This window comes from Mytilus trossulus, chromosome 8 (assembly GCF_036588685.1).
Source record: "Mytilus trossulus isolate FHL-02 chromosome 8, PNRI_Mtr1.1.1.hap1, whole genome shotgun sequence".
Lineage (NCBI taxonomy): Eukaryota > Metazoa > Mollusca > Bivalvia > Mytilida > Mytilidae > Mytilus > Mytilus trossulus.
Window position 1 is genome coordinate 68,085,201 of NC_086380.1, and position 72,089 is coordinate 68,157,289.

Genomic DNA, 72,089 nt, shown 5'->3' on the forward strand with positions numbered 1-72,089 from the left:
TTTTCTTTTTTCCTTATGCTGAAATATAGGACAGGAACGGTAAATGTCGCTGCTTTGTTAATGTCCCAGCTGTTTCGATTTTAAAAGTCCTAAACATGCACAAAAGTACTTTCTAAAATTGTCATGCTGTATGTGATATGTGAATGTCCCAACTGGCTCCTAAAAATATTCTAAAATTGTCATCTGTGTGCAATACGAAAACTTATTTAAATTTTTTTTTTATTAAAATATTGTTAAGACCATAGTCCAGAATCGGGTGTTTAATATGGAAAAAAATACTTAATATCATAAGACTAAGATACAATGTATGTTGACTGTTATTCAACTATAGAATAAGCAGACTTAAAAAAAAGACACTGACGACTTAAAAAGGGTATCATGGACTAACGAAATGTATTACCGACTTAGGAATCACCAACCAACGACATGTACCACTGATTTACGAAAAGCATCGTCGATCGCGACTAACAAAGGGTATAACCGACTAGGGTATCACCGACTAACAAAAGGTTTAACCGACTAGGGTATCACTGACTTACGAAATATATAAATGATTAATGAAATGAATAACCGACTAAGGAATCATGCACCGACTAACGACATGTATCTCTGATTACTGAAAAGATTCATCGACTTACTAAGGGTATCGCCGATCAACAGAAAGTATCTCCGACTAATAAAAGGTTTGAACGACTAGGATATCATCGACTGAAAAAATATTAAAAAGGACTAACGTTACGGACGGCATCACTGACTCGCAAAATGTGTCAATGATTAACGGAAGGTTTTGCCGACTAGTTGAAACGTAATCCCGACTTCTGGAAAGAATAACCGACTAACGAAAAGTTCATCGACTATTGAAACATATCATCGTCTAATGAAAGGTATCCCCGACTTACATAAAGTAACGACGGACAAAAGTATCACCGACTACAGCTACAGCAAATGATATCACCGACTATCCAAAGGTAACTATACAGCAAATGATATCACCGACAAACAAAAGGCAACCACAGCAAATGATATCACCGACTAACCTAAGGTAACCACAGCAAATGATATCACCGACTAACCAAAGGCAATTACAGCAAATGATATCACCGACTAACCAAAGGTAACCACAGCAAATGATATCACCGACTAACCAAAGGTAACTACAGCGAATGATATCACCGACTAACCAAAAGTAACCACAGCAAATGATATGACCGACTAACCAAAGGTAACCACAGCAAATGATATCACCGACTAATGATAAATGTCATCAACCAACGAAAAAATATCTCCGACGAACGACGGGTATTCACGATTAACGAAAAACAACACCGACTAATAAAAGGTATCACCGACTTATGAAAGGTATCACCGACTAATGTATCACCGACTAACCAAAGGCAACCACAGCAAATGATATCACCGACTAACCTAAGGTAACCACAGCAAATGATATCACCGACTAACCAAAGGCAATTACAGCAAATGATATCACCGACTAACCAAAGGTAACCACAGCAAATGATATCACCGACTAACCAAAGGTAACTACAGCGAATGATATCACCGACTAACCAAAAGTAACCACAGCAAATGATATGACCGACTAACCAAAGGTAACCACAGCAAATGACTAATGTATCCCCGACTGAATAAATTATCACCGATTTACGAGATATCCCCGACTTACGAAAAGTGTAACTGGCTTACCTCAGGCAACTCACGAAATGTTTTAGCGACTAACGAAAGGCCTCATGAATCGACTAATGAAAGGTGTGCATGTTTATGAAGCTTAGTTTGCATATTGGTCCGAAGACCTTGATAGAATACATGCAATTGAAAAGTAGAGTATTATTTGAATTTTGACAGGAGAAGCGTTTTACCTAACTTGTTTTATACTCTTGTGTTTAAATTATCTGTATCTTACCTTAAAGAGTCTCGTGGTTAAGTAATTCCCAGTGAATGACAACTTTCGTATTCCATCTTAAACACGGCTTTTCAAGAGAATTGGTACATGTTTTCTCTTCGAACTGAGTAATATTTGACGCTGTTTATTTTCAGTATGCATCTTATTTTCCATTAAAAGATATGCGCAATGATATGCAGTCACATCAGCCAAATACTAAAGATATAGGAAGATGTGGTATGAGTGCCAATGATCTCGAGACAACTCTCCATCCAAGTCAAAATTTGAAAAAGTAAACCATTATAGGTCAAAGTGTCAAGTTACGGTCTTCAACACGTAGCGTAGGCTCTCACCGAACAGTTAATGGACCTATATAGACCTATATATGCTATATAAGGTCCTATGTTACACTTTCTTTCTCCGGTTCAGTATGATTAACTCGTAACATACTTTATTATCTTGTCTCTACTTAAATAGTTCAATCTACATGCACAGCCCTAAAAAATATAAGTCAATAAGATATAAATGTTAAAGACTTTCGAGTACAATTTGTACAATGATATAGGTATATCCTATAAAGTCACACTTCATTAAAAGTTAAAAAATTACGAAATAGTATACTGTTGAAAAGAAAAGTGGTCTTTAACTTTTTTACGCGAATATGCACATGTTAATTTGTAACATCAATAGAATGTACTGGTTAAATTTAAATGGGGAAAAAACTTTCTCGTTCAAATTCACATGTGATTTTTTTCGGATTGTTGTGACACCATGTAAGGCCAAATAAAAATAAATGTGATTCTAGTTACCCTACATACCCTATTTTTTTATTTATTTTTTAAATAGCCTACCCTTAAGATTTTTTTGCATTTTTAAATTCAGTACTGGTAAAGTCAGAATGTTGCTACCATAGACTATATGTAAATAAAAAACATCAAATAAATTACCCCTACCTACATGTACATGCCCTAACTTTTTGTAGGATGTAACTGCAGCCAAACATACTATATTATATGGCCTAATGACTTGAACTATGACATATTACTCGTTATCAAAACTAGTTTAAGGAGATTTAAGGAGACAGAAGCTATGTAATCTTAATTTAAAAGCTTCAAAATATAAAATATGCATATACCTAATATAAAATAATACTGTATGTTAATTTGACTTTTCAAAATATATTTAAACGTCTGCCTATTTATTCCAAACAGCATTTAACGTTTGGTAAAAATGTTTGAGATCAAATGTATTTCGGACGAAACTTATTAAATGTATAAAATATTTGTTTGATGTCACGAGGTTGACTTTTAATATGTAATAACCGAAGAAAGACGAGTATGAAACACTTATTATCAAATTTAAAATGTAAAGCGGATATCATTTAAGTAATTGAAGAAGTTCGAATTGTTCGAAATACTAAGGATTTTCAGTTTACCCAAGGAATAGTTTACCTTAACTGTATTTGCATAAACCTATCAGAATTTGGTGTCTTTAATGCCTTCAAATTCCTACTCAATTTGGTCATTTTAGGGCTCTCTCTCTCTCTCTCTCTCTCTCTCTCTCTCTCTCTCTCTCTCTCTCTCTCTCTCTCTCTCTCTCTCTCTCTCTCTCTGAATGTTTGACAAATCTATGTAGAGCTGTTCACATAGCGGAACTTATATCCCTCGCACTGGCATTTTAGTTGCTGCTGAGAAATCCAGCATGTTTTTTTTAAACTTTTATTTTCTAACATAATGTTATCTGTGTTAGGTTGACACATGCATTATAGATCAATCTCACAGAATCATACTGACTAAATTGCTGGAAAGGAGGCTTTTTTTTTTAAATTCAGAGATTAAATGTCAAGGCGAGGTCAGCATTATTCTTCTGTGTATAAAACGAAGTTTTGTCAATCTCAGTGCTACGGTTCAAAATTTGTGTACCAAACTTGAAGCAGACAATGATTTATTTTTTCATATATATATTAGACCGTTGGTCATACCCAGGTTTGTCAACGTTCGTTCTACAATACAAAATTATTATAGTATATGGGCAGGGCACAAATCAAACAAGGCCCGTCATGTAACTATATACCAAACCTTTGATTAACGGTACAATAGTTCTGAGCCGTCCACGAATTGGACAAAGATTTTCTCTAATAAGGATTAAATGTCAGTCAAGACAAGATGGAATATGACAATACCCAAGTCCATGACAAAAAATAAATACCAAGTTTGGTCAACTTTAGATCGATGAACACGAAGAGGACTGTCAGACGGACATCGATTCCTATAAACCATCCAAAGTTTATTTGCAGGGATAAAAAAAATCATATATATACCATTTTGTCACTGCTTTTAACCAAATATGAAGTTTATCTGTTCATTAGTAAAGAGAGTAATATGGAAGAAAAATATTAGAATATTAATGATATTAGAGTTATACCCTTTGATCTATAAAGTCGGAAATTCAACCATTATAATGAGAACTACTATGCAGCAATCTTGTTTTAAAGAGAGAGGGTAATTGTAAATTCTGTTGATAAGTGTAAAGTTTTGAATTTTGGAAACACTAAGAAATGTCCGCCCTTTGTCAAATAGTAGATTACCTTAGCTTTTTTTGGCAAAACTTTTTGGAATCGTGATCTCAACTTCGTACTATTATAGTTTGTTTCTTTTAACTTGTTTAATCGAACGGACTGATAAGTCTGCTGTAGACGAAACCGCGCATGGTGTACAAAACTCATGATATCTAAGATGAGTTTGTTCTTTCTTGTTTTCTTAATTAATTACATGTTTGAAATGACACCTACAGACGTTTTATTTGAAAAATCGTTCATTCAAAACCTATGCGTTTAAGCTCTTGGTTCATTCAAAACCTATGCGTTTAAGCTCTTGGTTCATTCAAAACCTTTGCATTTAAGCTCTTGGTTCATTCAAAACCTATGCGTGTAAGCTCTTGGTTCATTCAAAACCTATGCGTTTGGGCTCTTGGTTCATTCAAAACCTATGCGTTTAAGCTCTTGGTTCATTCAAAACCTATGCGTTTTAGCTCTTGGTTCATTCAAAAACTTTGCGTTTAAGCTCTTGGTTTATTCAAAACCTATGCGTTTAAGCTCTTGGTTTATTCAAAACCTTTGCGTTTAAGCTCTTGGTTTATTCAAAACCTTTGCGTTTAAGCTCTTGGTTCATTCAAAACCTATGCGTTTTAGCTCTTTGCTCATTTCTATTCTTATTCAATTGACAAAATGGGTTAAAGAATACTTGTATATCAAGTGGACTGAAAGTTACCGCAAACATAGAGGTCAGAAAAAAAGAGAAAGTTGTGGACATAGTTTCAAATTACAATTTATCGGTCAATTGTGGTTTCAAAAGTGGTGATAAAACAAACAAACAGATCCAATGTGTCTAAGATTTGCTAGCTAACAAAAAAAACCCAAAAAATATTCCAAACAAAACATGATATATACACGGTACCCGTAGCACTAGTACTATTGCATTATGGTTGCATTTAATAATCTTCTTTTTTTTCAGAACTTATAAAATGAGTTCAGACTGGAATCCGCCTCCGGATGCATTATTGTCTTGCTGGGATGAAGACCCATTGATGCCTTCTGATGTTTTTACTCTTTGGTCGGATTGTTGTCTGTTTGAAACACTCCACATTTCCATTCTTTATTTCAGTCAATCCCAATATCAGTAAGTCTTAATTCTCAGCACAATTTTTAAGTAAAAGATAAGGAAATCGTTTATGATCTATTATGTCCTGTACAAACCATGTTTGTCATACCACATCTTCCTATATCTACATGTAAAATGTCACAGAACCTATCAACTTCGATGTGATAAGGTATAATTAAATGATTTCAATTCTCCAAAAAACGGCTGACACAAATTTGTAGTAAAATTTTTAAAATTCAATGACTTGCTGTCATTTTGTTCATGTAAAGTTGAAGTACATACCTTTTTTGAGTAACATTGGTTTCGAAAATATCAATCTGGGATTAATAAATGGGTGAATGTAATGATTCCCCATAGAAAAACTAAGTCCATTTATAAGTAAAATTCTGAAAAAATGGAATTTTATTTTTTCAAAATTTACTTCTGGATATTATCTTATGATCATAAACAAGCTTCTGTCCAATTTTGGTAGAAATCCAGTATAGTTTAAAAAAAGTTGTGAATATTTGTAAACGCCACCAACGACGACGACACCGGAATGTAGGATCACTGAGTCTCTCTTTTTCGACTAAAGTCGAAAGCTTGACAAAAATGATTTCAATTCTCCCAAAAACGGCTGACACAAATTTGTAGTAAAACTTTTAAAATTCAATATCTTTATACAATGTACTGTCATTTTGTTCATGTAAAGTTGAAGTACATAACTTTTTTGGGTAACATTTGTTTCGAAAATATCTATCTGGGATTAATAAATGACTATAGGTCCAAGCTTCTGATGACAAATCAATGCTTATGGTTTCTAACTTTTTACTGAGGTCTATACTTACATTCAAAGGTCTAGATGGAGTCATTCATTTCTATTTTCTTTAATTTTTTAGGTCCTTTTCCTCTATTCTTTCCGATAGTTGTTCTTTTATTTATTATATTTAAACCCCCCCTCCCCATTCTTATGATTCTTTTCTATTATATTTTGTGGGGTACTATTTTACTTTCTTTTTATTATGTCCATCTTTCTATAAATTTTGTCCTTTAATCTCCATTCTGTAAACCCCCTCCAAATCCCTGTTCTATGGCATAGGCATGTCTTAGTAGTGAACAAAACATAGTTATTTTTCAGTGTCTTTTCACAAGTAAAGAGCCTGTAATTCAGTATTTGTTTGTTATTGTGTATCATAGGTTTTGGGGTTTATTGGTTAATTTATAAATCAAGCAAGTTTTCTAGTTTAAATTGTTTTACATTTGCCATTCATAAACATTTTAAAGCTTGCTGGGCTGTATGGATTTTGCTCACTGTTGAAGGTGACCTATATTTGATACCTTCTATGTTATTTAATCTCTTATGGATTTTTTTTCATCGGCAATCATACCACATCTTCTAATTTTAATACTGTTAGTGTGAATAATGTTAAAATGATACAATAAAAAGAAGTTTTAAATTAAAAAAAACATTCTGAGATTATTATAGTCCACGACCTATTACTATTTAATTCATTTTATTGGAACAAAATGCTTACTTGATCTATAGCTTGTTATTGTGAAAACTATATTAAAAATATAACATCTCCAAGTATGACATAGCTTGTCATGGTGAAAACTATATTACAAATATAAAGTTAACATCTCCAAGAATGACAAAAAAAAGTGTTGAAATTGATTATAACTCTGCACAAAATATTCAAACCGGAAAAAAATAAAAAATTTGATCTTCAACTTGTCATAATACTGGGTCTCATTGGGGTCTAAGTGTGACGCGGGATTGCTGATTTATTGTTAGCATGACACGTGAAAGTCAAATTATTGTGTCGTGAAAACGGGAAATGAGGTCTAATGGGACCTGGGAAATGACAAAAATATGAGAATTTCTTACATACATAGTGTAAGTGGGATGCGGGAATCTGACAAAACAGTAAGCAGGATCCGGGATCAGAACCCCCAATGAGACCCCCATAATAAAACTATAAACCAATTATCTAATTAATATCTTCATGGATGATGAAAAAGAAAGTGTGGAGGTAACAAATTGACAAACGGAAAAAAATACACATAGAAACAATATCCAATGTCAACTCAGGGGCTCCAAAAGGGTAGCAATTACTGCTCCACAAGTGACTTGAATTTTGTCACTATTAAAAAACAAACAATAATTTTACAGTATAATCAATTTATTAGACAAGTTTTTTATTCTCAAAGAAAATAAATAAATATTTAATATTATCACAGACAACTTCTTTTGACAACAATACAATATAAATATATAATACAATGAGCAAAGTTTGTTTCTAAGTGGCGAGAGAACAATTCTAAGTAATTTTTGAAATTTTTGTTGAACAAATGAAACTGTGAGCTACTGTTGGTAAACAGGAAGTTGTTGAGTGATGAATATGAAAATGCATCACACAGTATAACTGAATTATATAAACACTGAAACCAAATTTCATAAATTTTTATATATTTGATGTAGTTCTTGAGAAAGATGAGACGAAAAATATTTCATTGAACAGATGGATGGACATACAGAAAGCTATACATACAAAGGGGTATCAAAATTATGGTGATTTAAATATCAGAAAAATCTAACTGTTGAGAGTGGATAAATGTTTTTTTTGTAAAAACAGTTTTCAAATTTTCCCTCCAAAATGGTAGGTATATATATCATTTAAAGTATTAACCTTTAAATAAAATAATGGAAATCAGCATCAAAATACTATAGTCCACATATATCTATTTACAAAATATAATATTTCAAAGTTAATATATATATAATTTCATAACAAGAAAAAAATGCTACAACATAAAAATATAATTTGTCTACACAAAAAATCTTAATAAATAATTAATGTAAAATAGCCAACAAACATGCTTTTAAAAGCAGATGTTAAATTTTTTATCAGTCAAATTTTATGCGTTTTTTTTTTAATACATTGCAATATCATGTCTTCTCAGCTTATAAAGTTATTTTCTATACACATATTTTTGCACTACCTGTAGCTTTAAAATAAGCACTTTAACTTTTTATTATCATATTTACAAAAAAAGAAGCATGATATAAACTTTTTTTTGTAAATCATTACATTTGTTTTTACTGATTTTGATCTAGACCCCCCCCCCCCCTTTTTTTCCAACAAACAAGGATAGATTATTTTCAGGTTCAGATGACATCCGGAAAGCAAACTTAAAATTAAGGTATAATATTATCAAAATAAAATGTCAAAAACTGTTTTCACAAAAACAAAAAAAAATTACTTAAAATATGAATTTAGGAACTTTATAAACTATGACTGACATGTTCATTTAAGAGGAGATCAAAGTTTGAAAAATATTTGGTTCTTTTTTTGCTCCTACAATACATTTTGTCTTTAATATTTATATAAAAAAAAAGCAAAAGTTGAAACATACAACTTCTCAAAGAGTAATATTTAGGACAGAAATGTATTATAACCTGATAAATGGTTTGACTACAAAAAAATACAATAACAAGGATACAAATTTAAAAGATATAAAAAAGAATGTGTTCATAGACAGTGCACTGATGCCTCACATGCACAATGATTTTCTATGTTCAGAGGACCAGAAATTGGAATAAAAAGTATAATTTGGCATTGAAATTAGAAAACCGTATCATAGGGAACATGTGTACAAAGTTTCAAGTTGATTGGACTTCAGCTTCATCAAATACTACCTTGACCCAAAACATTAACCTGAAGCACGACAGACAGACAAATAGACAAACTAACAGATGCACAGACTGAAAGACTTATAGTGCCCATGAATGGAGCATAAAAATGAACAAAAAATGTAAGATAAGTTATTTAATGAATTTTTATTCTTACTAAACTGTTAAAAAAAGTTCTATCAGAGTATATTAAATTATATTAAAGATTAAGATTCTGTAGATGTCTTTTTGTTTTGTTTTGCATGATGTTGTTTGGAATCCCCTTTTTATACCTCCATTTTCCAGTCAAGTAAAAGCAATTTTTACTTTTTGTGACACTTCCAAAGATTTTCTTAAAATACAAGAGTAGAAAGTGTTTTAGGCTTATACCAAAGAAAATTAAAGAAAGATAGGTCATTATTAAATCATTTCACTTACAAGGGAAATAAGAGTTCTACATTTTTTTATACCAATTTTATAATATTTACTGCACTAGGAAAATAGATTTCACATTGCAGCAAATTTGACAAATACTTACAATAAAAAAGATAATAATTCTTAATCTCAATATATTTTCAACCAACATGACCAAATTGGCCGTTTCAGTATCTAAAGCATCATGGGTTATTTCATTGTTCGTACCCAAAAGTGAAAATAACGTTACGTCATTGGTTGAATTTCCATTGTTTACAACGTTTTGAACAAATCAAAACGCTTTGGTGTACGTTTTTAAAAAATATTACCCAGGATGCATTAGATTCTGAAACCACCAATTGATTGATTGATGATTGCTTTACACCACTTCAGCACAAAAAAAGCTGATACCTGGCGAATCACCAACCAAATCAATTTACTCTTATTATGTACACATATAATATTATGTCCTAATAAATCTGCTTTAAAAAATTCAACAAATATAAATTGTTTGCTATGTTTCATCACCATGGTGACCTTGTTGCTATGATTCTGGATGTTTCAGGAACTCCATTTCTGATGCCAACACCTTTGTAACCTGCATACATTTGGCAGCATGGTCTCCGCCCATTCTCTTCAAAGCAACTTCTGCTGCTTCTCTCACATGCTTTATAGGGTCATTCCTCCTGTTAATATAATAACAAACGTTTTAGTAACTTATAATTTTTTGTTTTAAATAAGCAATAAATAGAAAATGACAAAATAAATTGAGATGTTTATACAGATTTGTTGCTTGTTTTATGATAGGATATAATTTTATCGTATATAAATAAATGATAAAAGGTAATATTTGCAAAGAATTTTTGTCATATATATGTATAGTTTAAAATATCTAAATGACACATTTGTCTAGTTTTCTTCTAAGGGAGATAACCATTATACAAACTCAAGGGGAGATAATTAAACTGGTTATTACTGCAAACTAAATTTTTCAATACTTTACAATGGCAAGTAAACATTAACGATAAACATTACACATGTTTTAATCCTTCCCCTTGTCTCCCTTAGTATGAAAAGACTTTTTCAGCCAAAGAATTAGTTTGATGTGTACCTATATAGCTAATATTATTTATATCAAATTGTTAAATTATAAACCTCTAGTTTTAAAAAAAATGTCTTTTAAATGAGAAGTAGCCAGAGTGGTGGATTATTCTTAACCAAGCTATGTGTAAGCCAAAAAAGTGTCCCATGAAATTGTGTCCTCTAGAACATTATTTCACAGTTCATCTGTGAAATTTTGTTCATGGGACAGAATATCACATTTGTAAACTATAAAATAGTGTCTCCCTTAGTGAAAAATTGTCCCTAGTACTTGCACATAATTTCATGGATGTTTAATAAAAATATGTCACAAAGGACAATATTTCATAGTGTAGCTATTTTTATCTGTCACTAAAGAAGAGAAATAATTTAGAAATCATTGAAATGTTTTAATCAATTAGTTATTAAATCATTATTGAAATTTCAATAAAGACAACACAGATGTGTCTCGATACTAATATTATTCCTGACATTATTGATCTTGTTAAAAAGGACAATTCAAAAATGTTAAATCAATTCATAGATTCCTATTGTATATTTAAAAACAAATGTCAATTTAGTCCTATTATTTTTTGTTAATATTTTTTTTGGTATTAGACAAGACTTTTATGCAGTATTGACATGATTATGAAAAAATGTCCAACGACATAGACAACTATCAGAGACCAAATGATGTGGATGTAAGCAATTAAATTCATGTCACCTTACAAATTATTTTTATCAAATAAAATATTGTTGGATTTCAAATAAGTTAAATATGGGGTTCCATTTTCATTAAAATTTTGGAGGGGTTATAAGAAAATTGAAAAGATGGTCAGGATCTTAACAAGTACCTCACAAGACACATTTTCTTTTAATTCTGGAACAGCCCTAAGTTAATTCATAATCAATGCATATCGACTACAGAAAGAAATCGACAGAAACCAAACTGTAGAGAAAAAATGTATTTCTTTAATTAAATTTAAACCAGGTGTAATAGAATTTCATAACAGATAATTTTTAAAGGTGAATAGATGATTCATGAGACACAGTTGACTCTTAGCATCTTCTTATTTCATACAAGGGATTTTTAAGGTTAATTCCAGTAATACTACTTTAAACAGAGAAATTCTAATGAGGAATTTGTTTTTGATAAAATATTGCATCTCTTAAATATATAATTGCCAAAATAAGTATCAGGGACATGAAAAACTTCCAAAATGTAGCAATTTTACCTGACCATATCGGGAAATAGGTATTTAATCGGATCTTAACACGTAGGTGTGATTTGTTTAAACCGGTTTTCGATAAAAATATACGAAGAAATGTCAAAATGATTAGGACTTAATTAAATCCGTATTTCAGTAAGATTGTGCAAGCATACGATTTTAATTCAGAGAATTTTTCCTGAGGAAGTTTTAAAAAACTGCAAAAAAATATTTTTACAGTGGGTTAGCTTTCATTAGTCTTCACTATCTATAGATTAACAACTTTTGGTTATATTTATAATTCAGAATCATCATTGAAGGTGGAGCGCAATTGCGCAGTTAATTAATTATATAGATGTGCCATTTGTATGATGAGTGACATTCCGTGGTATTATGTGCCAATTCGAAAAAGTTATACGAGAATTGTCTCCCCTTAACAGGTTCATTTTTTTTATAATTATGTTTAGGTTTCTGATATAATTTTGAATAGTTACAAAATGAATCAATGCAATATATTTCAGTTTTTGTTATTGATGTATCAAAACAATTGATGTACGAATATAATTTCATAAATTTGAAACGTTTAAAATTTTTACATACCAATATAAAGAACTTTTTATCATTTTTGAAATAGACTATGAATAAAATTGCATGAAATTACTTCCCTTGATGATAGATTGATTGGGAAATGAGCCAGAGTTATCTATTTGTGATGACAGAGAGAGACTAGCAAGCAAATTTTGATTGCAGCTAATTCATTGTTAAAACAATGTTCCACTATAAACGAATGTTATTTAATACAAATATAAGGACTTAGTTAGCTAAATCTACAAATTTTATTTGAAATTATGAATTTTTATTGCAATAGATTAATATGCTACAAAATGTATAAACCTTATCCCTAATCCCTGCTGACCCGGCTGTTTGAACTTTTGACACATACAACAATCACTTTTCCACTTTGGCGTCAGATATTTTGTTTTAAGATGCAAAAATTTTGCAGGAACCTGTGTAATATCCACTAATAATGGACACATAGTGATTAGGTGTATTGGTACCATAATGAATAAGTTTGGAAATCATTCAATTTGAACAAGAGTTATTTCCCATTGATTGCAATGTTGACGGTCTGCACACATGCCTTCATAAATCAGTCAAATTCAACTTGTTATACCGACTGCTAGAATTTATAAAAAAAAATCTAATCAATTTTAATTTCTTTGAGCTTTGTTTTATAGTTGATCATTATGACCTAGTGAGGATATCTTAACAATCAAATTATGTCATCTTAAAAGCTATTTTTAAAATAAAATATAATCTCCACAATAAACACACTTAATAGGGCTTAAAAAATAAAGTATGTGTATAAAATGTGTGAAATAATCTTGACTTCAGTATAGAAACTTGCCTAACATATGCTTTTGAATGTCAATTAAACAAAAAAAATAAAAAAAATTTTACCCACCATTTTTCAGCCACTACTTCCTCTGCTTTAGTGCCAGGTTTGAGGAATCCCAAAGCAAGGCAGGCGCTCTCCCGCACCAATCTGTCCTCATCGTCTAACATACCCATTATACGGTCAACTGTAGCTTTTTTGTTCTTTGCTATAATAATAGAATGTTAAATTAATATTGACAATAGAAAAATGACAAAATTATAATAGGTTGGTAAAATTTGAATCAAAACTATACTTTGTGACCTACATGTATAGCACATGACTTAAAGAGAAATATTGCACTGCAGTATAAGGACATGTATGATCAACAAGTATTCTTTTAACATTTTAAAATTAGTTTTTTTTACTTGTCTTTATAATGGTTATTATTAACAACATTCCCTTCTGTAAATGAAAATGGCTGCATGTTTATCTGTACATTAGGTCTATATTTAGAAATAATACATGAAACTGGAAGTAGATCTTACATATAATGTGTAAAATAAGTGTATATAAACTTCCAGATGAAAAACAGCTATAAAATCACTGTTCCTTTGCTTTTGGTATGTTTTGCTGTACTTCTGCTGATTTTGTGTCATGGACTATTCTTCATATGAATCTTATTGCATAGTTTATCCAAGTATTGCTGAGAGTATTGCCAGACCCTGGATATCTAAATACACATAAGAAAAGTGTGTATATGGTGTGCCAAGATCTAGCCTATAAGAGTTGAGAATAAACCCTGGATATCTAAATACACATAAGACAAGTGTGTATATGGTGTGCCAAGATCTAGCCTATAAGAATTGAGAATAAACCATGGATATCTAAAAACACATAAGAGAAGTGTGTATATGGTGTGCCAAGATCTAGCCTAGAAGAGTTGAGAATAAACCCTGGATATCTAAATACACATAAGACAAGTGTGTATATGGTGTGCCAAGATCTAGCCTAGAAGAGTTGAGAATAAACCCTGGATATCTAAATACACATAAGACAAGTGTGTATATGGTGTGCCAAGATCTAGCCTAGAAGAGTTGAGAATAAACCCTGGATATCTAAATACACATAAGACAAGTGTGTATATGGTGTGCCAAGATCTAGCCTAGAAGAGTTGAGAATAAACCCTGGATATCTAAATACACATAAGAGAAGTGTGTATATGGTGTGCCAAGATCTAGCCTAGAAGAGTTGAGAATAAACCCTGGATGATGCTACTACCCAATATATGTACATTGTATTGTAAAAAACAGCCCATATTTATGAAGCAAAAGCATTCTTCTTTCCAGTAAATGGCTAAAAGATCAAATTGTCACATTTTTGTAAAATTGCTATACTATATTTGGGGCCAAGAAGGGGTCTTACTGAACCTGCTCCTTTAACAAAGACTTTTAATTCTTGATATCAAAAACAATTTCATAAATGACAGAAAAAAGATATAACTGAAGTTTAAGACAACTATTAACAAGAAACATGAGCTGGGAAAGGCATATGTCTAATCTTCCAACATGACTTTATGCATTCGTGAATTAATTTGTTGTTCGATCACATTAGTTAAATATTTTTCTCTATTAGAATTCTTAGAGCGCATTTGTTTCTAACCTAAACGATGTAAACGATTACGCGCGTAGTCGTTTAATCCATTTGTTTCTTACATTTTTTGGTCATCGTTGACATCATTCACGTAAACGATGTACGCGCAAAATAGTCGCTTAGTCGTTGATCGTTGAGACGTGTAAATGATACATTTGTTTCTGCATCTGTTGTTTAAATAATTATGAGCACGTGTTGTTTTCGCAAAGTCCTGGTTATTTATTTTCCGCACTTTTACCTGTTTGTTTACAATGTGTGAGTGTAATCTATTTCTGTCTGACAACGTGGGGTCGATAAAGTTTATTAAACAATGTATTTGTTTCTAGCAGCTCAACGTTTACTAAACGATAGTCATCGATGACAAAATTTCAGGTTAGAAACAAATGCACTCTTAGATTAGTTATTCTATAAATATTTCTACGGAATAACAACTTGTTTTTTTACCTGATTTAGCCAAAGCAATGGTTGCCACAGCCCTGATGTTTGGATCAGCATCTTTTAACATCTTAGATAAACCTTGGACAACAGCAGGAAAGGAGAAATTTCCTGTAAAATAAAAAATAAAATAAATAAAACCAATTACAAAAATGAAACTGTACGAAAAGCATTGCAGAATTAGCTTCCTTAACTTTCCAGTCTTCTAAAGAAATACAACTTTCTTGTCTTAATCCACAAATAAATCACATGAAAATAAAAGGAAACAAAAGTTATCTCCCTTTGTTAATCAAATGCATATAGGTATATATATTTATTCAAATACTTCTTTTTAAAAGCCATGCTGGATATTTTTTCAATTCTAGAAATACAATTAAAAATTAACTTCTGAATAATCAGCTGGTAATAGTAATCTATAACAATTTTCATATTAATGAGAGGTTAAATAACAGTTTCTGAAAAACATTTCGTCAAAACAATATAGATATATTAAAGGAATGATAAGAAAATAAATGGGGTGTTGAGAAAAACAGTATTTAATGAAATTGCATTAATTAATCACATTGATATGCCATTATTATATGACCGAAAAATTTTAATTTTTTGGTTGTATATTGCTATCACGTTGGTGTCGTTGTCTGTGTCGTCGTTGTCGTCCGAATACTTTTAGTTTTTGCACTCTTACTTTAGTAAAAGTGAATAGAAATCTTGGAAATTTAAACTCCAGGTTAATGACCACAAAAGGAAGGTTGGGATTGATTTTGGGAGTTTTGGTCCCAACATTTTAGGAATTAGGGGCCAAAAAGGGCCCAAATAAGCATTTTCTTGGTTTTCGCACTATAACTTAAGTTTTAGTAAATAGAAATCTTTGAAATTTTGACACAAGGTTTATGACCACAAAAGGCAGGTTGGGATTGATTTTGGGAGTTTTTGTTCTAACTGTTTAGAAATAAGGGGCAAAAAAAGGACCCAAATAAGCATTTTTCTTGGTTTTCGCACCATAACTTTAGTATAAGTAAATAGAAATCTATGAAATTTTTCTCATTTCAGATTTCATATATAAAAAGGAAATTTCTTCAAACTTTTTTTTGAAAGGATTAATATTCAACAGCATAGTGAATTGCTCAAAGGCAAATTTTTTTCTTTAAGTTCATTAGACCACATTCATTCTGTGTCAGAAACCTATGCTGTGTCAACTATTTAATCACAATCCAAATTTAGAGCTGAATCCAGCTTGAATTTTGTGTCTATACTTTCTCCAACCGTTCAGGGTTCAACCTCTGTGGTCGTATAAAGCTGCCCCCTGGGGAGCATCTGGTTTAACAATTGAAATGGTACAATAAGTCATTTTTGGAACCTCTCACATGTTTAAAATCATTTTTGATAGATAAAACCATTGCTTTAGTCTAAAAACATCACTTGTGATATCAAGATGATATAATTTAGCAAAGTATGAAGAAATTTAATTTTATTTAGATGCCCATATACATTTCTTTAACAAGAATGTGTCCCCAGTACACAGATGCCCCACTCACACTTTCATTTTCTATGTTCAGTGGACAGTGAAAATTAGAAAGATCATATCATAGGGAACATGTGTACTAGGTTTGAAGTTGATTGGACTTCAACTTCATCAAAACCTACCTTGACCAAAAACTTTAACCTGAAGCGGGACAGACTGACAAACAAATGGATGGACATGCAGACCAGAAAACAAAATGCCTCTCTACTATCCTAGGTGGGGCATTAAAAACGCAAAAGATTTACCTAGATTTTGTATAGTTGTGAGTCGTAGAGAACTTGACATATTAAACACCTCCACCATGGCATGATATCCTGTAGCGTAGGCCTGGAGACGATTGTAAAATCTATGCATATCGGCATCTGGATTTCCTTCACAGAAAGCTTCAAATTGACTCTTTTTCACAGTTTTTTGCAAATCAAAGATATCTTTGTAAATCAAATTAACGAAAAACTTAAATCTATCTTCTGAGTATTGTTTGACAATTTTGTCATGGTAGTCCATTTCAAATTTCTTTTTGAATTCCACCCATGGGACTTCACTTTTATTGTCGAAATTCCTGTCCCAAAAATCATATTTTAGACCCGTCTGTCTGGTTTGGAGAGGTCTGATTGGTCTACGATGTTCTGTCATGCCCTCATCATCTTCTCCGCCAATATCATCCTCATGGTAATTATTCTCGTCATTTGTATCGAAATTTATACTGACGTTCATTCCGTGAAAATTAATATCGCCCGATTCAGAAACTTGAGTTGGGTCGAGCTGAGGCTGCAGATTTGACATATTTACTGTCATTGATGCCAGCAAACTCTGTAAGCTGCTTTCATATATTTCAGGCTTGAAGAAAAATGTCCAATTTATCCTGGCAAGCATAAGCTTCCTGTAAAATAACAAAATATTGGTAAACAAGAAACTATTTATATATATATTGATTTATTGCTGGTCACTGAATCTGGAGTGCTATTTAGGTTTACTATAATGTGGACCTCGACAAGAACACCTATAAATATGAACAGCAAAGAACAGAGAAGAAAGAAATCAGATTTGAACGATTTTCAAAAATTGGCACATTTTTATTTTGGTATATTTTTTTTTCTGTCAGTACCAGACTCTTCCAAAGGTGGATAAAAGTAACGGGGACCAGGACTTAATAAAAGCACTGATTAACATGATCGGTAAAAAATCAGTCTATCTAGTTATGGATGATAAACTTTGAGACAGGGAGATTCCTATAGTGATTTAAGGGGAGATAATCTGACAATCACTCTACTGTATTGATTTTGGAATACTGTGGAAGTTATTAATTTTCATTATTAACAAATTTTCGTGGATTGAGAAAAAAAATTATATTCCAGGATTTTTTAATTCCTGATTTTGCCAAAGTATGCATACGAGGTTATAGAAATTTTTTACTCATTGAACATTTCAATTCACAGTTTACCTTTCATATATATATACACAAAATTACTGTAAATTCAGAAATTATTGAGTGCATTTATTATTGGGATTTTGTCGCTTTAGACTTAAATCTGATTTTCATTTTTACGATTTTGAGAAAAATACTGTTTACTTCATATAAAATATTTCAAAATTGCAAGTTTAAATTATTGCGTTTACAGCTCTGTCACATTTTTTGCAATAATAAAAACATTGCAATAATTTCTGAATTTACAGTAAGGAAAATTGGTATCCAATGAATTATATTAAATTCACAGTAAACCTGTACACAAAATGAAATTTCTGATTGAATAAACCCCAACCACCAGCTTTCTCTGTGAAAAATCATCACTAACAAAGAATTATTTTTAAATCTGAACCCCCCTTTTTTGTTCTGTATTTATATACTGACTCATTGAAATTTAACGCCACTTTAGGCACTATTGTCTATTATATGGCAGTAATTTTTTATTAGTGGAGGAAACAGTAAAATTAAGAATGGAAATGGGGAATGTGTCAAAAAGACAACAACCCGAGCATAGAAAAAACAACAGCAGAAGGTCACCTACAGGTCTTCAATGTAGCGAGGAAATTCCCTCACCCAAAGGCGTCCTTCAGCTGGCCCCTTAACAAATATATACTAGTTCAGTGATAATGAATGCCATACTAATTTCCAAATTGTACACAAGAAACTGAAATTAAAATAATACAAGACTGACAAAGGCCAGAGGCTCCTGACTTGGGACAGGCGCAAAACTGTGGCGGGGTTAAACATGTTTCATTTTGTGTTTGTGAGATCTCAACCCTCCCCCTATACCTCTAGCCAATGTAGAAAAGGAATGCCATACAGAACCACCAACCTTTGGGCAGATAAACTGGTAATCCTTGTCAATTAAGAGTGGAGTTGAACAAACCACTACAATAGGGGTTCAATCTTCAGTGTTTAAATGCTGGTGATGAAGTAGTAGGACACCTGAGAAGACTCAGTAACAAAGCCCCCCTTCATGTTTTGTATATGGAACTTCATTATTAATAAACAATTGTCTTATCGGGGCCTTTTATAGCTGACTATGGGTTTTAATCATTGTTGAAGGCTGTACGGTGACCTATAGTTGTTAATGTTTGTGTCATTTTGGTCTTTTGTGGATAGTTGTCTCATTAGCAATCATACCACATCTTCTTATTTATATACTAATCTGATTAAATACAGATTCTGTAGTTTAGCCTTCCCCTCAAGGAAGGGACAATGCACTGTTTTACTTTCTGTTTTAAAGACCTTTTAGGATCCTCTCCTTTTTTATCGCCCAGCAACGAAGTTGTCGATGCCATATAGTTTTATCCCTGTCCGTCATTCGGGAACAAACCATTATACAGTCTTTTTTTCTAAACACCTTCAGATATTGGGCTGATTTTTGTCGAGCCTTCGACTTTAGTCGAAAAAGCGAGACTAAGCGATCCTACTTTCCGTCGTCGTCGGTGTCGTCGTCGGCGGCGTCCACAAATATTCACTCTGTGGTTAAAGTTTTTGAAATTTTAATAACTTTCCTAAACTATACTGGATTTCTTCCAAACTTGGACAGAAGCTTGTTGATGATCATAAGATAGTATCCAGATGTAAATTTTGTAAAAATAAAATTCCATTTTTTCCGTATTTTACTTATAAATGGACTTAGTTTTTTCTGCGGGGAAACATTTCATTAACTCTGTGGTTAAAGTTTTTAGAATTTTTATAACTTTCTTAAACTATCCTTGGTTTGTACCAAACTTGGACAGAAGCTTGTTTATGATCATAAGATAGTATCCAAAGTAAATTTTGTAAAAATAAAATTCCATTTTTTCCGTATTTTACTTATAAATGGACTTAGTTTTTTTCTGCGGGGAAACATTACATTCACTCTGTGGTTAAAGTTTTTAGAATTTTAATAACTTTCTCAAACTATCCTTGGTTTGTACAAAACTTGGACAGAAGCTTGTTTATAATCATAAGATAGCATCCAGAAGTAAATTTTGTAAAAAAAAAAATCCATTTTTTCTTTATTTACTTTTAAATGGACTTAGTTTTTCTGTGCGGAAACATTACATTCACTCTGTGGTTAAAGTTTTTAGAATTTTAATAACTTTCTTAAACTATCCTTGGTTTGTACCAAACTTGGACAGAAGCTTATTTATGATCATAAGATAGTATCCAGAAGCAAATTTTGTAAAAAGATAACTCCATTTTTTCTGTATTTTACTTTTAAATGGACTTAGATTTTCTTCCAGTTAATACTTCATACAGTCTGCAGTTAAAGTTTTCAAAACATTTATTAGATTCATTAACTATCCTAGATTTTTACCAAACTTGGACAGAAGCTTCTTACAATCAAAAGATAGTATCAAGAGGAATATTATTATTGATTTTTTTCCTAATTTTTGTTGAGCCTGTGATTTACAGCAAAAGTAGGCGAGACACTGGGTTCCGCGGAACCCTTACAAATTTTTGGTATGTGAGTTAAACATGATGAGTTCCAAGTTTAAATTTATTCCGCTCGGCTTATTTTTGCCGAAATTCATGCTTTGGTCATTGATGATAAATTATTGAAAATCACAGTTATACAGACTTTTTTTCTACACTCTTTCAGATATTGGGATGATTTTTGGCATGTGAGTTAACCAAGATGAGTTATAGATTAAGTTTAAGTTTCTTTCTGCTCCGCTAATTTTTGCCGAACTTATGGGCTTTGGACTTTGATAAATTGTTGAAAACGGACCTGTTGGTGACCTTCTGCTGTTGTTTTTTATTTGGTCAGGTTGTTGTCTCTTTGACACATTCCCCATTTCCATTCTCAATTTTAATTTTACTTTTTACTATACGCATCCAGTTTTTGAGCTGATTTTTTATATGTGAGACTACCATCATGTTTGTGTCCACATGTATTATTGAAATTGCAGATTTTTCAACTTTTTGAGACGGGGCCATTCATCTAGTTTCTCATTAATAATCATCTTCAGCATGTTTAAAAGTTTGAATGCTGACATTTCATTGGATGATGTAATAATTCACAGAAAAGAACTGAGTGTTGTGTCAGATCCTTGTAAAGAAAGTTACCAGACAGGGTCTGAGTTTTAATCTTATAGTAAACATACATTCCTCCTTCTAGTAAAGGGCTGATATCTCTGAACTTCTCTAGACTCACAGGATATATCGTAGAATTAGAGATGTAGGCCAAAGCAAGCTCATCGGCAAACTGTGAGTCTTTGCAAGAATCTTTGCTTATAATCATAACAAACATCTGAAATAGTTATAATCATAACAAACATCTGAAATATTTATAATCATAACAAACATCTGAAATATTTATAATCATAACAAACATCTGAAATATTTATAATCATAACAAACATCTAAAATTTTCGGCTCTCCCTTGACACCATTTGCGAGTATGGTCTTGAGGAAACGATGATAGTCCGTCGGAAGGGGACGGTAAATGGCTGACCCGTGTTAAGAGAGAGAGCCATATCTCTTGCACGTTAAAGACACCCTTGTAGATTTCGAAAAAGAGTAGGCTAATGCCGCTAGAAGGCAGCACTCGCACCCGCAAAGTGGAAAGGGATTAATATAAGTTGTAAAACTTGTTTCCCAATCCACTATAAATAAATATGTTTAAACTAAACTAAACATCTAAAATAGTTAAATCATAACAAACATCTGAAATAGTTCAAAATCAACATTTCTCAAAACATATAGAAACAGATATTTAACATGTTTACATGTGTATGAAAACTTTTGTTTTAAATGCACTTTCTTCCTATTTCGTCCTGGAGCCTCAGTGGACAAGTGGTCTACATAGTTACTAATGTAATCACTAGCCAGTCAACACTGTGGCTGCACTCGACTCCTATCTTAATTGACTTGTTTTTCCTATCCAAGGTCAGTGTTTTTTCCAGCACTCTGGCTTCCTCCACCAATAAAAATTGGCAGCCACAAAAAAGCCTAAATGTGGTGCTTAAAAGTGGCGTTAAAACACCAAAAATCAAATCAAATCTATTTTGTCCTGCAAATACTGTTTACCTTACAACTAAGGATTGCCTCCCCTTTCTTACTCAGAGCTTCTACAGGATCCATCTCTGGTCTGGTGTACCATACTGTCCAACCCTGCTCTTCTATCTTTTCTAAATGAAAAATATAAAGTAGGTATAAGCATAAAAGAATAAAGTATCCAGTTTCATAAGACTGAATATTGTATGAGTTGTGTCAGACAGAAATTTATCTTAATATGCAAATCAATGCAATACATCTGTTAACCTGTTTCCGTTTGGAAAAAAATTCAAGGGAAAGTCTCAGACTAGGTTGGCAAGTTATAGTGTTAATCAAATGGTACAAAACAAACCAACTGTCATCTTTTAAATTCATGGTATTTTGTATGTGTATGTTCCAAAATCAATCAGTCTTATACATGTACATATTTACATACACTTGCATAAGGTCGATTTCTATCAGACCCAGCTGAAATAGTATATTTATGTTTTAAATATTTGACTCCAAGCTGCCTTCTAAATCTCATTTATCAAACTCTACAAAATGTATATATTGGCTTTGTTAAGGCAATTGTTGAGCATTTTCAAGCATGTTTAGCCCCACTTCATTTTTATGTGCCTCAGTCCCAAGTCAGGAAACTGTAGTTCTGTGCTTGTTATTAGTTTATGTCTGACAAACATTTTGTATTTGTTTTTCTTAGACTGTTTTGTTCTGCATTCTGCCATTATTTATCTTGTTTCGCATTTTTTTATGTCCAATCTTTATCATGTTTATAGCTGACTTTATGAAATGGATTTTTTCTGTTTAGGGCTGTAAGGACTATTATAAATTGCTTACGTCCACTTCATTTGAACTCTTGTGGATAGATGTCTTATTGCATTGAGAATCATAAACTAGCTTCTGCAAATGTTTTATAGAGTTCTATAACAGTACGTTTGACAAAATAGCTATACGGTAATGTCAAAAATCAAATGATAAATGAGGGTAGTAAAGGGTTATTTTTGTGCAACGTCTTTGCCATTTTTATTTCAAGTGCAGTCATGTTTATAATTCACTGTGTTTAGTGAAATCAGTAAAAAGACCAACATGCAAATTTTTTTTAATTGTTTGTTCATAGTGAAATGGCAATTTTATTTTGCATTCTTCCGTGCAGATACCCTCCTTTACGCCCCTCATAAATGTTAACTCCTATGACGGCATGTACATGTATGATCATTTCAAGGGTAGAAAATATATATACAAATACCTGCAATTTTCTGTGTGAATTTCAAATCTTTTGAATTAAAACTGATCATAACATCACACTGAATCTTTGACGGTAGATTGGACGCCATTTTTACGTGACTCTGGTTTAAGACTGAGGGACTTTATACTTCCTGTCTTTCTGTGTTCATCATTGTCATTAATATAGGTGATACTTGTTGGTTCTATAACTGTAAAATGTAAAATTCAAAATGGTCAAATTTTAAAATGTACAAATTTTGATGTAAAAAATAACTGTAAAATGGAAAATGTAACTGTAAAATGTAAAATTCAAATGTAAAATCTAAAATGTACAATGTAAAATTTTTAATGTAAAATATAACTGTAAAATCTAAAATGCAACTGTCAAAGTAAAATATAAAATGTAAAATTTAATTGTAAAATGCAAAACTTCAAAACAACAGCTACATTTATTCTTTTCAGTAAATGTTCTTTATTCAGGTTATCATTCATCCTTTGTAATACTAATTATTAGAATTTTAGACAAAAGTTGCAATTTTAAGTGCAATTATGTCAATTATACAAGAGCAGATCTGATATCAATTGAAAGACTAGATTGGTACTATAAATGTAACACTCTATAAAACCTGGTTTAACCTGACATTTTAATTGTATTTGTCAAGTTAGGACTATAATGAACAATTGTTGCATCAACCGGTATGAAAGATTTTTACTAAGTTGGCCTGTATAGACAGGCAGTCACATTTTTGTCTTATCTCATTAATTAATTACCATCAATTTAATCGAAGTAATTTATCAAAGTGCAAAAAAAAAACGCCTTTTCAGCATCATTTTTCATGATCCATACAACTATATTGAATATGTGAAAGAAGATTTATAAATAATTAAAATTTGTATCCATAATTTCCAGAAATATAGTGCTATCGCCTTAATAAGGATGTTATTCACATTTTGTCATTCTATCAATGTCCCTTAAAGTACTGAACCAATAGAAACAAATCACTACAATAGTAAAACTTCATTCATCACATTATAATTATATAAAATGGAAACAGGAATTTCTAAAAATATAGCACTGTACTACAACAACAGACACCATCTACATCTAAATCTAGACAAACAGAAATAATGAAGAAAATGTTGTCCAAAAAACCTTAATTTTCCACATACAAAGTAAAGGAGAGTTACAATGTAAATAAAATAACATGCATGCACATTTTATGTGTAACAATATCACATGTACACATAAGATTTTATTATATATAATTATAGGTATTTGGGTACACAGTTTATTTTGCAAGGTTTTTATATTAGCTTTCTATATATCTGAGAAATATTTTCATATTACAAAATAGTATTACATTTGTAGTTGAATTCAAAATACACTCAAATGCAATATATCATAACTCTTGAAACATTATTTTTATTTGTATGATTATAAATAACAAACATTGAAGGCAATGATTTAATTTACTTAACAGCTAAAAAAACCAGTCATTAATTATCTTTGTTACAAATAACTTCTTTCAAAGTTGGCAGAGCCGACTTAAAAAAGGGAAATAACTCCTTAAATGAGTAATGACTTTTATCAAGTTTCATATATCATAAAATAATATGTTTTTTTAAAGAACTTATGTGATATAGAACTCAAATCATTTGATTTACTTAAAAGCTTCAAATATATTGATGAAAGAAGTTGACACAAACTTTAAAGTGATTTTTAAGAGTTACATCCCTTTATGAGAATTACTTCCCTTAACAGGTCTACATATACCTACTATTAGTGTGAATATACATATTAAATTACAATGGTACATAATTTACTTTCTGTAAAACATTATTGTCTAACAATATACAAAGAAAGATCTAGTAAACAATTAACACAACATCAAGATAAAGGTATAAAGCTGTATCATATCAGGGTAGATAATCAACATACAACATCAATCCAAGGGATACAATCCACTGTAATCATGCATATCCTACAATGAAAATAAACTCATAAACAAAATAAAAGCTGATACTATAAACCTTAAATAAATATGTATATATATATATCAGCCCAGATATGAAGATCCCATTATAAATTCACTACCATTCAACTTAAGGTGGTATGGGTGTCTTTCGCCATCTTGGATTGTAAAAAACAGAGAATCTAAGGTCCATATTTTCTATCAAATTAGCAAAATTTGATGCAAGAATGCAGATATTTCATGTGTTTTTACATTTAAAAGATCCAATTTATAGGAATATAACTTATAAATATAAATATATGTACAAGTGTAGATTATTTTTGGTTGTTTTTAAATATTTTGAAATTGTCATTTTAAGGGGAGGTAACTCTAAAACAGTGCATTTTCTGTTGGATTGTTCATGGAATTTTCTACTTTGTATTTTAGCCGGAAAAAACGCACGGTGACCCTATCTTTTCTTTTGAATTTATCAAAGCATTATTTGAAAGCTATATTTTCCTAATTTATTTTACAATTCTATCATTTCGTTTAGTTTCTATTCACAAAATAGTGTTTTTTCCTGTATAATCCATACAAAATTTGTCATTTTGTCACGACCCGTAGCTTGAAAAAATGCACGGTGACCTATCATTTTAATAATATTTTTTAACATGTATCAATAGATACTACATTTTGGCAAAGTATGAACAAATTCTATCATTTTTATTTTAGACTCCCATACCACCTTAAATTAAGTCTCTATTTCGTGAAATTAAGGTCTCAAATGTTACTGAATATATACAATCTCAAGAGAACAGTAGTAATAAAAAACATTGATAAAAATAGCTAAAAAAATAAACCTGTTGTACACACAAAGCTTGATTTGATTTAGATTTTTGGTGTTTTAGCACATGACTTTCAAGCACTGCTTTTGGGCTATTTCATGGTGCCTAGTTTTTATTGACAGAGGAAGCCAGAGTGTCCTTAGAAAACCACAGACCTTTGATAGGAAATAAAATGAAAGCTTGAACAAATTCATTCATCTAATACTTCATCGGTGTAATCCAAGAGTTAAACAAGTGAAAGATGAAAAATCTACTAAAAGAGATTCACCTCTAGGCAAGAGATGCAGATCATAAGAGCCTGAATCATTTATTTGTTCAAATCAAGTCACACTATAAATATAGCTAGTATTTTTGTCACTAAAATCTTCTGGAAAAAAGCTGATGCATACCATAAATATCATTGATCATAATTACTTAGAAAGTTTTGGACCCTTAATAGGCCGTATACTGACCTAATTACAAATTAATAGTTCTACAGTACATTGTTGACACTACGTGCACTGTCTAAAACTGCACATGCATATAAGTCTTGCCTTTGAGACTTTGATAATTTGCAAAACTATATTTGAATACTAACATAGAAATTAGAATATCATCTACTAGTTTGTCAATGAAGTGTAAAATAAGGTCAAAATGACTCACTTTGAATTAGGCTATACATGTACATGTATGTTGTAGTATGTACATGTGCATATGTGTTCTCTAATTCCTTCAAAACCCTATTTATTGAACTCATTAATTAAAAAATAATAATAATCAAGTGTAGGTACCAATAATCTCATTACATGTATATGATTGGTTAAGTTAAAAGGTCATAACCGTAATATCAGCTATCATGATGAATCGAAATGCTTTTTATTCATGTGTTAGGGAAATTTACAGCTTTATAAAAAAAAAAAAGTAACTGTACGGAAACAGTGTAAACAACCAAATAATTGACAGCAGATGTAATCCATTGTCTTATAGCCAATCAAAAACTGTGTCACATGTCACATGGTTTTTAATAGAACTATTTGTTGATTTTGTCTTATATATAAATATATAATGCAGGGTTAAGTTCATACAGCGTAACAATATGGCAGGTTACATAAAATCAATCATCTCTTGTGGGGGCATGATTTTTTTTCTTGGAAAACAGTTATTCAAAATCTATTTTTCTTTCTTTTAAGGGACGACAAAATCAAAAGTTCAATGTAGGATGAAAAAACTTAATTTACATAGTTTTTTCACTGACCCCCTTTTCTTAACTTAATTTGAAACCAGATGCTCCGCAGGGCGTAGCTTTATACGACCGCAGAGGTTGAACCCTGAACGGTTGGGGCAAGTATGGACACAACATTCAAGCTGGATTCCGCTCTAAATTTGGATTGTGATTAAATAGTTGACACAGCATAGGTTTCTGACACAGAATGAATGTATTCAAATGAACTAAAAAAAAAAATTTGTTTTCTCTTAGAGCAATTCACTATGCTGTTGAATATTAATCCTCTCAAAAAAATGTTTGAAGAAATTTTCTTTTTATTTATGAAATTTCAAATGAGAAAAATTTAACCCAATTTTTTATTCACATCCCCCTTTCCCTTATTCCAAAACTAATTTCAATTAAAATATTCTAATGGAGTTTGCAACAATTACTACTCATTTATATACATGATGTAAAAAAACTGCTTGTTATCACTGAATGGTAAAGATTATTTAAATTTATCAGTTGGTAGTAAAAAGTGAATATACATTGTATATTGTATATAACAAAGATTTAAGTTGATTCTGGACAAAGAAAGATAACTCCAATTAAAAAAAATTCTTGCAGATATTTCTTGCTTACTATACTGGACAAAGAAAGATAATTCTTAATTAAAAAAAATTTGCTATTTCACAATATGGTGAAATTAGATATTTCTTGCCATTGCACAATACTGTGCAATTGAAAAGACTTGCTATTGCACAATACTTAATATAATAATTTTAGATCCTGATTTGGACCAACTTGAAAACTGGGCCCATAATCAAAAATCTAAGTACATGTTTAGATTCAGCATATCAAAGAGGCCCAAGAATTTAATTTTTGTTAAAATCAAACTTAGTTTAATTTTGGACCCTTTGCACTTTAATTTAGACCAATTTTAAAACTGGACCAAAAATTGAGAATCTACATACACAGTTAGATTTGGCATATCAAAGAACCCCAATTATTCAATTTTTGATGAAATCAAACAATGTTTAATTTTGGACCCCGATTTGGGCCAACTTGAAAACTGGGCCAATAATCAAAAATCTAAGTACATTTTTAGATTCAGCATATCAAAGAACCCCAAGGTTTCAATTTTTGTTAAAATCAAACTAAGTTTCATTTTGGACCCTTAGGACCTTAATGTAGACCAATTTGAAAACGGGACCAAAAATTAAGAATCTACATACACAGTTAGATTCGGCATATTAAAGAACCCCAATTATTCAATTTTGATGAAATCAAACAAAGTTTAATTTTGGACCCTTTGGGCCCCTTTTTCCTTAACTGTTGGGACCAAAACTTCCAAAATCAATACCAACCTTCCTTTTATAGTCATAGACCTTGTGTTTAAATTTCATAGATTTCTATTTACTTATACTAACGCTATGGTGCGAAAACCAAGAAAAATGCTTATTTGGGTCCCTTTTTGGCCCCTAATTCCTAAACTGTTGGCACCGAAACTCCCAAAATCAATACCAACCTTCCTTTTGTGGTCATTAACATTGTGTTTAAATTTCATTGATTTCTATTTACTTTAACTAAAGTTATTGTGCGAAAACCAAGAATAATGCTTATTTGGGCCCTTTTTTGGTCCCTAGTTCCTAAACTGTTGAAAATAAAACTCCCAAAATCAATCCCAACCTTTATTTTGTGGTTATAAACCTTGTGTCAAAATTTCATAGATTTCTATTCACTTAAACTAAAGTTATAGTGCGAAAACCAAGAAAATGCTTATTTGGGCCCTTTTTGGCCCCTTATTCCTAAAATGTTGGGACCAAAACTCCCAAAATCAATACCAGCCTTCCTTTTATGGTCATAAACCTTGTGTTAAAATTTCATAGATTTCTATTCACTTTTACTAAAGTTAGAGTGCGAAAACTAAAAGTATTCGGACGACGACGACGACGACGACGACGACGCCAACGTGATAGCAATATACGACGAAAATTTTTTCAAAATTTGCGGTCGTATAAAAAATGATTGAGCAATATGAAAAGATGTAAAATCCATTGTGGATAATCAAAACTTGTAGCAATTATAACCCCCTCCCCTAAACTATAATAAGTATTTGATTTAAGTTTTTTATCCTACATTGATCTTTTGATGTCAGCCCTAATACATACACATTTTATTTTTAATAAACATTTTCCTAACGCTTTCTAGCTGTTATGTAACTGTTATACTTACAAAATGTAATATTTTTAATAGATTTTTTTTTCTTCATTTTTTGAAATACAAAAAAAATAATCTTGAAAACAATTTTATCAATAATCAAATGCCCCATTCAAAGATGTTTGTTTCCTTACAAAAGAAATAACAACACAAAAATACTAAAACAACTAGTTCATACCATTAATGTGAATTTTTCTTCCGTCTGATTCTGATGTACGAGAAGGAGAACAACCCATTCTCCATTCATTCAATGAATCATTCTATCTTCCTGAAAAACATCTTATATTACAACGCACATGATGATATTAATGTCCATAACTCAGTTTATTGCAGGCTAAAGTATGTACCTTTTTTAGTACACACATAATTCATGTAATTACTTCCTCCTGAGATCAGCTGTACCGATAAAGTAATCAGATTCACTATTTTAACCTAGTGTTGCACTCATTTACGTCAGTGTCCACTCACTGTCCATTTAATTCAGTAATAATAATTATTAATATGTGAGAAGATATTTTACTGTTATTATAATCCAATCTTGTAAATCACAATCATCAAGTTGGAGAAAAGCGCTAGACGAAATATATACTATAGTAAATATCCTGATATGTTTTGTCAACTAATGAAAAATGTTCACAATAAGATTTTTTTCTAAAATTTTACTATTGTCATAAAACATGTAAAATGTCATATCAATTTAGATATATATAGTATTACATTTTTAGTACTGGTTTATTGTGTATTAATTATAACAAGAAAGCAATCATCACATGTTATTTTTAGTAAATTATTGAAATTATTACAAAAAATCAATATGAATTGCAATTGGGATTACTTCAGTGGATTAATTAAAAAAAAACAGTCAATATTTCCATTGTGACATGATCATAACATATATATGACTTCAGGTAATATTCATGGTTTTTAATCAATATTTTAATAACATTCTGAAGCATTTGTAAACAAAAGCTTTTATATTTGAAACAAGTAGTTTTAATTATTTTTAAAAATAATTCAAAGCTGACCAAGTTAGATTTATTATTAAATGATCGTGATAATGAAATTTATAAATAGATTCGAATTTAGTGCCAGCCATCTGCTTTAACAGACATCTACTTCCAAAGTGCAAAAACGTCATGTACAATTATCAGGAATTTCAGGGGCGGATCCAGTCATTTTAAAAAGGTTCCAATTACATGTCCCCATTCAAATGCATTGATCGTGCAAAAAAAAGGGGGGGTTCCAACCCCCGGAACTCCCCCTCTCTGGATCTGCGCCTGAGTTTCAAAAAGTTACTAAAGAGGTTTTCCCTGGACTACCCCCAGTCTGTAATTAGCGTTTTGATCATCTGTTTGGCACACTACCATTAAATTGGCTGCATTGCTACATGTACATATCTATATTAAAATGTACTTCCTTTGAACATTAGCCTAGGATGACATTTACCTCGGGCAGAAAACTTAACATCTTCAAAACATATCTCTTTGCTATATGATTAAATCTTTGACTATACATGTATATCAAATTTAACCAAACATAGAAAAATCAGGGTTGGCAAAGTTTATAGGAATTCAAGTAATATAAAACAAGTGACTGGTGAAAACAGAAGTTTATCCAATTCTTGAACCATTGCAATGTATATATCATAAACTTAGTATTTTGAGTGGGAATTTATCATTTATTATCCAAACATATCATATAATCGTCAATTTTGTTCCCTTTGTCTGTTATGAGAGGATAATATGGCTGCTCATTAATTGACGAGTTTTAAAGTCTTAGTTTAAAGATTGTCACCTTATCATGCTTATAGTAAACAATCAACAAATAAGCATGGATATTGAGCATGTGTATAACATGTCAGATAATAGTTTATTTTAGTGACAGATCAGTTTTGGTATAATCCACTTACAAACCAGATGCTCCACAGGGCGCAGCTTTATACTACCTCAGAGGTGGAACCCTGAACAATTGGAGCAAGTATGGACACACAGGGGCAGATCCATTCATTTTAAAAAGGGGGGGGGGGTGTCCCAACCCAGGATAAAAGGAGGGGGGTTCCAACCTATACATATGTCCCCATTCAAATGCATTGATCGGCCAAAAAAAAGGGGGGGTCAGCTCTGAATTTGGATTGTGATTATATTGTTGATACAGCATAGGTTTTTGACACAGAATGAATGTGGTCTAATGAACTTAATTTTTTTTTTGCTTTTGAGCAATTCACTATGCTGTTGAATATTAATCCTATCAATAACAAAAAATATTTGAAGAAAATTTCTTTTTAATTTCTGAAAGCTGAAATGAAATAAATTGACCCTCCCCAATTTATTTTTCACCTCCCTGACTTTCCCTTATTCAAAAAATGATCTTAATTCAAATTTCTAATGGACTTTGCAACAATAACTACTCTTTTAAATACATCATAAGGTATCAAAATATAAAATGTCATACAGTCATGGTTAAAATTAATATTAATTAATAGTAACTTATAAAAAAATAAATGGGGAATGTGTCCAAAGGGACACAGATGATGCCCCTAACATAACATAACGTTATAAAGGGACATAACTCAAGAATTGCAAAAGTGAAGCTGCCAAAATATCAACTTAAACTGAGTTTAGAGGTAATAAGCATTATATATATACGCATTTCATTAAATTTAGTTGAGACAATCTTAAGAGAACAGAAACTAAAATATTCTTAAATTTTTCCATTTGTAAAGGGGCATAACCCTAGAATGGTAATCAAAGTGCTTGTTATCACTGAATGGTAAAAATTGCTTTAATTTATCAGTTGATAGTAAAAGTGAATATTGCATTGTATTTTGCATATAGCATTAATTTAAGTTGATTCAACTATTATTCAGGACAAAGAAAGATAACTCCAATTTTCAAAGAAGATTTCATAAAGCATTGGTTTTTATATGTGATTTAACAACCATTTTGGACAAAGAAAGATAACTCCAATTTATTGTCTTGAAACTACAATAAGGCTTGTTTTTGGCCCTTTATTCCTAGACTGTTTGCCCCATAACCCTTTAAATATATTCTAACCTTCTACTTATGATATCAAACATTGTGGTACAATTTCAGAACAATTGATATACTTACAATGTACAACTTATTGTCCTGACACTAGATAAATGTTTGTTTTGGGCCCCTTTGGGCCCTAATTCCTAAACATTTAGGACCATAACTCCAAAATCAATCCCAAACTTCCTTTTGTGGTTATAAACATTGTGATAAAATTTTAATGATTTCTATTTACTTATTGGTGTAAAACACTTGTGAACGTATGAAGGTACATGTATGGGGATGCGAACGTGAAATGGAGCAAACAAGAATGGGAAAAAAAATGATTTTGGGCGAAACAAACAGGATTTAAATACTGGACTGTGTGGTACTACATATTGTATGTACATGTACATCATGTACATTGTATGTATGTTCTGTATCTTCTACTTTAGTAGAAGCACCACCATGGGTTATGGTGTAAAGGAGGACATTTAACACATTGTATTGCCATCGGTACAGATTTAATGTGAGAATTTGACTATTCATTTGTGACTGGTCTTACTATCAGAAAGTTAATTACTGTCCCCAAAATATAACTTATATAAGTACAATGTAATAAAACATATGAACACACCCACTCAACTGATTCACTCATCCTGTTCATCCTCAAAAATATAAAAACACAACAACATGTACAACAATGTAAATACAAAATAAAGGATAATTAGGTCACCCTGATCATGGGCCTGAAGCCGCACAAATGGGGTTAGTTATTGGGGTACCTTCACAGTGTTCCAGCTAGGCCGTTTTCAGAGGGCGCGGCGCCCGCCCTTTCCCAAGTGCCGCCCTGTGCCCTTTTTACAGTCTCCAGGGCGCCCTGCCTTTTTTGAAGATCGATTGTATATTAATTTGTTCGTATTGATGTGATACTCTAATTACTAAATTTTACCTGGGAAAAAGTTTGTGACTTTGTTTACGACCCCCAGCTAATCAACGGTTACAACTGGTGTCATAATTAATCTGTTATTATAGGTAATCGGTTTCATAATTAATCTGTTATTATAGGTAATCGGTTTATCGGAAGGGTCATTAATGATCATCAACATTAATTCATTCAAATAGAATTGGTCAGTCGGCAATTATCTTTGAAGAAATGTGCATACAACAACATGGGTTTACCGTAGTTTCAAGGAGGAAACGTAATGACAGAGAGTTGAAAACCATAATTAACCCTTAGAAGACATTTCTTCCCTTGCAGATACCAAGACTAAATACATATTAGTATTCTTACTTGTACAAGGCAGCTGTTAAATCACAGGCACTTGTTTTTATCCATAGGAAGGCCTACTATACATATAAATCGACAGTCGACCTTCCGAATTATAGTTATCCCGTACCATTGTAAACTTGTACCAACGTCAACTCGTACCACTTAACAAAAACTCGTACCATTGCAAACTTGTACCACTGCTAACTCGTACCAACTTATTTAAATGCATTTAAATGGTGTTTTATGATGTATGTAATTTACTTTCACTCAATACCTCTCAAGTCTGTAAAATGTATATAATTTGAAAGTACAATGACCAATTTGTAGCTAATGTTCCCTGTCTATAAAAATTTGGATAGAAAATACCGTGGCAGATTTGCTTTGTTGTCTCTTATGAAAAGACTTTTTTAAACTTTTAAATTACTAATTATTGAATTTAATTTTTAATCATTCCAAAGTAATTTTTCATGAATAAATCCTAGCAGTTAATCAAAATGATTTCCAAAATGAAATTCTTACTTTTTATAAATAGCAAGTTACAATGAAATGTAACCGTTTCCTGTTCCCGAATTTTCCCGCCAAAAAGCACATGGCTTTCAACAATTGTAAACAAAGCATTCAATGTGTGATCATGGATTACAGCATTAAATTAATTAATTTAATTTGAATATAGATATTCAACTTAAGGTACAGTTAAAGCAATTTTTTTTCTTTCTTCTGGATTATAACTACTTTCATACTTTGAAAGATCAGCTTAAAAAATAAAGCTTTTTAGAAGAAAAAAAATCGTATTTTTGTCTATAAAATCCAGTATAAAATTCAAGTAATTCAACATTAGTTTTATTAAGTTTACAAAAAATATTCTTAATATTTTATATATTTATGATGGTACGAGTTTGCAGTGGTACGACTTTCCTGTGTTACGAGTTAACTTTTTTGGTACGAGTTAACATGGTACGACTCGAGTTTCCGTTGGTACGAGTTAACTTACTTCCGACCTTTCTATGGATAGAAACCGGTAGGTCTTTTCACCACCGAACACCATCAAACACCCCAAAAGTTCATTATTTTGTCTTTTATCGTTGTCAATATGAATAAAATATAATATTCAAGTTATTAATTCAAAAAATCAGAAGATTAAAAGTCCAAATATCTACAGATGTTGTACCAATAGTAATAAAAGAGAAAAATATCAAAATCTAACAAATGAACAGAGATCCAGGATACTTGAATTGATTACTATATGAATATATTTGAATTTTATAACACACACACACAATGTAATCCGGAAAGTGATGAATCCGGAGATGTTTTCCTTATATTGATTTTCGATTTTAACATGAAAATGATGCCCATAAAAATCGAAAAATTGATTAATGTATATGTTATTTAATTTATTTGATCGTTTTATTGTATAATATCAAAGTTTTTCTTAGTGGTTGGTGGTATCTGAGACTACTATACTGTTATAGTAGTCTCAAGTGGTATTTTAGGTGTTCGGCGGTGTTCGGTGGTGTGCGGTGGTGTTCTGTGGTGAAAAGACCCACCCGATAGAAACAAGTGCCTGTGTGTTAAACTGTTAAAACAATGACTCGTATGAGCTACTGTGTATACTTATCCTACTACCAAATTAGGCTTGACTGATGACCACAGTTGACTGGTTTAATAACTTTACCTTTTTACTACACCTATAGCTTTGTTGTTACTTATTGTACTGTTGATGAAATAAAACTGGGGGAAAAAATGGTACTAGCTTTTTGTAAACAGGAAATGTAAACAATCTATGGAAACACAAATCGAGGACGGGATTGACACAATTTTCCGTAATTAAATAAAATACTCATTCTCATTATTTTTGTGATTTTACTTTTCAGTAACCACTTAGACTATTTGTTTTTTACTATTTGATAAAATCATTTTCATTCATGATTGAACAAATGATTTTGAATTTATCTTGTAGCTAATTTCCCTATAAAATTGACATTCTCAAACATAAACGTTCGCGGAGTTTCTGTGTCTTTCTTTTCTTTCTTGTGTATAAGCTTCCTATCTAAGGAACACCCCGCAATGGGTAATCAGGAGTATTTACAGTAGTGGGTAAATCAAAGATTTATTTTATATTTTTACAGCTAATTTCCTAATGCATGTAAAGCAAAATTTTGGTTGACTTGCTTGCTTTGTTTGTATTATTGTTTATACAAGCTTTGTAAATAAGATTGACATCTTTAAACAATATATATAGACATAGTTTAACCTGTATATATAATATTTGAATTTAACAGTGTATTATCCTAATGATTGTACAATATAAAAACAAAGCAAGCATTGCCAAGCCAACTTATGTCTTGCTCTACATGCTTTAGGAAATCAGCTGTAAAAGTTAATTACAATATGGGTTAAAAGTAAAAAAAAAAAAAAGACCAAAGACAAAGGTAAAAATAATCGATAAAATAAATAATGTAAAAAAGGGCCAGTAGACGTGCTCTGTACATATGGTGGAAAGGTTAACATGGTTAAGAGATAAAAATACAAATAAATTGGGGATGGAAAAATATTCACAGGATTAGAAAAAATGTACATCATGTGTTTGGAGGCATAAAATCTAAAACTCAACTTGTCCATCATAAGTAAAAAATAAAACTTGATTAGGTACAAAAGTTACTAAAGTACATTGTCTATACTAATCATTCTTAAAATTCACATACTTCCATTTGAATTTCACTTGTTTTCTAAGTTCTTTAGAAGCTGTAAGCGGCAGATATGTATTTTGTAACAGAAGTCTCTAGTCAGTGACTCGACATTCATCTTCTGGGTTTTACTGAGGTTCTGCAGATTGTGGAAAACTGAAAAATCTAGCAAAAGTGCTACAATGTTTTGGTTAATGTTAAAAAGTTGTTCCCATCCTTTGCAACCTATGATATTTGTGACCAGGATTTTAAGAGGAAGGAAATACGTCATACGAGTTTCCCTTAAAGCTGGACATAATGTTAAGACATGCGTTAAATCTTCGTCCTCCCTCTGACACAGCAGGCATATGTTGCATTTATCTTGTATTGACTAAATTTGTATTTGTCGGCCTGTACTAAGTATTTACCAGTGAGCATACGAGCTTTGATCATGCTTTTCCGTACATCTAATAAGCTCAGTGATGCAGATTCCCAGACTGGGTGGACAGTACCTATCTCTAAGATGGCTGTGTTGATTGAACTCAATGATGATTTTGACTTTGCCTTTTCTTGTAGTTCATAGGTCCAGTATTTGTTGATTGTGGATCTCAGGATTTTTTTCCATACAACTTTTGAAGGCAGTTTTATACTAACTGGAGTCAAGAATGTTTGGCAGGTTGTATTGTTGTAGCAGTAAAATTGATTGATGAAAGAAGCTTTTAGGATTTTCGGAATTGACGGATATTTGTCTTTTAAGAATTTCCTTTAATTTAGAGTTGTCACAGGACAGAATTGCATGTAAGAGTGTCAGTTTCTTTCTATGGATTTCTCCTTCTACCGGTAGGACACCCAGTAGTAAATAAATGGCAGGAATAGCCGTTCTTTTAGAGAATGATTGAATTGATCTGAGAGTTTCTTTGTGAAACTTTTCCAGTAGTTCCATTTGAGTTTTGGTAAGAGTGAGGACTTCCAAGCCATACAAGAGTCTAGGTAATACATAGCTTTTGTATATTGTAACGGAGATTTTGGGATTTAAGCCGTTGGTTCCACGCAGACCTGAGTTCATTAGAGCATACTTGGTTCTTCTTGCAGATTTGATGCGATCCTCTATGTTGATATCACATTCCTTTCTAGTTGTTCGTTTTATACCCAGATGTACCGTTTCTTCAGAAGCAGAAATTTCCTTTCCCGACATGTTCCAGGAGTAAGGCTCGGGATTTTTTGATGATTTATAGTGGATAATTTTGGATTTAGTCGGGTGAATAGTATACTGATGTTGGTTTGCATATCTCTGTAGAATATTAAGCATCACCTGAAGTTCTTCTGAATTTGAGCTCAGTAGCGCTACATTATCAGCACACGTTGGTGCGCCACAGTATATTGTGCCTAATATAAAGCCTAATGAGTTTTCTTCCAGTTCTTTAAGAAGATCTTCCACAAATATTTTATATAAGTGGGTTGATAGAATACCCCCTTGTCTAACTCCTTGTTGGATGTTAAAGCTGTCACTGAATTCTCCCTGCCATTTAACTTTTGAGGTGAGACCGCTGTAGAAGTCTTTAATTAGATACCTTAGTCTTTATAGAGTTAATTGGAACCAATATTTCAACTATTTATAAAAATCAAAATGTATTTTTTAATTAATGATTGAAATATTTTGTTGAAATACATTAATCGAAAATCAACGACCTACCAGATAAAACCACAAGCCTGACAGCATTTTCGTGGATATTTAATTTAAGATAATGTATTGAACATCACTAAATTTTGCTTTACATGCATTAGGAAATTAGCTGTAAAAATATATAATAATCACTAAACTGTAGAAATATCAACTGAAAGAACATAAATATCGTATATATAAATTTTGCTTTACATGCATTAGGAAATTAGCTGTAAAAATATAAAATAATCACTAAACTGTAGAAATATCAACTGAAAGAACATAAATATCATATATATATATTTAGGTCCAGTAAGACCTTTTTTTGGCCCCAAAATATAGCAGTTTTACAAAATTGTTAAAATGTAAACTTTTAGTTCTTTATTGGGCAGAAGAATACTTCTGCTACATAAATATTGGCTGTTTTTGACAAAACAATGCACATATATTGGGTACTAGCACCATTAAGTCATCCTAAATTACTGAAATCTTCACAATTCCAGTATTTTAGTTAAATTATAGACGGTTTCCGTGTAAAACGAAAGTGGCCGCATTCGTGTTCATCCAAAATATTGAAATGGAAGTTGTATTTGATGATAATACATAACATATATAAAGATTGAGGATGAACACGGATGCGGCCACTTTCGTTTTTGACAAAAACCATCCGAAAAGTAATTTTTTTTCGCATATTTGGTAGATTTTTCATATTTGAGCTTGAATCGGATCGTTTATAATGACTAAAAAAGTTAAAATCTTTCACATATATCAATTGAATCATATGAAATAGACACTTAAGTGTTTAAAAAGTGGTCAAAATCTTTTGTCAGATGAAACTGAAATTTGAGGCCAAAATCCGTCCTTACCGGACCTACTCCGTCAGGGGTTCACTTGAAACCACCAAATCAATGACAAGTTAAAAGGCTATCAAAAAAGAAGAAAGAATACAACAAAGTGCAGTTGAATACAACAATAAAAAAAATGTAAATCAAGAGATGATCGACTGAAGTATCACAAATATGATGAACAAATCGGCCAACCAAAGAAAATAGGAAACAACAAGAGCTAACATTATTCAACAGATATTTTGAGAGTCAGATAAAACAAAATGTTATATAACCACTTTCAATTCATTTGAAAAAAATTCTCATAATATAAAATGAAATTTACGATATTTATGTTCTTTCAGTTGATATTTCTACAGTTTAGTGATTACTATGATTACAAGTGAACTGATTATGACATACATTGTGCAATCTGTTAATTAACCGTATATATATTTGTTACGTTGGTGTCTTCCTTGAAAGCCAACATTTTATAAGTTACTTATTACTTGAATGGGCGTATGACATTTGCGCCGATTTGAACATTTTTCATTCTTTCATTTGCGCCGTTTTCTACTTTCTCCGAATTGGATTGTCATGTAAGTTACAGGTTATACTTTAACCTGTAAATTCCAGGGAATACAAAAAAAAAGTCACAACAAAATATAGAATACTAACGTGGACTTAACTTTTGCAAGCAACTAAAGCTATATTTAATATAGGAGGTAAAGACCTAATTTGCCCGCTATGCAAACTTGAGGAAGAATACATTGAACATTTTCTCATTAGATGTTCATTTCTATGCCCCATTAAATCAGAGGAAAACTAATTTTAAAACAAGGGAAACATTAAGCAAATTATTTTTTGACTGCAGGAAACTATATAGCTAGTGGGTTCTACACTTCTAAACGACAATAATTTCTTAAATGCGGTTGAAACAGTTTCTATAGATTTGTGTGATAATTAAAATCAACAGAGGTTAACTCAGAGCAATGCTCTATCATTATAAAAATTCATCATTCATCATATGGAATTGAACTTTTTTCAATACTTTTCCGAGTTCCAAACAGTTATATCCTTGTTATGATTGATAATTCATAACATTTGTACAACTGGCTAACGAAACAAATAATTCACTTTACCGTTATTGGATTGGTTATGCTTATTACACGTAATATACTTATCAAATTCCATTTTCAAATAAAGAATATTATAGGCCGGTGTCGCTCACCTTGGTCTATGTGAATATCAAACAAAGGACGCAGATGGATTCATCACAAAAATGTGTTTTGATGATGGTGATGTGTTTGTTCATCTTACTTTACTGAACATTCTTGCTGCTTACAATTATCTCAATCTATAATAAATTAATATGCAAGATAATAACCAAAAAACAGCAAAATTTCTTTAAAATTACCAATTCAGGTGCAGCAACCCAATATCGAGTTGTCCGATTTATCTGCAAATTTCAGGGCAGATAGATCTTGACCTGATAAACAATTTGCTTCATGTCAGATTTTCTCTAAATGCTTTGGTTTTTGAGTTATAAGCCAAAAATTGTATTTTACACCCTATGTTCTATTTTTAGACTTGGTGGCAATTTTGGTTGGATAGCCGGGTCACCAGACACATTTTTAAACTACATGCCCCAAAGATGATTGTGGCCAAGTTTGGATTAATTTGGCCCAGTAGTTTCAGAGGAGAAGATTTTTGTAAAAGATTACTAAGATTTACGAAAAATGGTTAAAAATTGACTATAAAGGGCAATAACTCCTAAAGGGGTCCACTGACCATTTTGGTCATGTTGACTTATTTGTAAATCTGACTTTGCTGAACATTATTGCTGTTTACAGTTTATCTCTATCTATAATAATATTCAAGATAATAACTAAAAACAGCAAAGTTTCCTTAAAATTGCCAATTCAGTGACAGCAACCCAACAAGGGGTTGTCGGATTCATCTAAAAATTTCAGGGCAGATAGATCTTGACCTGATAAACAAGTTTATCCATGTCAAGTTTGCTCTTAATGCTTTGTTTTTGAGTTATAAGCCGAAAACTGCATTTTACCCCTATGTTATATTTTTAGCCATGGCGGCCATCTTGGTTGGTTGGTCGGATCACCGGACACATTTTTCAAACTAGATACCCTAATGATGATTGTGGCCAAGTTTGGTTTGATTTGGCCCAGTAGTTTCAGAGGAGAAGATTTTTGTAAAATTTAATGACGACGGACGACGACGACGGACGACGCCGGACGCCAAGTGATGGGAAAAGCTCACTTGGCCCTTTGGGCCAGGTGAGCTAAAAAGGTCTTTAATGATATATAAAAATAAGAGTTGTCTCATTGGCACTATTCACCTGTAATTTACCTGTAATTTACCTGTGGAAAAATCAGCGGAAATGAAAGAAAAAATCGGCGAAAATGAAATGCAGAACTTCTACCAATTTTTAAAATATAGGATGCAAAAGCAAAATGTCGTCTTGAATGCCAACAAAAATAATTCAATGGATGTTTATATAATAACAATAGGTGTTTTTATAAGTATTTAACTGTTAGTAATTAGTGAACTTGATAAAACTGCAACATTTTATCACTTTTTGATAGAAAAAATAGCAAAGTTTTTGGGTTAAAATTACTATGAATTTAAAAAAAAAATAAAGAAATTAAACTTTAAAATTCAAAAAAAATAAATGAATAATTTCCGAGCTGGAAGTCTACAAAGTTTGAAGAAAATCCATAAAATAGGGCAACAAGAATTTAGTCTTAGAGGCATGATTTTTAATTAGTATTTTATGGCTTTGAACTAGCTGTCAGCAACTGCGAGTACCCTCAGATCTGTACTTCGTGACTTTTTGTTGTTCGGATAAACAAGTAACCGGCCCTGTAGTAGTTTTTTGTACAAAAATTAGGCCATTAGTTTTCTCGCTTTTGAAGGCTGTACAGTGACCAATTGTTGTTAATGTCTGTATCATTTGGTCATTTGTGGAGAGTTGTCTCATTAGCAATCATACATTTGTACTACATCTTCTTTTTTTTTATAAGAACTCCGATAAATTGCGGATATAATTTACCCCTTAACAATATCATTTTATGAATCACCTACAAAAAAAGGGGTGTAGAATTATAACCAAGAACAATATCCTGACCAAACAGAACATAACAAAGCATAGTGTCTGACAGGTCATGCAAAGGTACAAGAACTTCTATCAATTTAGTATACTCAGTAGGAGGATATTAAAGTAGACACCACTATAGATTTTTTTTTATCTTATTGAAAAAAAAGTCCAAAGAGACTGTTGTAGAATTTGTGTAAGCTTGAATTCCTGACAATATGCAAATGTTGTGTTTGTTTTGCAACACATTTCAAAGATTTATTTTAAGAGAATCCATATTTGTTCTAGCATTTACAACAAAAATGATTTTCAACAAGTTGACAAACATGAATTAGTTTTTACCTATTTGATTAATTAGTATGACTGTTTTTTGATAAGCATGCACTTTTGATGTTAACTATTTGCACCCATTCCTCGAATGCCAACATTATTTACCAGGTAAATTCTCGGTAGATCAAAGGATGTTGGCATTCAAGGAATAAACCGTTACGTTACATATTAACAATAACTTAAGGATTGTCACAGTTAACCCCCTTTATTTCATCTCTTTCATATTTCTTGCGCATGATATTAAACGAACATTAAGTACTTAACACAATTACACCCATCTCCTTTGTAACTGTAGTACAAATGACGTAAAGGATATACCAGGTTCATGGGTTCATAATTGTATGATTCGAATTGAAAGAATATATATTAGCTACTAAAATAAGTCACTGTTTGTGATGTCTTGTGCTGTCTGATGTCAATGGAAGATTTTTGATTTAATAGTGCTGCGTTTTACATGAATAGTAACTACTATTACATTATTTATCTGTACGTTTCTCTGTGACGAGTATTCTTGCCTTTGTTTGTACTGTATTTCTCTCACATAGTGTTGTTATTTTAGCGATATTTGTTTCACATTGCCATATAAACGGTAGGTTTTGAAGCCACACAACCAGGTTCAACCTACCATTTTTTTTAAATGTCCTGTACCAAGTTAGTATAGTATGGCATTTGTATTTATCAATTCAAAACAGCGGTATACTACTGTTGCCTTTATTTATTCATAGTTCGATGCAAATAATCTCTATTATAGAAATAATTGAAAGAAAAAGTGGTATTACTGAAGCCAAAGTTACCCTAACTAGTTAATCAAAGGTACCAGGATTATAATTTAATACACCAGATGTGCATTTCTTCTACATGAAACTCATCAGTTACGCTCAGATCAAAATAGTTACCAAGCCAAACAAGTGAGCCAAGAAGGAAGGATTAAAATTTAATAAACGTGCGAGAAAACAATGGTTAATATTTGAAAAAAGGTAAATAATTAAAATAATTCCGATCTCGGAGGAGAATTCAAAACGAAAAGTCTCTAAGCAAATGTCAAAATCAAAATCCCGAACACATGAAAGGCATGGATAACAACTGCCATATTTTTGACCTCGATGAACACTAATGAACGTCTTCTCTGTGAGGCATTTGTGCAATTTCAAAACCCACTTTTAAAGAATTATAAACCCGACTCGACCTGATGCAACACAACCACAGGTGACCGGATATAACACAGTCCCACGGTAGAACTAAACCCAGGTCTGGCCTGGTACAACATAGCTTAGGTCTAGCGTGTATCAAAACAACAACAGGTCTGGCATGAAACAACGGCAAGCTAAGTCTGGTATGATACAACGCAGTCCTAGATCTGGCCTGATACAACACAGTCCCAGGTCTGGAATAATTCAACACAGACTCTGATCTGGTCTGATACAACACAGCCCCAGGTCTGGCCTGATACATCACAACCGAGGTCTTGTCTGATACAACACAGCCGAGGTCTTGTCTGATACAACACAGCCGAGGTCTTGTCTGATACAACACAGCCACCGCTCTGGCATGATACAACACAGCCGAGGTCTTGTCTGATACAACACAGCCGAGGTCTTGTCTGATACAACACAGCCACCGATCTGGCATGATACAACACAGCCGAGGTCTTGTCTGATACAACACAGCCGAGGTATTGTCTGATACATCACAACCGAGGTCTTGTCTGATACATCACAACCGAGGTCTTGTCTGATACATCACAACCGAGGTATTGTCTGATACATCACAACCGAGGTCTTGTCTGATACAACACAGCCGAGGTCTTGTCTGATACAACATTCACAACACCAGGTCTGGCCTGATACATCACAACCGAGGTCTTGTCTGATACAACACAGCCGAGGTCTTGTCTGATACAACACAGCCGAGGTCTTGTCTGATACAACACAGCCGAGGTCTTGTCTGATACAACACAGCCGAGGTCTTGTCTGATACAACACAGCCGAGGTATTGTCTGATACAACATTCACAACACCAGGTCTGGTCTGATACATCACAACCGAGGTCTTGTCTGATACAACACAACCGAGGTCTTGTCTGATACATCACAACCGAGGTCTTGTCTGATACAACACAGCCGAGGTCTTGTCTGATACATCACAACCGAGGTCTTGTCTGATACAACACAACCGAGGTCTTGTCTGATACATCACAACCGAGGTCTGGCCTGATACATCACAACCGAGGTCTTGTCTGATACAACACAGCCGAGGTCTTGTCTGATACATCACAACCGAGGTCTTGTCTGATACATCACAACCGAGGTCTTGTCTGATACAACACAGCCGAGGTCTTGTCTGATACATCACAACCGAGGTCTTGTCTGATACATCACAACCGAGGTCTTGTCTGATACAACACAGCCGAGGTCTTGTCTGATACATCACAACCGAGGTCTTGTCTGATACATCACAACCGAGGTCTTGTCTGATACAACACAGCCGAGGTCTTGTCTAATACAACACAGCCACCGATCTGGCATGATACACTACTGCCCTTTATCTGGCCTAGTAGGCGGAAGATACCGGAATTAAACCAAATTACCTCAAAGACAAGAACAATTCCGCTCATGATTGAGACCATTATTAGAAATGGGTTCACAGGAGTAGAAGTATGCCAAAGCTAACTATTTGCATGTGAAAGGATATGATATTATATCGCTCCATACCAACTAGCTAATTTTATTTCCCATATACATAGACGCTAATGCTCTGTATTATTGGGAAATGAGTAATTTCGTCTCAATTATTAGACTTACTAGTAATTGGATAGACTCCGATGAAATGCTTTCGCTGAACAAAGAGAGAAAGATGATCAGAGATATGTTTTTGAAAAGGTGTTGTCTCCACAAGAGCTCGCACTGGCTTAAGAATATTTGCAGATTAACAGAGTGAAGAAATCTGTGGCTTATTTGCAGATCAAGAAAACATTTGTGGTTCATTATGTTAACTTAGAGAGATTCCTGGCCCGAGGTCAGTGTTGAAGTATGCATAGAATCATCCCAAATTCCGTGCAGGAAACCTTATATTAACAAGAATATGAAAGTTCACACCAATGCTTGAATAGCGTATGGTGACCTATAGTTGGTAATTTCTATGTCATTTGTTCTCTAGTAGAAAGTTGTCTCATTCGCAATCATACCACAGCTTCTTAGTTTTATATTGACATGTATTTAAAGTTGACGAATAATTCACTGTTTGGAATAACCATGGCAAACATCTGGAATCGTGTTAATTTGATATCGGACTGAACAATGAATAGAAAGGGCATTAATACTGGTGGTCAAAACCAATTTTAAAAAACTGACTATATTCTAACAGATATAGGAAGATGTGGCGTGAGTGCCAATGAGACAACTCTCCATCCAAATAACAATTTAAAAAAAAGTAAACCATTAAAGGTCAATGTACAACCTTCAACACAGAGCTTTGGTTCACACCGAACAACAAGCTATAAAGGACCCCAAAATTACTAGACTTATAAAACCATTCAAACGGGAAAACCAACGGTCTAATCTATATAAAAAAACGAGAAACGAGAAACACGGATCAATTACATAAACAAACGACAACTACTGTACATCAGATTCCTTACTTAGGACAGGTTCAAACATTTGCAGTGGGATTAAACGTTTTAATGGATCCTAATCTCCCTTTTTATGAAACAATAGTATAACATCACAACATAGAAATCCACACGATAAAATATCAATTGGCAGACTTAACTCAATCAAAAAACGTAAATTAATACTAGTACACTATGAACGAATAAATTTGACATAAGACGAACCAACTAAGTTAGTCTTTGACAAACAAAAATACCTTGTTTTTCGATTTGAATCAATCTAAATCAAAATTGCCTGCATTATGACTACTTATATCTAAATACTGAACGAGAGCTCCAAAATGATACACACTCATCATTAGTTTGCGATATTTAAACCACATATGTTTAAAAAGATATAGACAGGCATGTACAGCAATAATTAGATATAAAACTATTAACCTGACATTTAGTTTAAAATCCAGACTTACGCCAAAACGAGATTTCTTGCAGGTTTGAGAGGGGATGGACAGCGGCCCCTGATTACAAATACTCTACCCAAACTTCCCTGCTTCATACTCCTACACGAAAATCGTTCAAATATATTTTCCCGCCAATTATTCTACATCTTCCTTCATCAGTTCCGACCAATAATGACACCCGTCTACATGCCCCTGCACGTTCATTTATCCCCATTCACCACCTCGTTTAAGGACGACTGTGAATGAAATTCAATAGTTTGGACCTAAACTGTAAGAAAAATTTTGAAAGCAAGATAATAATAGGTTTGAAAGTAAAGAATGAGTTCACTTTCAATGACTACAAATGATGTATTATGCCGATCAAAGAAGAAATCTGTACAAAGCACTTTGACTGAAAATAATGTGGCTCGTTTAATTTTCATTTAATTTTAAGTATTTACTTTGACCCTTTGATAAATTGAATTTACTTCAATCTGCAATAGATACAGACTACCACAGATATTGCAACGACTACTAGAAACGTTTTACCTCCAGAAAATATCCTATCTCTTGTGAAAGAAATTCAAGTTGTTCAAATATGCTTGGAATGTGTATACGATCAAAGAACTATTTGCATGGAAATGACAGTGATAGCTCGTATGAAGTGGAATATTCCTGGAAAGACTAGAACTTTTTAGATATGATGCCTTTGGTAATTTAAAAGCGATCACATAAAGTTTGCAAAATTACATAATTCATTGTGCCAGCCTTGAACAAACTGATGACTTGATTTGTGTTTTGATGGCAGTACATGAACACAAGCAGGCACATACTATTACTAGATACATCACGTCAGTCTTCGGGATATTGTTATTTTTTTCTAATGTGATGCATGTTCCATTATAACATGTATAATGATGGATAATTTTCAATGTACATGATTAGGGTGAATGACACTAGACATCCTTGCGATATTATGGTCGAGTTTTAAAATCCGAGTATTTATGATAACACAGTCGTGCAGTGGTGTATGGATTCTTTTGATTGTAAAAATGTTATAAGAAGGAACCATTGACAATGTGATATTTTCATTATGATAAAATACATTTGCACAAATAGGATTAAACATGGTTACTTTGTTTGAATACTTACACTTGAGTGATTATCGTGTCCAGTTACTGGGCACGCCAAAAGCATCAATTATGCTGCTTCAAAATAGTGGATAATACAACAACTAAGCAAATTTGAGACAATTATGATGAAGACATTGATAAACTTTCAAAAGCAATAGAATGCAAAAATAAACAAGTCTGAAACCACAAAACATGCATTCACATTTGGGACGCAGGTTTTTGATAGAAGATAATACACAGGAAGACTAGGAAAATCTTAGAAGGTATATTTATTAAATAGAAACACAGTTAAAAAAACATGTCCAAACAAAGAACATTTTAATAAAAAAAAATAAAAAAATTGGACGAACTATTTTATTCATGTCAGATTTGAACATACCAATTGTCGCGTAACCTACCCATTTAACAGAGACAAATGCTCAATGTTTGTACGCCGTTGCGAGATTTTTTTTAGATGTGTTACCATTTGTTTTTTATCTTCCGAAATTGATGCTCTGAAAATGATCCCTGTATTTCCTCATCGTATCTTGGAGACGGTTGTTATGTACTTAAAATAGTACATAATACTTCTGCGGTTCACTAAGGTGTATATCTCTTTTCAAATAAACCTTTATGACTTGCGATTCGCAGTTTGTCTCTAAAATAAGTTTAAGTTTTTGCATTCGGGTAATGTTTCATAGAGATGTCAGTATACTTTATTCGTGTTCGTTTCGCTTTCCTGTAACGGAGGTCATTTTGATGGATCTTGGATCGGTGGTGTTGTACTGATTATGAAAGTTTCACTGTAAACCGCCATCTTGGATTGTACAGTCAAATTCTTTGCCTAAATCTTCAAATTCGATACATGTTTGCAATCTAAATGTTAGACTACTTATTTGAATAAAGAAAACAATGGGGAATTATTGCCTTTTCCATAACACTAAACGAAACCAAATGTTTATGTTTTAATTAAGAATCAATTTTCAACTTGGTCATTTAAGAGGAGATAAATCTTATGGTAAAAATTGCATACTAGACCGATAGTGTAATTTTCATTTTTTACATATAGCATAAAAAAGTTCGGTGAAACTTATTTTTTTAGCTTCCCTTGATCACAATGGTTCAAAAGTTACCAGGATTATAATTTAGAATACCAGACACGCGTTTCGTCTACAAAAGACGCATCAGTGACGCTCATATCAAAATATTTATAAAGTCAAACAAGTACAAAGTTAAAGAGCATTGCGGATCCAAAATTGCAAAAGGTTGTGCCAAATTCGGCTACGGTAATCTATGCCTGGGATAAGAAAATCCTTAGTTTTTCGAAAAATTCAAAGTTTGGTAAGCAGGAAATTTATAAAAATGACCACATTATCGATATTCATGCCAACACCGAAGTGTTGACTACTGGTCTGATGATACCCTCGTGGACGAAACGTCCACCAGCAGTTGCATCGACCCAGTGATGTAAATAATTATCAAAGGTACCAGGATTATAATTTAGTACGCCAGACGCTCGTTTCGTGTACAAAAGTCTCATCAGTGACGCTCATATCAAAATATTTATAAAGCCAAACAAGTACAAAGTTGAAGAGAATTACGGATACAAAATTCCAAAAAGTTGTGCCAAATACGGCACGGTACTTGTCAACCCAAATTCATGTATTTGGTTTTCATGTTATATTTGTTATTCTCGTGGTGTTTTGTCTGATGCTTGGTCCGTTTCTGTGTGTGTTACGTTTCGGTGTTATGTCGTTGTTCTCCTCTTATATTTAATGCGTTTCCCTCGGTTTTAGTTTGATACCCCGATTTTGTCCATGGATTTATGAGTTTTGAACAGCGGTATACTACTGTTGCCTTTATCTATGCCTGGGATAAAAAAAATCAAGTGTATTTTTCTCACCACTTGGCGTCTGACGTCAGTCGTCGTCCGTTGTCATCTGTTAACTTTTAAAAAAATCTTCTTCTCTAAATAAACTCATCATAGATACCAGGATTAAAATTTCATATTAACGCCAGACGCACGTTTTGTCTACAAACGACTCATCAGTGACGCTCGAATCCCAAAATGTTGAAAAGGTCAAATAAAGTAAGAGCATTGAGGTTTAAAAAAAGTATTGCCAAGTACAGCTCAGGTAGTCTTATCCTGAGGTAGAAATGACTATTGGTCAAAGTTGAGTCAAACTTGGTCCCAATCATCATTGGGATATGTAGTTAAGAATGTGCCCGATGATCCCACCTGCCAACCAACATGGCCGAAATGGCTAAAAAGAGAAATAGGGGTACATACAGTTTTTGGCTTATATCTCAGAAACTGAGGCATTTATAGCAAATCTGACGTTGGGTGAAAAAGTTCATCAAAATAAGATCTATCTGACCTGAAATTTTCAGACAAATCAGATAACCTGTTGTTGCGTTGCTGCCCTGAATTGGTAATTTTATGGACATTTGGCAGTATTTGGTTATTATCTTGATTTCTATTATAGATAGTTTTAACTGAAAACACCAATAATGTTCAACTTAGTAAGATCTAAAAAATAAGTCATCACGACCATATGGTCAATTGGTCCCTTAAGGAGTTATTGCTCTTTTAGTTAAGTTTCCACAATTTTTCGTAAAATTTTCTACTCTTTTACAAAAAAACTTCTCGTCTGAAACTACAGAGACAAATTTTACAAAACCTGGCCACAATCATCATTAGGGTATCTAGTTTAAAAAACATGTCAGATGAAGCCGTCTGCTAACCAATATGACCGTCATTTAAAAATTGATGTATATGCAATTTTTGGCTTATATCTCTGAAACTAAAGCATTAAGTGCAAATCAGACAACATCTTGCTGGGTTTCTGCCTCTAAATTATCTTAAATGGTATCATAAATAGAGATGAGATAAACTATAAACTGCAATAATGTTCATCAAATTTTGATCTACAAATAAGACAATAAGACCACAATTGTCAATTGAACCCTTTTAAGACGTTACTACCATTGAAAAGTAAAATTCTAGGGTGTTTCAATCTTATTTAAAGTATTAAGACCACCATCTAAATGGAGACAGTATCAGGCTTGAATATTGTGTCCAAACTTGCCCCAGCTGTTCATTGTTCATTGTTTGCGACCTGAGCGCATGCGTATAGTATGAGATCATCTAAGCATTTTGCTGAAATAATTTACAGAAATTTTCTCCGCTTATTTCAAAAAAGGGATTTCCTAACAAAGGATAAAAAGAGGGGGCTCCAACCACATGTTCCCATTCAAATGCATTGGTCGTCTAACAAAAAGGGGAGGTTCCAACCCCCGGACCCCCTGGATCCGCCACTGAGTGTATACTGACAGAAAACTGTTTCTGAAGTCCCTACCATCCACGGCATGGCAAAAAAAACCCATACAGATGAACTAAAGAAGTCCATAGAATAAATGTAAGAAAACAAAAACAATTTCAAATTGTCACAACTTGAAAACTAATTTTAATAATGATAAGGTGGCTTCAGTAACTAGTGTAAGACTACAATTGGAGGACCTGCTTTTAATTCAAATATTGGGCCTAATTAAACCTAACTCGACCCAAATCATTATAAGGGTATTTAATACTATGTATTATGATTTTAACCTTAGTTTACATGATTTCCGTAACCACAGTAGATACAGGTAAGCGAAACAGGCTCTCGAGAGCCTCTATTTTTCTTTCTTTTTTTTCACCAAAAATGCGTTTTTTCACTAACAATCAATGCAAATGTGGGCAATTTTGCAAGACTTGTAGCTTGAAAAATAGCACGATGACCAATACTTTTTTAATTTTTTTCCCACCCTTGCAATATGAATTTATATAAAAAAAAACTGTCTGAAATTGTTATGAATGGACAGAAATCGTTATGAATGGACAGTAAATTGTTAAGATTTTTTATAATAAATTGATTCTACCCGTCATTCCATGTGTTTCGCAGATATCATTGCCTAATGTAAACACTGATATAAATTCACCCCAACCACATACATTGCCTCAAATGAAACTTTCGACCTTAAATTTAATAAACTGATAGTAAATCAATGTTGTTTCATTATCATAACTGCATAATTGATCAATTAATAGTCCATTTATGACATCTGATGAAAAAAATATTCCTAGACAAATCAAAACCTTTTTTTATTTACAAAACTCATTGTTAAATTTAGGCAAGTAGGACAAACAAGGAAACATCAACCAAAATTGATCTTGATATTGTCAGTTCATGTTCCTGTAGTCTGAAATTGAATTTCAAGTAACTAAAAGTTTAGATACTAAGGGAACATACTCTTGGTATACTTTTGCAAAAAATGTGTCACAAGATATAAATATTGACATTAAACTTATCGAGGAAACTAAAACTTTAAAACAGACTAAAATGTTAAAACCCCAATTAAAAAAAAGTTATATTAACTATTATCAAACTCTTATTGATGCTAAAATAAATAACTTAAATGAAAATAATAAAATATATCTATATAAGTTTCTTAAATCTAATATAAATAACCAAATGAAATATTACCTATCACACCCAAGTAAAGAGACAAGAAAAATGTTAACCAAATTTAGAATAAGCAATCATTGTCTCTTCATAGAAACTGGACGATATACCAAAATACCACGAAATGGAAGAAAATGTAAAATATGTAATAACTTAGACGATGAATTTCATTTTTTCTTCAACTGTAAAATAAATAAAAATAAAAGAGATATCTTTCTAATTAGTTATCAAAGGTACCAGGATTATAATTTAGTACGCCAGACGTGCGTTTCGTCTACATATGACTCATCAGTGACGCTCAAATCAAAATATTTATAAAGCCAAACAAGTATAAAGTTGAAGAGCATTGAGGATCCAAAATTCCAAAAAGTTGTGCCAAATACTGCTAAGGTAATCTATACCTGGGATAAGAAAATCCTTAGTTTTTCGAAAAATTCTAAGTTTTGTTAACGGAAAATTAAAAAAATTATTACATTATTGATATTCATGTCAACACAGAAGTGTTGACTACTGGGCTGGTGATACCCTCGGGGACGAAACGTCCACCAGCAGTGGCATCGACCCAGTGGTGTAAATAGTTATCAAAGGTACCAGGATTATAATTTAGTACGCCAGACGCGCGTTTCATCTACATATGATATAAAATATTATATAAAAAAATAAGTAAATTTTAATACACTTAATGTTACTGATAAACTCGTGATAATACTTAATCCATCAACACCAAATGATGTAAAAGCAGTTGTTTCTTTTATCAAAGAGTCATTAGAACTGCGGAAAGGAGAACAGTAACTGTTTATCATATTTCTTATAATATTGTCGAGTTTTCATTATGTTTCATTATGTTTGTTTGTCAATGTATTTACCACAACCAAAATTGGTTTTTGTATGTTTTGCAAATAAAGTATTTTCTATTAAATCATACATTAGAGTCATATTTAATTGAGATGTGAATTTTGCAATATAAGTCGCATTATGCCCAGATAGGATTTAATTTACTACAAATTGACCTAAGATAACGAAAAAAGGAAATCAAGACTTTTTAGAAACTTGTTTATCTCTTTAGCTGTTAGACCACCAACTCACTCCCTCCAATTTAGATTGTAGAACTATAAAACACTTATCGCCCCTTTTCCTTTGTGAGCAAGGTGCTAAACATGATCAACAGATACATTGATGATAATAAGAATAAACATTACTTTTTTTGTTATTTTATTATGGACTTGATTTGTATTTTCCTCAAAATTCGGTATTTGTTATATTTTTTATGCATATTATTGTGAAATAACTACAGCTGAAGTGTAATTCAACTCTTAGGCATAATCCATGTAAACCAAACTAAAGGTAATGTCGCAGACACTTACAGATTGCACATCAACCGACAATAGTGTGTTGTTCAGTGACTTGACCGGACATTATTTAAAAGTGACTGCAAAATAAAGACAACAGTAGTATACCGCTGTTCAAAACTCATAAATCCATGGACAAAAAACAAAATTGGGGTAACAAACTAAAACCGAGGGAAACGCATTAAACATAAGAGAACATTTTCTTAAAATTGCTCCGTATCTGGATGTGACACTCTTTAGATATTTATTCAAATTCAATGACTTCATACAGATCAACACGGATTAACACATAGCAATACTGGTCGACGATCTTCAACAGTCTTGACACTGTTAAGCAATATGAATAAAAATAAATTTTTATTCTTAAAGATTACTGATCCTGAACAGCGTGATGTACCAGCTAGGCATACGCATAATGCCAAAACAAAACATATAAAGAAGCAAATATCAACACCGACTAGACGAAACGTGCAAAGTGTTTACATCAGTGGTTGAGGCACACAATGAATCCCTTCTCAAATCACCAAAAAGAATGAAGATATATAACCTAAGTTTACCTCCAGCTGTACCTTTATCTTTAGAGTTTGACGATCTACAACCTCCATAGTTTGCGATTCCACTACCATTAAAAAAAAGGTAAGAAGCTTTCATTTTAGTGTGCCTACAAATCTGAATTCAGGTCGGAAAATTGCGCTTAACTGATTAGAATGTAAACTAGTATGTACAGTAGTTGTCGTTTGTTTATGTAATATATACGTGTTTCTCGTTTCTCGTTTTGTTTATATAGATTGGACCGTTGATTTTTCCGTTTGAATGGTTTTACACTAGTAATTTTGGGGCCCTTTATAGCTTGTTGTTCGGTGTGAGCCAAGGCTCCGTGTTGAAGGCCGTACTTTAACCTATAATGGTTTAATTTTTGAATTGTTGTTTGGATGGAGAGTTGTCTCATTGGCACTCACACCACATCTTCCTATATCCATTATCTTCGATGAGGATACTATCTTCGTAGTGCAAGTTAGATTCATAAGACGAAGTTACATTCAAAGGAAAATGGACGAAATGTCCGTAGTTAAATAGTTTAAACCTAGTATTCATGATGAACTTTTTTGATAACTGATTACATACAATATTGCTGTTATCTGATTACGAACAGCATTGGATTGATAAGATTTGCGAAAAACACACTGTAAGGCTATCTACAGCGGTTAGAACACGACATTGGTGCCATTATTGAAGTCATAAAGTCCTGGCAATCAAAACTATGCAAAGCTCACATTCAATAAATACACTAATGGTATTCATTACAAGACATTATACCCGGTATTATTTTTTTATGTTTAAGGCGTTTAATAGCTGTATTTTTTTAAATTGAGAAAGGACATTGTGAATATGTCAAAGCAACAACAACCCGACAATAGAGCAGACAACAGCCGAAGACCACCAATGGGTCTTCAATGTAGCGAGTATTCAAGCATCCGAAGGTGTCCTTCAGCTGGCCTTTAAAAATATGTATACTAGTACAGTGATAATGGACGTCATACTAAACTCCGAATTATATTAGTATTCATTCCGGATTTACCTCTTCCGCTGTAAAATCACTTGGACATTTAGCTTGAAATGCAGTCGCTAGTTGAGACTATGACAGTTGTTATCCATTCGTTTGATGTGTTTGAGCTTTTGGTTTTCCTATTTGATTAGGATTTTCCCTATGTAAATGTATTAAAGTCCGCCAATTATGTAACCCCAGAAGACAGTATAGTCACCCGGGGTTAGCCTTTTGCCACTTTGGTACTAATTACTTTTAGTGTGTACTTTTTGAAACGGCTATAGAATCACATTGTTGCATGTGGAATAACACTGACACATTTATAAACGACATTTTAGCGCGGCATTGTTTTTACAGTTTAAATATATTTCTTTCAAAAAGTGTTGACAACGGGAATACACGAAGATAATTTTTTTAAATTGATTTGTGCAATATCATTGACTGTAGTGTAATATATTATTGACGTTCTTTATTTGTTTATATTAATTGACGACATCATATATTGTGATTACGATGATGGTGTTTACTTCTTTTAGCCAGTTTTGCAAAAAATGTAAAATAACAAGACTAATGAACTCCGAGGAATATTCTGAACTGAAAGTCCCTACGAATTTGGCAAAATCTAAAGCTAAATACATCAAACGAATGGATGACAACTGTCATATCCCTAGCTTGGTAGAGACGTTTTCTTATGTAGGAGGTAAAATCACAAAATTAATGAACTCCGAGGAAAATTCAAAAAAGAAAGTTCCTAATCAAATGGAAGAACCAAAAGCTCAAACACATCAAATGGATAACAACTGTCATAGTCCTGACTTGTTCTTATGTAGAAAATGGTGGATTGAACCTTGTTTTGTAGCTAACTAAACCATTGACCAAAGCCCGTTTTCAGAGAAAAACTTGCTGTCGAATGTCTGTCATCTCTTAACAATATATATGGTGTTGTTCTTGCGGAAAAAAATTCAAATAAAATTGAAAAAAAAATGTATATTTAAATCGTACTGCAAGAAGTGTCTTGTACAAAATAAGGACTATAAATGAGTACTCATGGCATATTATTATTGTTCGGTGAATCATAAGTCCCTTATGGCTTTAATGGTATTTGGAACAACTTTTTGGAAATTTGGATCCTCTATGCTCTTAAACTTTGTACTTATTTGGCTTTATAAATATTTTGGTGTGAGCGTCACTTATGAGTCTTATGTAGACAAAACGCGCGTCTGGCGTACTAAATTATTATCCTGGTACCTATCTTGATAATAGTTATCAAAAGTACCAGGATTATAATTTTATACGCCAGACGCGCGTTTCGTCTACATAAGACTCATCAGTGACGCTCAGATCGAAATAGTTAAAAAGCCAAATAAATACAAAGTTGAAGAGCATTGAGGATCCAAATTTCCAAAAAGTTGTGCCAAATACGGCTAAGGTAATCTACTCATGGGGTAAGAAAATCCTTGATAACTATTTACACCACTGAGTCGAAGCCACTGCTGGTGGACGTTTCATTCCCAAGGTTATCACCAGCCCAGTAGTCAACACTTCGGTGTTGACATGAATATCAATAATGTGGTCCTTTTTATGAATTTTCTGTTAACAAAACTTTGAATTTTTCGAAAAAATTAAGGATTTTCTTATCCCAGGCCTAGATTACCTTATCCGTATTTAGCACAACTTTTTGGAAATTTGGATCATCAATGCCCTTCGACTTTGTACTTGTCTGGCTTTATGAATATGTTGATGTGAGCGTCACTGATGAGTCTTATTCAAACGAAACGCGCGTCTGGCGTACTAAATTATAATCCTAGTACCTTTGATAACTATTGATGAAATGTCAAAAGATCGGAAATTCAATTCTCGGATACTCGGTCAAGATACTCGAGTACTCGTGAGTACTCGGATGAATCTTAAACGTCTATTGAAAAATTTAGATTTAAGGTGGGATGCAGTCTATTACCTTTCATAAACATAATATAAAAAAAAGATGTGGTAAGATTTCAAATGAGACAATTGTCAACAAGAGACCAAAATGACACCGACATTAACAACTATAGGTCACCGTACAGCCTTAAACAATGAACAAATCCCATACCGCATAGTCAGCTACAATGTATAAATGGCCCCGATATGACAATGTAAAACAATTCAAACGAGAAAACTAACGGCCTTATTTATATAAAAAAAATGAACGAAAACCTAATATGTAACACAAAAACAAACGATACTCATTGAATTACAGGCTCCTGTCTTGGGACAGGCACATACATAAATAATGTGGCGGGGTTAAATAAGTCAAACGTACTACAAACAAAGCCTGCTCCTCTGTTTTTTGTTTGTGTTTGTGTCAAGTTAACAATGAATTACGGACTGTCGTTTCTCCAAATAACCTATCATAATACCAATCATTGTTTGTGTACCTGGTCCGAGACCACAATTGTCGTCCCTTGATATAGTCCCTAGTGTTAACAGTGGGTTAGTTGCCAATAATTTTTATACTCCTTCCAAATTTATTTCTCCGAGTTTAATGCCTCAAATTGTAAGTAGGGGGGTGAAATTACACTGTAAAAAAATTTGGGTTCAGAATTTTACAGGAAAGTAGTGATTTGGTCCAGCTGAAAAAGGTTAAAAATTAGCACTTCGGAGCTGTAAAGAGATTTCAAAACACCCTAAACACAAAATTGTCCATATTTTGAGTTAGAGGCGATGAAGTTTTTTATAATTTTGATATAATTTGTCCCAAAAGTAGTACAACACACTGTAAAAATTTCATTGAGAAAGCGCAGGTGGGATTTTTTTAATTTTCCTTTATGTTCTAAAAGAAATGCACTACCAATTAATTGTGTTCTCGGACCACCTGTTCATGTACCAAATTTCAATAAAATCAAAAATATTTGAATATAAAGTCCGGCACAGTAGACAATATATGTATCATCTGTTCCTGAGGTGTTAGAAATTTTTATGATACGACTTGTTCATTAATTTGTCAACAAGAATATTTGACTTCAAAATATTATCTAATGACCACTACCTTGGGCAGCAAATCTCAAGACTTTCCTTGTTTGTATTGGATATCTAAAATTCACAACATTCCGTACAAACAACGGCAAATTGCCGGCTCTGTATGTATTACAAAGGAATTGTGTATTAGTTGTACAGACATTCTGTCCGCGATGAAAGAGGGTCTTCAGATATACTGTTTACTAGCATATGTGGAATCTAAATAAGTCTAAAGAGCTTCTGGATAGTTTGAATATTGGTCTTTCTACGAATAAAGGCAACAGTAGTATACCGCTATTCAAAACTCATAAATCCATGGACAAAAAAAACAAAATCGGGATTGCAAACTAAAACTGAGGGAAACGCATTAAATATAAGACGAGAACAACGACACAACATTAAAATGTAACACACACAGAAACGGGCTAAGCATTTATACAAAATCCTATGAGAATTACAAATATAACATCAAAACCAAATACATGAGTTTGGGATAGATAAGTACCGTGACACGTCTTATAGTTATTTGAATTCACACTCAAAACTAAGAGAAAACAAACGACACAACGGAATCATAACGTTAAAATGTAACACACACAGAAATCGCTTAAATCAAAACTAATTCACAAGGCTTTTCAATATAAACCTTGTATTATACGCTATAACTTAGTTTATTACTTTGGAATATAATGAGGCATATTTTCTTAATAGTGAAGAAAAAGAGTAAATAAAATTGAGAATGAAAATGGGGAACGTTTCATAGAGACAACAACCCGACCAAATAAAAAAACAACAGCAGAAGGTCACCAACAGGTCTTCAATGTAGCAAGAAATTCCCGCACCCGCTACTAGGAGCAACAAGTGATTAGCATTCAGTGTCTTATTGATAACATGTTTGCTGATTGTGAAGGTAGACGTTTTCAACAAATAATCATCATTACTATGGGAACAAACTGTGCGCCTAACCTTGCCGACCGCCTCTTATTTTGATTTGATTCGGAGTTTTTTTTATGATCTCACAATTTAAAAAAAAAAGATAACAGAAGCCATACCAACTAGTTTTACACTTAGATAAATTTACAATCTAAAGATTGTGATTGGGCTCTGTAAATATATTCTTGAGAACTAGAAATTGAAGAAACATTAGACACGGCTGCATCCGCATATTAGCTAATTTCAATCACCTTAGTGCCAGGCAATATATATCAATTTCACCTGCATACGAAATATTTCCCAATTGATTCGGTATTCAAGAGCTTGCATCTGTTAACTAAACTTAATAAACTTAATTATACCTATCTTGATAACTATTTACACCACTGGGTCGATGCCACTGCTGGCGGACGTTTCCTCCCCGAGGGTCTCACCAGCCAAGTAGTCAACATTTCTGTGTTGACATGAATATCAATAATGTGGTCATTTTAATAAATTTCCTGTTTATAAAACTTTAAATTTTCGAAAAACTAAGGATTTTCTTAACCAAGACATAGATTACCATAGCCGTATTTGTCACAACTTTTTGGAATTTTGGATCCCCAATGCTCTTCAACTCTGTACTTGTTTGGCTTCATAAGTATTTTGATTTGAGCGTCACTGATGAGTCTTAGGTAGACGAAACGCGCGTCTGGCGTACCAAATTATAATCCTGGTACCTTTGATAACTACCGTTTAATAAAACATCCCCAGTATCGGGATAAAAGTTGATGAACCAGGGGTATGTCATAGAAGGTCTTGTCACTTCCTTACAATTTCCTAGGAAGATACAAAGACCTTGTTGATAAATATTCCATATCAACTTTCAAAATAATAGTTGATGATTTTGGAGTTTAAATTCTAGGTACTTACGTTGTTTATTATCTTAATTTCACGATATGGTCTAAGCGTTTTTCTATTTGTCTTTGTAAATGTTCAACCTTTAATTTTTAGTTAATTTTTGATTATATCCTTTTCCTGTAGATTAGTACTGATATGTTGTTGAGCTGACTGCTGTGGTCATTTTTCTATTCTCGTCTTTCATTGTTGCTTATGTGCTTTAGCTTGATGCAATTTTGCTTATCTTCGTTGACACATTTGTGTGTTTTATATTATAGTGTTTAAGATTACAACGCAATTTGAACTGTTGTACTCTTATTTTCGACACTTTTATCATAACGTGTATAAAATTTACGTACGTTTCGGCAACAAAGTTTATCGACAGGTTGTAGGTATTATCATGGGCACTAATTGTGCCCCTTTAATAGCAGACTTGTTTTTGTACTGTTACGAGTCACAGTTTATGACTAAACTCAGTAAAGACCCGTCGAAATTGCATTTAATTGATAAATTCAGCAACACTTACCGTTATCTTGATGATATTTTTTCGTTAAATAATAAAGAATTTTCTCAATATACTGCTGAAATTTACCCAAAGGAACTTACTTTGTTCGCTATGCCCGTGTCTGTTGTGACGTTTATGATTTTAACGAACGCAACCTATGTATTACTGGTAAAATATAAAACCAGGGATATCGTTACCATAAAATACTTAAAACCTTACTAAATTTTTCCATAGATATAAATATTTGGTTTTGAAGTTTGGTTGTACCTGTAGAAAACTTATTTCAAACGGGAAAGCATATCCTCATTTTTACGGAAATGTTGTTAACCGTGCCTGGAAATTTATGAATATTGTTTTTATTGGTATAAATATTAATTTTGTTATCAGTAGATTAAAAGCTAACTAAATATTATTAGTATGTTATATACATATACATTTTCATGGATCTACAATCTGTCGATACCTGTAACTTGGCATTGCACAAGGTCATGTTCTTTCTCCGGCTGTTTATGACGTCTTTACACTAAATCCATTGTATGTTGGATGTGTACGGATTGAGTGTTTAGTCTTAAAGGCATGATTTTTTTTATTAGTTGTTAGTGGCTTTAAACTAGCTGTCAGATAACTTCGAGTACTCTCAGATCTGTTCATGTTGTCTTTTTGTGTCGGGATGTATAAGTACCCGGCCACGTCCGCTTGTATTTTTTGTCTATCTGATGAGTTAAGCCTTTTTCAACTGATTTTTATAGTTCGTTCTTATGTTGTACTGTTACACCACTGTCCCAGGTTAGGGGAGGGTTGGGATCCCGCTAACAAGTTTAACCCCGCCACATTATTTATGTATGTGCCTGTCCCAAGTCAGGAGCCTGTAATTCAGTGGTTGTCGTTTGTTTATGTGTTACATGTTTGTTTTTCGTTCATTTTTTTAAATGAATAAGGCCGTTAGTTTTCTCGTTTGAATTGATTTACATTGACTTATCGGGGCTTTTATAGCTGACTATGCGGTATGGGCTTTGCTCATTGTTGAAGGCCGTACGGTGACCTATAGTTGTTAATGTTTGTGTCATTTTGGTATTTTGTGGCAATCATACCACATCTTCTTTTTTATATGTTTGTTTTGTTTACACATTTTTGCCAATAGAATGGAATCGGAAGGTTTTTTTTTTAGTCTTGAAAATTTTTCCGCGAAATTTTTTTCTTTTTTCCCCACACTATCAATCATTTTTTTTTCTCAAAAACACTGCAAGGTTTGTGGCGAATCTGCATTCAGAATTTTTGTAGTCGTCTGCGTGAATAGATATTTCTAGCTCACCTTTCCTAAAAGGAAATGTGAGCTTTTCTCATCACTTGGCGTCCGTCGTCGTAGTCGTCTGTCGTCGTTAACAATTTTTCAAACATCTTCTTCTCTGAAACTACTGAATGGATTTGTATGAAACTTAGCATGGTTGTTTCTTAGATTATCCTGCACAAAGTTTGTGCTTCGATTTTTGATCCGTCAAAAAACGTAGCCGCCATGGCTTAAAATAGAACATGGGGGTAAAATGCAGTTTTTGGCTTATATCTCAAAAACGAAAGCATTTAGAGCAAATCTGACACGTGGTAAAAATGGTCATTAGGTCAAGATCTATCAGCCCTGAAATTTTCAGATGAATCAAACAACCCATTGTTGGGTTGCTGCCACTTAATTGGTAATTTTAAGGAAATTTCGTCAAAAAACATGGCCGTCATGGCTAAAAATAGAACACAGGGTAAAATGCAGTTTTTGGCTGATATCTCAAAAACTCCAGCATTTAGAGCAAATAAGACAAGATGTTAAAGTATTTATTAGGTCAAGGTCTACCTGTCCTGAAATTTTCAACGGAATTGGGTGACTGGTTTTTCAGGTATAATGCCCCTGAATTGATGATTTTAAAGAAATTTTGCAGTTTTTGGTTATTATCTTGAATATTATTATAGATACAGATAAACTGTTAATAGCAAAAATGTTAAGCAAAGTAAGATCTACAAATAAGTCAATTTGACCAAAATTGTTAATTGACCCCTTAAGGAGTTATTGCCCTTTAAATACTTTTTTTCCCAATTTGTTCATCATGTTGACTTACTTTAAAAAAAATCTTCTCCTTTAAAACTGCTGTATCAATTTCAGCCAAACTTATGCTAAATGATTTTCAGAGTATCTAGTATAAATTTTATATTTTATTTCCTTGTATGTCAAGAAACATATATAGCTCCTATGGCTAAAATATAACAAAGGAGAAAATGATTTTTTTTTTTTGCTTTTGAAGAAAATAGGACGATTCAAAAAAGAACATTTAAGTAAATTTAAAAGCCAAAATAATCATTGATGAGAGATTTAACCAAAAAAATTAAGGTAAGCGATTCAGGCTCTTGAGAGCCTCTTGTTTTGTATCAAATTGGGGTAGGGGGTTCAGAAGGTCTTTTTAGGAAGAAACAGTATCCCCTTTTGAAGTAAAATGATTTGTTTCCGAATGTCGTTGGAACCCTTCAGCAGCTGACTTTCTCCACAAAAACAAAAAAATATTGTTGCCACGAATTTCGGAAATATCACAATACAATAGTGCGGAAAGTACCATTACACACCAATTAGTTAATTCATCAATCAATGCAATCAATGTCGTTGAAATCCCGAACGTAGAAAACATGAATCTCCAACGTAGAAGACTATTAAAGGTCAAATGTATAAATGACATTGAGGAAGTTCGTATGCAGTAAAACATTTTCTGAATAGACCACTGACCTGTACTTCAGTACTTCTGTATTTAAGTTATGATATAATGATTATCTGTTTGACAGCTTATTAATAAGACATTTAGACATTTATCTTCAGCCTATTAAAATTGCAACTTACTTTCTTATATATATTTCTCAACCTTTAACTTTTTATACATTGATAAATTGTCTAACTGGCAATCATACAACACCTTCTTCCTCATATTCTCAAAAATTCATATTTATCAATATCCCAACTATATGTCAGAGCATCAACTAATAAAATTGATAACATTATATATAATGATAGTATTTTTGGTGTATTTTATGTTCTTTTTTTGGCAATATATAGCTACTAAACTGTTTTGGTCCTTATTCATCGGTTGGCTGTCAAAGGTTCGAATTTGAGCATAATTCCTAATGGAGATTATTCCAGAAATTTCAAAGCGCTTCTAGTCGTATTCATTGAATTTAATAAAGCATTGTTTTCATTTTTCAGCACTTTAAAACTAGATAAGAGGGACAATCCTGAATTTTACAGGCCCAAATTTACACCGACGCGACACACGACACCAAACATTAAAAAACCGGCTGTTTGATCCTATACATTCATGATGTTCCGTATGATTAGAGTTATACTCGTCACCATCATAAAACTGGTTTGTTCTGTTCGTTTTTCAAAGTGTCAGAAGCTTTTTCAATTCAATCAGTAGTTGTCGGTGGTGCATGTCTGTCATGTTTGTTTTTCGCTGACTGTATTATCCGGAGTCAGACCGTTAGTTTCCTCTTTTGAATTATTTTTCATATACCGGCTTTGAATAAATATTTATGTCTTATATATCTTTAACAAGTGAACTTTTTTCAAATATCAGCAGCAACCTTCTTTAGTTTTATATATGATTCGGAGTTTTTTTTAACAGTAGACATTATCCAGAAGATACATGTAGTGCTATCTTAACTAGCTTCATGTAATTGCGAGCACAATCATCTTAATTCTACTTTCAAAATTATGTCTCATGGTAAGTTATTTACTTGTGTAAGTCTGTGGTCCGACACATCGGTGACAAAAAATAACATAGCCTAGCACAGACAACATTACCACTGTTTCGGAGTGTTAAGTGGTTATTTGGTTTGTAGCTGGATTTAAGCGTCACCACCCATTTGAAATAGAAAGCTAGATAATGGGTGGTCGAAAAAAAAACATTCAGCCCCGCTTTAGTAAGTGCATGTATCCAGTAGAGATCAATTCTGTTTCACGTGTTATTCTTTTTTTCCTATTTTAAGCGCGCCTTGTTTTATGTAATATCTATTTCAATAAGATTCATGCTGTCCTGTTTTGGGGCATTTTGTTCTACATATATTATGAGGAAAGAAAATTAAAAAAGATGTCACATGAAGTTTTGATGTCCTAATTTTAAAGTAGTACTCCGACAAGTAAACATGAATCGGAAGAACAAAAATGATTGACGATTATATTGGCAAAAAGGAACTTATCAAAGTATATTCTTTTTGATTGGTTAAAATATGGGGATGGTTTGTATATATAATGTCACGTGCTAAACTGACATCTGTACCATTCCAGTGCTGCTAAAAAACAGGTATGAAAATTTAAGATATAATTAATTTAGCAAAAATATCATTCACAGAATAATTAATGTAGATATCGTTCATTTTATTTTAAGATACTGCGTATTTATTAATTTTATTTCTAAGGTCGACAATTTCATTGAATATATATAGGAATACTTATACATTTTAACTTTGGTGAATATTTGTTTCATTGGCAATCTTGATACAACATCTCCTTAATTTTATAAAGATATTAACAACCGCTGCTATATGTATATCTTTCATTTTGAGAGTCAACTCTGGTAGAATTTTCGCTTCGGTTTGGGAAGGTTGCACACCTTCGCATAAACATTCGTTTTAAAAATCCGTCAACCCGAGTCAAACGATTTGAAGAAGGTCTGTGATTAATCAAACAACATTTTATTAGTGAAAGTAGTTATTGAAAAGACAGAAAACTGTTTTGTGTCAATTTGAGGCAAACTACCATTCCAATTTTCATTTCAATAAATAACAGAATATATGAACAGACATATGAAATTCATCGAAACCATTGTTTATACAATAGTTATTTTGGGGCTCTTTATAGCTTGTTCGGTGTGAGCCAAGACTCTGTGTTGAAGGCCTTACATTGAACTACAATGGTTTACTTTTATAAATTGTTATTTTGATGGAGAGTAGTCTCGTTGGCACTCACACCACATCTTCCGATATCTATAGAAAAATGCTCTGATATTAACTGTATTTGTAAACTATTGTGTAAAAACAGGCTATATATGTCATTCATTATAAATAACGTTAGATTCTTGCAACCAATATTACAGTTCTTTGACTTATAGTGTGTTTTAGTTATGCTTTTAATTTCCTAGATTAAATTCGTTCGTGTAACTACCACCTTATAACTAATATTTTAGTTCCTTGATGTTGGAGGTATTCTTGGAAATTTCGTGTTTACCGATATTTAAATTCAAAAAAGCTAAATCAAATCAATCGTTTAGGTGAGGTAGAAACAAAATAGTTTTAGAGCGTATGAATCTAGTAATGGTGTATGTAAATAGTTTTAGAGCGTATTAATCTAGTAATGGTGTATGTTATGTTTGTAGCTTTTTTGCAGTCAGAAAAAATGAGGACCTTCGTTACAGTACTCCTTTTAGCATTAGTCTACAAGACTTCTGCAATATATAGATTTGGTGGCGGCGGCAGTGGTAACTTTGGTGGCTTTGGTGGTCCTCCTGGTATTGGTGGAATCGGTGGTCCTCCTGGTTTTGGTGGATTTCAACCTCGAGGGGGGTTAAATATACCTCCTGGGGCTAATGTTGTGCCTATACCATATAGATATCCAGTTCCAACACCTGTAGGTGGACGACGAGGTGGTGGACAGCCAATTATTATAAGGAGAGAAGGAAATAATGTAAATAGAGGAGGAGGTGGCATGGGTGGTGGAGGTATTCTCGGTAAGTAGCAGGTATTTCTTATTGCTAAGATTTGTACCCTTCCGGAGCACCTACGATGATCCACGATTTTTGTGTACGGTTCTTGTTGGATATATATGGACACAAAGTACAGAATAAGGCGCAAAACATATAAAGTGTAGAGAAAAATAATCAAACCATAGGAATAGAGAATAATGGTGTGCTGAAATATAAAGAATATTGAATAATGGCCAAAATAATGATAGATATTACAGAAACAAAAAGTAAAAAATAATAAAGATGTTTATAAATTACCTCATATTCTGGCTATATTGTATTCGCTAGTACTTTCTTTATCAGAAGTCAATCAATCATTGGTTCATACTCTTTTAGTTGTTGGATATTTTTTGATTATTCAATCTTATATTTAAAAAATATCGATTGTAGGAGTATTATTTAATTGGCGATTATACCACATCTCCTTATTTTTAAAAAAGACAGAGACCCTCATCAAAGATCGTTAGTAGGTCACATGGCATTGTTTTAATGTCACATGGTACAGTTGTTGTTTTTGTATAGAATTTTAAACGACAATCTAAATTTGTATTTTTTGTTACAGGTTTGCTTTATATGCTCTTTTTATTGAGCATTTTTTCATCGATCTTCCGGGGAGGAGCTGGTAAGATATTTTGTATTTAGTAAATTTTCATGTTGTCATTTATTTATAAAGCATTTTAGAAATTGAAAATTTATCAAGAGCGGTAATAGCTAGAGGATAGGAATGACCTTTACTGTCAAGCGTCATACGGTCATTTCGGTCAAAATGTTATCGTAATTCGTCAGAGGTCTTAACAAAGTATTCTCTAAAACTTGTGCCATTTATACATTTCTTGATCGGTTTGAGAAAAATATTTTCCCTCACTAGTGAAGATTAGTTATCGCCAAATGATTGGTCAAAACCTAATTATGACGTCACATTTTCATGGTTTCTTCTGAAGTTTTCTATCGTGGATTCACGAAAAAAAAGCGACCATGCCTGATGACCGTTATTGTTTGGAAAGAACATTTTTTTATCGCCATAAATAATTGCACATGTTATCGTCATGCACCAAAAATACTGCTATTAGTTATTTCTAGGGAGTGGAATACTCTTTTTCTTCTATACCCAGCCAAGACAACAGGAATAAAACATTCAGTAAATAACAAATAATTCATTTTAAAATCAAGACTCCGAATTTGATCACCTCGTCAGACTGATGTGTACGAAAGCAGAGGACATCAGTATTGATACAAGGACACAAAAGTTCATAAGGTCACGATTAAGATAAGTGTAGTCTAGAGATGTTTCAAAAAGAGATTTAACATATGAACTAATGACTGATGATCACTGATGAGTGCAGGGTTGTTTCAAACCGAGGTTGACTATGAACAAATTGTGACTACAGATATGTTCCAAACATAGATTTAGTATTTGGTATGCAACATGTAAAGCAATGTGTGTTTAAATGTAATTAATTGGAATATGAATCAGTCAAAGCAAAAGTATTAGCAAAATAAGTTTTGTATATGATTTGTGATTAATTTTAAAGCTATAATATGTTAAAAAGAATTAAGAAAATATTGATTATTTTATTTATCTATTGTAGGTGTGGCTGGTAATGGTTTGCTTGGCAACGGTTTGTTTGGCAAAAAGTAGTTTGAACATATATATTTATATATATATAACGGATTGCCACTACCATCAGGAGATCTATTGTCATTTGAGCCAATTGCTGTACACATAATATAACTGACTAAACATGAAACAAGATGATTTTTTGAATAAATATTTCCTCAATTGTGATTATTTTATATGTTTTTATATATTATTTGTAATCACATAAGCAACACGACGGGTGCCACATGTGGAGCAGGACCTGCTTACCCTTCCGGAGCACCTGAGATCACCCTAGTTTTTGGTGGGGTTCGTGTTGTTTATTCCTTAGTTTTCTATGTGGTGTCATGTGTACTATTGTTTGTCAGTTTGTCTTTTTCATTTTTACCCATGGCGTTGTCAGTTTATTTTAGATTTATGAGTTTGACTGTCGCTTTGACATCTTTCGTCCCTATTTTATCTGAAATCAATCAAGAGAGTACATTTACTCGGTGTTATCATATAATAGGGATTTTGTAATAAATACACAGTGTCGTAAATCAGAACGTGTTTGGATAATAACTGCCCGAAGAAACGATAAATTGATTTTCTCAGTTGTAAGAGGACTTTGAAACACAAAAAACACGAAATAATTGTGTACAAAAGGGAAAAAATAACCTTGCGCACTAACAGAAGAAAATGAATATCCAAAGCGCAAAAACATCCTCCTAGTCTCCAGATTATTAAATGTTTGTCCCCTGATTGCAGTATTGTTTTTACACACACATTGTAATCTATTTGTATATACAACAACAACAACAGATATTTTATTTGCCAATCACGGCGCCCAAAATGAGCAGTACATGGTTGATTCGATTCTCCACTAATGTTGATAAAATTGGTTGTATTACTGCTTTTTGTCTTAATTCTACTTCAAATTCATTTATTTTCGTGTGAACAAATTTTCGTGGTTTAAGAAAAACCTCCAATTCCATGCATGAATATTTAATTCGTCGTTTTGTGGTCGTCTGCATACAAACCTTATATTAAAATATTGTTATTCTTTTAACATTTAGATTCGTGGTTAACCAGTACCCACGAATTGAATCAACGAAAAATGGTATCCAATGAAAAATCATGAATCCGACATTAGCCTTTACCGCCAACCATACTCTACACTTTTTAAACAATTATATCAAAACGTCGAAATTAGTTCTTCTTTTGGGTTGTGTGTGAGTAAAGGAGAAACAAGGTTTTGAAATTATAGAATTGTTGATTCTGTTTAGGAAACTATATATTCCTTTTCAGAATGAAAAAAAGCGGTACCTCTTCGTTTTGTCCTCTCAGGGTTGTCGTCTATTTTATATTCTTTTTCTGCTTTTTTTGACTGATGCCATAATTATGGAGACTGCTATGGAAACGCATGTCGACTTTGAAGAACTCATGATTGCGATTTATAATCGGAAGCTGTGATGAAAAAGTCACATCAAAGTGATAGCAACCCAAATGCACAATAAATCAAATCAGAAATATATAACAAAACAACATGTGATATCAACAACAGAAAAGTGCATATCAAAACTGTCAAGCTATGAATCGTCTTGACTCTAGGCAAGATGTGATTTCATTGTCTAGCGCCTCATTTGAAAAAAATAAATAAATATAAGCTTTATTTTAATTCGTCTAGTCATTGCAGAGGCTGATTTAGAGTTTTTTTTCCAGAGGGCCCGGGATCCCTCGCCATTGCGTTGTGTAGCATCACCATCGGATATAGGTACCACGGAAGCAAAGAAACAATCGGATAACGAAATATATATATATATATATATATACATAAGTACGTCTGAGTCAGTGACAACCCTACAACAGATGTATCCATCGGATCGCCATCAATGATGGTGATACATGGCTGTGTACATAATGTATATACAACTCGTCTAAACATCAACCCAACAATGTTAGATCTGTAAATTTGCTTTCGCAAATTTTTTTTTGGTTCTTCCCTCGCCGGGATTCGAACCCATGCTACTGTGATATCGTGACACCAAATCGCCTGCACTGCAGCCGTCCCGCTAGACCACACGACCACCTGGGCTAGCGGGACGGCTGCAGTGCAGGCGATTTGGTGTCACGATATCACAGTAGCATGGGTTCGAATCCCGGCGAGGGAAGAACCAAAAAATTTGCGAAAGCAAATTTACAGATCTAACATTGTTGGGTTGATGTTTAGACGAGTTGTATATATATATATATATATATCAGTCTAAAGATTTGCACAACGGTACTGATATAAGGTGTTATAAAACGAAAATGTTGTTATAAAATCGTGTTGACAAATATTTCGGCTCAACAAATGGCCATTTGTTGAGCCGAAATATTTGTCAACACGATTTTATAACAACATTTTCGTTTTATAACACCTTATATCAGTACCGTTGTGCAAATCTTTAGACTGATATAATTTTTTCCTTATCTGCATAGTATCGCCTATTCTAGACGATCCGGTACATAGTTAATTTGCTGGTTGGTCCTTTTTATAGACTTTTATATATATATATATATATATATATAATCGAAATATAGATTGTTGGTGTCCGTTTATATGTAAAATTGGTACCTTTGGGGTAATAAATTCTTTGGGGTAATTGAAAAAAATTCGCCCAAAGGTTTGTACTAATTTCAACCTGTTATGTTAATGTTATCATTTTGTGGTTTTAATATGATATACAGCTAGATAATATCTCCCCAAAACGCTTCCAAACATTTAAATCGGACAACTATTTGAACAATTATCGGTTTATGAAATATGACCGTCTGTAAAGTGCATATCTAGCTGGAGTTATAAACGGGCGTTTGGGCTAATTCGCCTTTTTTGGTTTTCCACCAAAAAAACTGATATATATCACTTATATTATTATTTGAGTAAAGTGGTGGGAACTTTCTGCAGTTTTCGATTAATTTTCTCCAAGAAATTGTAAGAAATAGAAAAAATATTCGACATATATATGAGTAGCACGTCTGAAATTTCACATATATTCTTTCGAAGATCTTATTCGGAACACCTTTGGTTTCATTCGCTTCGATTAAATAGGACAAAATGGCAGCTTGCAGGTAAAATCGTTCCGTTATATAATCATTATTTTATATGTCAATCTTTCAACTGAATTTTAACGTATTGTTGCAGATAGATGTATTTTTGATGGATTGAAGAAAAAAGGTTTTTTTTTTTATCTTTTTATTGTTTATTCGTTACTCATGCATGTTGGTTGTACGGAAGCTTGCTTGCTTCTGACTGTTTTGTCGGATATTTAAATTATAAATCATGCATGTAAATAAAGAAATATACTCCTTCTTCAACAAGTCAAAGATTTAAGATATTTTATATTTGTTTTCTGTTTAACAAGACGATTGTTTAGTCAGGTGATGAGATCCAGTGAAATTGATATACTTGTGAAATTTGAGCTTTAAAAATTGCCACTTTGACCTTTTGGATGCATCAGCCGTCTGGTGTCTGTCTGCCTGTTGCATATCTGGTGGTAGATCACATTGGCGGATCCAGGGGAGTTTGAAGCTTTAAATGGGGACATAATTATTGTTGGAATACCCCCCCCCCCCTTTTTTTAAATTGCTGGATCATTCTTATGGTCTTCTTATGATATACAATGTACAACTTAAACTCAAGGATCTGTGGCATGAAGGACATCAATATGCATATGCGAGTGTGTTACTTGGTTGTCTTTTAAGTTTTAGATGTACATTATGTTTTTTTCTGTTTATTCATTTATTCCTTGGCGCAAATGGCTTCTTCAGATATTCATGATATATATTTTCAAACATGTTTCTGTCATTTTTGTAAAACATAACAAGTCTGGTTTCCTTTCTTAGTTATTGTAGGGAGTCCATCATGTCTAGCAGTTGTCACATACCTTGCAGCCCTTCTTTGTATAAAAAAATTGTTCTATTTATTCGTGTTAGTACTAAGACATGTAAGACAAAATGGTAGATGGATTCTTTTGCGAATTTTCTTTTCGTACGAATAATATTTTGTCAGCCTGAACTTCTTTCAACTGGTGGCTGTATAAATGGTCTGTTGATTTTTTGATAGGTTTCTTCCTGTTTGTTTCCCTTTAGACATTGCATTGGTCATGTTGGTGGGGATAAAATTGCATACACCATGATTTTTCCAATATTGCAAGTGTTTCCGATAGGCATGTTTG

At 32.6% G+C, this 72,089-nt stretch overlaps 2 protein-coding genes and 1 long non-coding RNA gene across 9 annotated transcripts in view; 2 read left to right on the top strand and 1 right to left on the bottom strand.

The window, feature by feature from the left end:
- Positions 1-8,669: 8,669 nt before the first annotated feature.
- Positions 8,670-35,833, bottom strand: LOC134681313 (uncharacterized). 6 transcript variants are annotated; one of them, XM_063540887.1, is made up of 10 exons: positions 35,737-35,833; positions 29,956-30,045; positions 25,517-25,559; positions 23,600-23,786; positions 22,387-22,487; positions 21,462-21,607; positions 17,144-17,778; positions 15,386-15,487; positions 13,379-13,517; positions 8,670-10,311 (listed from the first exon to the last, which is right to left on the bottom strand). In XM_063540887.1, the coding sequence occupies exons 4-10, from the start codon at positions 23,685-23,687 to the stop codon at positions 10,170-10,172; spliced, it is 1,353 nt and encodes a 450-aa protein (XP_063396957.1). In that variant the 5' UTR covers positions 23,688-23,786; positions 25,517-25,559; positions 29,956-30,045; positions 35,737-35,833; the 3' UTR covers positions 8,670-10,169. The 6 variants fall into 6 exon arrangements, with proteins under 6 accessions (XP_063396957.1, XP_063396959.1, XP_063396958.1 ...); XM_063540889.1 differs by lacking the exon at positions 25,517-25,559; XM_063540888.1 differs by lacking the exon at positions 29,956-30,045 and having other exon boundaries at positions 35,737-35,805.
- A 30,107-nt stretch (positions 35,834-65,940) lies between these two features.
- On the top strand, positions 65,941-68,090 carry LOC134682077 (rRNA 2'-O-methyltransferase fibrillarin-like). Its single transcript, XM_063541680.1, has 3 exons — positions 65,941-66,281; positions 66,859-66,918; positions 67,886-68,090. The coding sequence occupies exons 1-3, from the start codon at positions 65,951-65,953 to the stop codon at positions 67,933-67,935; spliced, it is 441 nt and encodes a 146-aa protein (XP_063397750.1). The 5' UTR covers positions 65,941-65,950; the 3' UTR covers positions 67,936-68,090.
- A 2,398-nt stretch (positions 68,091-70,488) lies between these two features.
- LOC134681315 (uncharacterized) overlaps positions 70,489-72,089 on the top strand; it is an 11,654-nt gene continuing 10,053 nt past the window's right edge. The window contains exon 1 of one of the 2 annotated variants that reach the window (XR_010100606.1): positions 70,489-70,983. This is a non-coding gene — a long non-coding RNA (uncharacterized LOC134681315). The remainder of the gene's footprint in view (positions 70,984-72,089) is intronic. The other variant, XR_010100605.1, reaches the window with a different exon arrangement.

What these genes read in the sequence shown, in the direction of transcription:
- LOC134681313 (XM_063540885.1), bottom strand. Translation starts at nt 23,687, where the DNA reads ATGGCGTCCAATCTACCGTCAAAGATTCAGTGTGATGTTATGATCAGT. An exon ending in ATTCACACAGAAAATTGCAG is followed by an intron (nt 22,488 to 23,599) that starts GTATTTGTATAT and finishes TTTTTCATTTAG; the next exon opens with AAAAGATAGAAGAGCAGGGT. An exon ending in CATTGCTTTGGCTAAATCAG is followed by an intron (nt 13,518 to 15,385) that starts GTAAAAAAACAA and finishes CTATTATTATAG; the next exon opens with CAAAGAACAAAAAAGCTACA.
- LOC134682077 (XM_063541680.1), top strand. Translation starts at nt 65,951, where the DNA reads ATGAGGACCTTCGTTACAGTACTCCTTTTAGCATTAGTCTACAAGACT. An exon ending in GGGTGGTGGAGGTATTCTCG is followed by an intron (nt 66,282 to 66,858) that starts GTAAGTAGCAGG and finishes TTTTTGTTACAG; the next exon opens with GTTTGCTTTATATGCTCTTT. An exon ending in GATCTTCCGGGGAGGAGCTG is followed by an intron (nt 66,919 to 67,885) that starts GTAAGATATTTT and finishes TATCTATTGTAG; the next exon opens with GTGTGGCTGGTAATGGTTTG.